The sequence below is a fragment of the Rhinolophus hipposideros genome (genome assembly GCF_964194185.1).
Source record: "Rhinolophus hipposideros genome assembly, chromosome: 9".
Taxonomy (NCBI): Eukaryota; Metazoa; Chordata; class Mammalia; order Chiroptera; family Rhinolophidae; genus Rhinolophus; species Rhinolophus hipposideros.
The window spans coordinates 8,165,212-8,226,159 of NC_138055.1; the positions used below are offsets into that span (position 1 = coordinate 8,165,212).

At 50.3% G+C, this 60,948-nt stretch overlaps 2 protein-coding genes across 4 annotated transcripts; one reads left to right on the plus strand and one right to left on the minus strand.

Annotated features, from left to right (window-relative positions):
• The first annotated feature begins 29,178 nt into the window (after positions 1-29,178).
• Positions 29,179-49,800, plus strand: CBX7 (chromobox 7). Of its 3 annotated transcripts, XR_013993933.1 has the most exons (7): positions 29,183-29,469; positions 31,639-31,682; positions 38,402-38,467; positions 43,104-43,170; positions 46,154-46,226; positions 46,579-47,822; positions 48,901-49,799. XR_013993933.1 is itself a non-coding variant. In XM_081058346.1 (6 exons), exons 1-6 carry the CDS (start codon positions 29,401-29,403, stop codon positions 46,740-46,742), a joined length of 762 nt encoding a protein of 253 aa, XP_080914472.1. In that variant the 5' UTR covers positions 29,179-29,400; the 3' UTR covers positions 46,743-49,800. The 3 variants fall into 3 exon arrangements, 2 of the variants coding, with proteins under 2 accessions (XP_080914472.1, XP_080914473.1); XM_081058346.1 differs by having other exon boundaries at positions 29,179-29,469; positions 45,875-46,226; positions 46,579-49,800; XM_081058347.1 differs by having other exon boundaries at positions 46,579-49,799.
• A 6,053-nt stretch (positions 49,801-55,853) lies between these two features.
• On the minus strand, positions 55,854-60,694 carry LOC308501656 (DNA dC->dU-editing enzyme APOBEC-3H-like). Its single transcript, XM_081058348.1, has 5 exons — positions 60,574-60,694; positions 58,183-58,333; positions 57,172-57,439; positions 56,801-56,916; positions 55,854-56,474 (listed from the first exon to the last, which is right to left on the minus strand). Exons 2-5 carry the CDS (start codon positions 58,327-58,329, stop codon positions 56,361-56,363), a joined length of 645 nt encoding a protein of 214 aa, XP_080914474.1. The 5' UTR covers positions 58,330-58,333; positions 60,574-60,694; the 3' UTR covers positions 55,854-56,360.
• Positions 60,695-60,948: the final 254 nt, after the last annotated feature.

Consider the following 60,948-nt stretch of genomic DNA (forward strand, 5'->3'; position numbering starts at 1 on the left):
CTCATCCACCTTGGAAATTTGCTAGGGCTATATCCAGCCCTCCGGTTTATATTTTCTGGTATCAACATTTCCCCTCTTTTCGACATTTGAAACATTTACCTTCCTTTAGCACCTGGCTCCAGTCCATTCTCTGTTTCCTCAAAGATGATGGCAGTGGTTCTGATGCCCGGGCTCTGTAGCCACAGCAGGACTCTTGGTGGCAGCTCCACCCCTGGAAGCTGGGCATCAGTCACAGTTCCCAAGAGATCCACATACAGTTTTAAGAAATAATACAGAGAGACACATGTACCCTTTACCTGGTTTCCCTAAGGGGAACATCTGGCAAAACTAGAGCACATCCCAAGCAGGATATTACCACAGATTCAGACAAGATACAATGTTGCCATCACAAGGGTCCCTCACATGGCCCTTGTAGAGCCACACCCACTTTCCTCCCACTTCCATTCCCTCCTTAACCCCCGGAGAGCAGTAATCTGTTTTCCATTTCTTCAATTTTGTCATTTCAGGAATGCTACGTAAATGGAATCATACAGCATGTAACTTGTTGGAATTGGCTTTTCTTGCTCAGCATAATTCTCTGGCGAGTCATCCAAGATGTTGTGTATATATCAATAGTTCATTCCTTTTATAACATTAAGTGGTTTTCCATAATATGAATGTTCCACAGTTTCTTTAACCCTTCATTCGTTGAAGGACATCTGGGTTGTATCCAGTTTGGAGCTATTTGTTATAAATAAAGTTGCTATTTATTATAAATAAATTTATATATTATAAATAAAAGCTATTTATTATAAATAAACATCCCTGCACAGGTTTGTGTGTGAACAGAAGTCTTCATGTCTCTGGGATGAATGCCCAGGAGTGCAGTTGCTGGGTTGCATGATAGTTGCACATTTAATTTTTTAAAAAATTGCTAAACTCTTTTCCAGAATTGCTATACCGTTTTACATTCCCACCAGCAATATATAAATGACCCAGTTTCACTGCCTCCCTGCCAACATTTGGTATTGTCACTATTTTGTATTTTAGCCAAGCCGGTAGGTGTGAAATGATATCTCATTGAGATTTAACTTGTATTTCACTAATGGTTAATAATGTTGAACATATTTTCTAGTGCTTATCTGCCATCTGCATATCCTCGTTGGTGAAATGTCTCTTCATGTGTTTGACCCATTTTCTACATGGATATTTTTCTTTCTTTACTATTGAATTTTGAGAGTTCCTTATATGTTCTAGCTACTGATCCTTTGTCAGATAAGTGGTTTGCAAATATTTCCTCCTAGTCTATACTTTGTCATTTTTCCTCTAAACTTTTTCACAAAGGCAAACTTTTAAATTCTAATTGAAGTCCTATTATCAATCTTTTTTCTTACGTGTCATACTTTTAGTGTCAAGTATGAGAACTGTTAGCCGAGCCCTGGATCCCAAAGTTTAACTCCTGTTTTGTTTTGTTTTAAATGAGGATAGTTTTTTTTGTTTTGTTTTGTTTTAATTTTTATTGAGGAATATTGGGCAACAGTGTGTTTCTCCTGGGCCCATCACCTCAAAGTCATTGTCCCTCAATCTAGTGGAGGGCGCAGCTCACTGGCCCATGTGGGAATCGAACCGGCAACCCTATTGTTCAGAGCTCGTGCTCTAGCCTACTGAGCCATCCAGCTGCCCCGTGGTTTTTTGTTGTTGTTGTTTTGTGTGTGTGTGTGTGTGTGTGTGTGTGTATGTGTGTGCATTTCCCTAAAAGTTTTATAGTTTTACATTTTACATTTAAGCCCATGGTCCATTTTGAATTATTTTTTGTATACAGTCAAGATTGTTTTGTTTTTGTTTTTCTTATGGATGTCCAGTTGTTCTAACATCATTTGCTTAAAAGTCTGTCTTCCCTCCATTGAATTACTTTTGCATTCTTGTAAAATATCAATCAGGCATATTTGTGTGGTCAATATTTGGGTTCTCTAATCTGTTCCACTCATCTATGTGTCACTTGCTCTGCCAATGCTACACAGCCTTGATTACTGTAGGTATATAATTCAGTTTCATATGCCTTATATATAAGTTTTATAGTAAATCAAGTAAACTGATTTTTCTCATTTTGTTCTTTTACAAAAATTGTTTCAATTATTCTGGTTCCTTTGCTTTTCTACATGAATTTTAGAATTGTCTTGTCTATATTGGCAAAAAAATCTTATTGGAGTTTTTACAGGAATTTCATTAAATCTTCATGTCGATTTAGGGAGGATTGACATCATTACTATGTGAGTCTTCTACTTCATGAGCATAGTATGTCTCTCTATTTATTTACCTTTTTTGATTTCTTTCATCAGCATTTTGTGGTTTTCAGTATGCAAGTCCTGTATACATGTTTTGTTAGATTTACACTTAAATATTTCTTCTTTTTTTTTCTTAAAGATTTTATTGGGGAGGGGTAACAGGACTTTACTGGGGAACAGTGTGTACTTCCAGGATCTTTTTCCAAGTCAAGTTGTTGTCCCTTCAATCTTAGTTGTGGAGGGCGCAGCTCAGCTCCAGGTCCAGTTGCCTTGCTAGTTGCAGGGGATGCAGCCCACCATCCTTTGCGGGAGTCCAACAGGCAACCTTGGACTGGTGGAGAGGACTTGCTCTGAGCCATCTGGGAGTTTAGTGGCAGCTCAGCTCAAGGTGCCTGTTCAATCTTTAGTTGCAGGGGGTGCTGCCCACCATCTCTTGCGGGACTCGAGGAATCAAACTGGCAACCTTGTGGTTGAGAGGATGTGCTCCAACCAACTGAGCCATTCAGGAGGCAGCTAAGCTTAAGGTGCCGTGTTCAATCTTAGTTGCAGGGGGCGGAGCTCACCATCCCTTGTGGGAGTTGAGGAGTTGTACCGGCAACCTTATGGTTGAGAGCCCACTGGCCCATGTGGGAATCGAACCGGCAGCCTTTGGAGTTAGGAGCACCGAGTTCCAACCGCCTGAGCCACCAGGCTGGCCCAAACATTTCTTCTTTTGAGTGATTGTACATGGTATTTAAAATTTTGATGACTATGCACTCATTGCTAGGATATAGAAATACAGTTGATTTTTGCATATTTATCTTGTATCCTGCCACCTTGCTGAACTCGCTTGTTTGTTCCAGGAGTTTTTGTTTTTGTAGATTCCTTGAGATTTTCTATGTAGACAATCATGTCACTTGTAAATAGGGACAGTTTTATTTTTTCCTATCTGATCTATGTCTTTTATTTCTTTTTTCTTGCTTTATTGCATAGGTTAGAATTGCCAGTACTATGTTGAATAAGAACGTAAGAGTGGATATTCTTGCTTTGTTCCTAACCTTAGGGGAAAAACATTTATTTTTTCATCATTAGGTATAATGTTTGCTGTAGGTTTTTTGTAGATACTCTATCAAGTTAAGGAAGTTCCCCCTTTATTATTTTTTCTGAGAGTTTTTTTATTATGAATGAGTGTTAGATTTTGTCAAATGTTTTTGATATGATCATATATTTCTCCTTTAGTTTGTTAGTTAGTATGGTGGATTACATTGATTGTTTTTCAAATACCGAATCAGTCTTGCATCCCTGGAATAAACCCCAATTGGTTATGGTCTATAATTCTGTTCATATATTGCTGAATTCTATTTGCTGATTTTCTGTCAAGAATATTTGCATGTATGTTCATGAAAAGAATTGGCTTGTAATTTTCTTTTTTGTTCTGTCTTTGTCTCATTTTTGTGTCAGGATAATAAAATGAATTGGTAAGTGTTTCCTCCTCTTTTATTTTCTGGAAGAGATTGTATAGGTTTGGTATGAATTTGTTAAATGTTTCCTCCTAGTTTGGTAGAATTCTCTGGAGAAACCATATGAGTCTGGAGACTTCTTTCAGGGGAGTTTTAAAATTACAAGTTCAATATCTTTGATAGTTACAGGGCCATTCAAATGATCTATATCATATTGAGTGAATTATGGTAGTTTGTGGTTTTCTTGATATTAGTACATTTCATCTAAGTTGTCAAATTTGTGTGGAGTAGATTGTCCTTATTTTCATTTTGATGTCTATAGGGTCTATAATGGTATTCCCTGTTTCATTCTGGTAATTCATTGGTAATTTTCATCTTTCTTTGTGCATCTTTCTTTTCTTTCTTAGAGGATTATCATTTTTATTGATCTTTTCAAAGAAACAGCTTTGTTTCACTGATTTTCTCTATTGTTTTTCTGTTTTCAATAGCATCGATTTCTGCTTTCATCTCTATTATTTCCTTGCTTTGCTTGTTTTGAGTTAATTTTATTCTTCTTTTCCTGGGTTCTTGAGATGGGATACTTTTCCCTCTCTTCTAATGTGTGTGCTATAATTTCCCTCTCAGCACTGCTTTGTCTGTGTCCCACAAATTTTGCTATGTTGTATTTTTATTTTAATTCAGTTCAATATACTTTTGGAATTCCTTTGAGACTTCCTCTTTGATCTGTGAATTGTTTTGAAGTGTTTTGTTTAGTTTCCAAGTGTTTGGAGATTTTCCTGTTACCTTTCTGTTATTGATTCCATTGTGGTCAGGAAACAACTTTGTATAATTTCAATTATTTTACATGTTACTGGGTTTTTTTCTTTTCTTTTTTTTCTGGTCCAGGATATGGTCTTTCTTGGTATATGTTCCAAAGGCACTTGATAAGAATGTGTATTCTGTTGTTGGGTGGAGTGTCCCATAAATGTTGGTCAGCTTCTGTTGTTTGATAGTATTGTTGAGTTCTTCTATATCCTTGCTTATTTTCTGTCTATTTTTTTGTTCTATCACTTATTGAGAGAGGGTGTTCAAGTCTCTAACTATAATTGGGGATTTGTCTATTTCTCCTTTTAGTTCTATAAGTTTTTGCTTCACATATTGTGCAGTCCTGTTGTTTTCTGCATACATGTTTAGAATTGCTATGACTTCTTGGTGGATTGACCTTTTTATCATTATATAATGTTTCTCTTTCCCTCTGTTGATTTTCTCAGCTTTGAAGTCTATCTTCTCAGATAATAATATCATAGCTTTTGATTTCTTTCATGTTAGCAAGATACATCTTGATTCATGTTAGCACGATACATCTTTTTACTCTCAACCTGCCTAGATCATTATATTTGAAGTGATTTCCTTATAGACAGTATAGAGTTGGGTCATGTTTTAAGTTTACTCTGCCAATCCCTGTCTTTAATCTATATATTAACATTATTAACATAACTAATGTAATTATTGATATGTTAGGGCTGAATTCTGTCATTCTATTTTTTTGGTTCTCTGTTCTGTTTTTAGATATTTAGGGTATTATGAGACTGTATCTTATTAAACTTTCTTTAACTGGTTTCCTTTGAAGCTCCTGCAGCCAAGGGATGTAGAGATGCTGCCTCATTATGCCAAATGAGGTTAGAAGTCCAAGTTCTCCACCTGGGTGGTGGGGCTCCTTATTACCGCTGAGGTGGGAGGTAAGTCCCAGCTCCCTACCTGGCCTTCTCTCACACACCCTGGCAGGGAGATTGGAGCACCTTCCTGTCACCTGTTGAGGGTGGAAATCTAGGTTCCGCACTCAGTCTTGCCGGCACAGATGGGGCCACAGATTTTTCTGAGGTGTTGGGCTGCAGTAGAGTAATTATTGTCTAAAATTTTTCCATCTGGCTTGCTGCCCCTTTTCTGGTTCTTTGGCTAGAGAGAGAAGGCTTTTAATGTTCAGGGCCCTTGGCTTATCCAGGTTGCTGGCTTCTTCAGCTCCAAGTCTGGGATGTATGAGGCAAATTAAAAAAAAACAAAAAAAAAAAAACAAAAAAGAAAAAACAGAAAACTCATCACCATGTTGTTCTTTGGATCCTGCAACCTCCCGCTAATCTGCCTCCTCCTGCCCTCCTTTCAGAGTCTCCTTATGCTGTTTTATATTTTATGCCTGTGGTTTTTCACTGTACTTAGTGGGAGGAATAGGAAAAAGAGCACGCCTACTACATCTTCCCAGAAACAGCCAACTTTTCAAATTTAAATTTTATTTTTTACCTCAAGAGGAGACTGTTGAGTTAGTTAAAATCCTTGGTTCTTAGTAACTTTCATTGTCCATGCAAGGCACTCTCTTATTTTATATAATGTATATAAGGGGGTGTGCTTGTAAAAAATATCTCCCCTCCTTCCTGAACCAATGCCTATTCCCCTCCCTCCAGAGGCTCTCCCTCTAAGGTAGTCAATATGTGCCCTTAAATATGATTGATCCTCAACAAATACGTAGCTTTTTTGGGGGGGTATATGTATGCATTTCAAGTTTACCCAAGTGGTATGTCAGACACCCCATATTATTTATTTCCCTTTTTTACTCAAAACTAGGTCTTTCTGGTGTGACTCATGCTGTTCTACAGGTGAACTACTTATAACCAGCACATGATCCACCACCGTTCACTTACCCATTACCCAAGTGGGGGATGCCTGGGTCATCTCCAATTCACAGCTGCTGCCAGGAGCACCTTGGCATGCCTCCTGCAGGCCCCAGTGTAACATGCTCTGAAATTTACATCAAGGAATGGGGTTGCTGGGTCATGGACACGTGCTGTCATCGTTGTTCTAAGTCCTAACATATTGCTTATTGGGAGGGCAGTACCTGATTACGTGCCCGCCAGCAATGTCTGGGAACGTCTAAATTAAGGGAAAATTAAATTAAGATAGCTTTGGGAATTCTTTGGTAAAGCAGGCATTGTTTTGGCATAATGAATAACTGGCCCCTAAATCACATTTGGACTCATAAATAAGTAGCTGGCATAACCCAAGGTTTACCTGGGTTTTTCCTGGTTATCAGGGGAGAGTCCTGCCTGGTCCAGTGGAGGGGACATTCAGAAACAGGGAGAGACTTGAACGCCAGAAATCCCAGAAGTAGAAATAGCTTCTGGGAATTTGTCACGAATGAGAGGCAAAAGGGACAGCCCCTAGTATAGCACCCGGCACACAGTAGGTGCTCAATTAATATTTATCAACTGAACGAATAAATGAAGGCATGATTGGCTTGTGCCTCGGCACACTTGCTGTGGTGGGAGGGTCTGTGCTGCTCGGAACCCCAACGTTTATTTCCTGCATTGGCTCTGCCAGCTGGAGGTGCACACTTGTGAAGGGGTAACCAGTGTCCTTGAGGCCCCAGACCCCTGCCTGTGACCACCCTGCCTGTCTCTTCAGCCTCCTATCATTCACTCGTTCATAAAATACTCCCAGACACCTAAGGGCCAGGCCCTGTCCTAAGGTCCCAGCGAGTATTATTCCCCAGTTGATTATCTAGACTTTCCTTTGGGGGCATTTATTGCAATTTGTCAGTATCTTTTTATTTCGGTGATTATTTAAAACTTTTTTTTATTTTACCTGTTAATTTATGACTATTGTATTCACAAGTGTATGTGTCTGGCACATAACAAGTGCTCAGTAAATACTGTGGAGCGACTGTCAGAGGAATAAAGGCTGAAATGAAGATGCCTATGGCTCCCCAAGGAGGAGCGATCAGCTCTGTCTGGGGTCACGGGGGGTGGGGTGCTTCCTGGTGGTGGTGGTGCCCTCAGAGCAGTGTTTGCCAATTGGATAAGAGTCCCATAGCATGTCTAGGGAACCAAGGATAAGCAGGTGGGAACCACCATGGAGCACTTTGGGCAATGTAGGTTCAGGGTTGTTGTTTTTCCACCTTTTATTGAATATATACTCATATTGTAAGTGTCCAGCTCAATGAATTTTCACAGGTTCCTGTGTAACCAGCCCCCAGATCAAGAGACAGGACATTCCCGGCCAAGAAATCCTACTTGTGCCTCCCCGGGCCTTATTCCTCCTGTTTTCCCAAAGGGACCCACAGTCCTGACTTCTGTGTGGTTGTTATCTGTTGATGGAGCCCACATGAATGGAATCACCCAGTGTACACGCCCCTGTGTCCAGCTCTCAGCACCATGGGATGTACACAGGTGGCTGTGGTATTTGAACCTCACCCATGCTCCTTCCATCGTGCTGTTGACGCACAGTTGAGTTAGTTCTGGATTTGGGCTAAGAATAAAGTTGCAACAGCTGATCTCGCACGTGTCCTTCAGTGGACATATGTGTGTATTTCTGCTGGGCGCATACCCAGGAGTGGAATTGCTGGGTAGGGGTGAGCATCTGTTCAGCTTTAGTGTACAATGCTGAAAGGGTGCCAAGATGTTTGTACCAGGTTACAATACACTTCCGTTAGCAGAAGTTTCTGAGAGTTCCAGTTCCTCCACATCCCCACCAACACTTGGTAGGTTCTGTGATTTTCGTTTTCGCAGTTTGGGTGGCTGTGCAGTAGTATTTCATTGTGGTTTTATTCTGCATTCACCTGGTGACTAATAATGTTTTCATGTATTTACAGGCCATTTGGAGAACCTCTTGTGAAGGGCCTGTTCAGATCACTTGCCCCTTTTCTCCTGGTTGCCTCTCTTTTTCTTATTGATTTGTAAGAATACTTTGTATATTCTGGATACGAGTCATCGTCAGGTATATGTTTTGCAGATATTCACGGAAGGGTTCAAAACCAGGGGCTGAGGATGGGGTTGAACTGTGTTTCTAAAAGCTCCCCCTGGCTGGGGGAGGCAGGGCAGATGAATTGTAAGACCAGGAGGGAGGGTGTCACGATGGAAGTGACCAGGGCAGCCAGCGGCTGTGTGGCTGCACAGCAGGGGCAGGGGTCTAGAGATACATCAGCCGCAGAATTGACAAGCAACATCTGTCATGTCATGTCATGACAAAAACAAGATGTATGTGGTGACGGGGGGGACATGACAAGGCTGCAAGGCTGACTTCCAGATCTCTGTCTGGCCGACGAGCTGACGCTCTCTGCCCGCCTGGTCGCAGGCAGCCAAAAGAGGCTTTGTCCTCCCAGGCCCCACCCGAGCATGCTGGTCGGAGATGCCGTGGGGTCACCACCGGGACACTGGAAAGAGTGCCCAGTAGAATGTGGGTCTCCCCTGGCAACCGGGGGACAAACACACCCCCACAACACACATATGGCCAGGCTGGTCCAAGATGACCCTGCGCCCCAGATCGGTTGGCAGCTGCAGGATCTGGGCCCAGCTGGGATGGACAATGACCCCCTGTCTGCAGGCTCCTTGCCCTGCTGAGCTCAGGCTTCGGGGCTGACAGTCCTAATCTGGCCTCAGGAAAGGGTGGAAACGCCCTAGAGTGTCTGGGCTTCTGCTTAGCAGTAGGGACCATGCTGGCTTTGGACCCGAGTCCCTCCCAGAAAGGGAGGACCTCCACGCCTGGACCCCTGGTTCATTTCTTGACAACTGTGTCACTGCCACTCTGTTTCTCAGTGTTTACTTGGAAGAATCCCTGACCTTCTGCATCTTACAGCATGGGCTCAGCCGATCACAGCACTTCTTCTGTGCTTTGGGAATGAAATGTTACCCTTTCCTTCCACTATATGAGGAACACAGCGTGCACCATGTGCCACTCTGCTAGTTGCTTCACATATGTGATGTCAATCATGCTTCCTAGTGACCTCTAACAGACGTATTCATTTCTTCATTCCGTGAATAAGGACACTGACGGGCTTAAGTTCACACAACCAGGGTGGCAGAGGCAGAATTTGAACTTGGGCCATTGGACGCTGCAGTCCCTTTCCTCTATCTCGCTGGCCTCCCGGATAGTGGGGTTCATGGGGGATTTGAATGCCCTCCCAACCAGTGGCCTCACCATCATGTTACTCTGTGTGGTCATGGCACTGACTCTGGGCTGGGCTACAGGGAGGGGGCGGTTTTGAGAGAGTTCATGTTCATGGCTTTCCCTACCCCACCCTAGTCCCCTTGGTGAGTCTTTTCTCAGGGCCTCAGCCTTCCCATCTACGCAATGGGATAATCCTTAGCCAGCCTTCCTCCCGGGGTTCTTGGGCGAGCAAGGGATGGAAGGACCCAGCTCTGCTGAGCCTCTGAAGAGGCTATTGGCTTTTGTCACATGCTACTTGTGTGGATCCCTCCTGCTGCCTAAGCGGACCCTTTCTGTTCCCTTTTTTGGTGTTAGAGAAGAGTCAGATCACTTCCCCAGGCCAGCCCTCTCCAGCCTGCACTTCTCCCCGATTAATCAGTCTCCAGCTGCTCAAGTGTCCCAGGCAGGCCCTGGGTTCCAGCCAATGGTGGCTGCCCCCATCCCAGGGCTCCAGGCCGGCCAGATGGGCAGCTGGCACTGGCGGCTGGAAATAGCCTTGATGGGAGATTCCCCACTTTCCAGTGTTCAACCACTTCCTCTCTGACAGAGCACGCAGTCTCCAGAAGGTTCTTCTGGGTGGACCTGGGGTCATGCTTTGGGTCCTTGCCTGTTCTTCGCAAGTGTGTCTGATAGCAGTAGATATTGGGGGGCTGCCTCCTTGGCATCCATTCCCTGATGGGAACCCATGCTGCCCCATAGCTGGGTGGGGCAGACACAGCCTCAGCTCCAGGTGGGCCCTGATTGGTTTAAGCCAATTACTAAATCCCACCCCATGGCCACTGTGATTGGTTCAGGGATGAACAGATGACTCAAGACCTCCAGAAGGTGGACTTTCTCTCTCTCCGCTGGATATGAAGAGAAGCAGGTAGACCCAAACCTGACTAGGGGTCATAGTGAGACCCTCAGGGGAAGCAAATAGAGATAAAGGCAGAGAAACCAGGTCCTGTCACCCTTTGTATGGCTGGATCAAGCTTTGCTTGGGACCTCAATTACCCCTGTGCTTTTGAGTTACTACACATCCCATAGATTTCATTTTTTAAAGCCACCATGAGTCGGATTTTCTGCTACTTGGAACCTAAAAATCCTGAACAAGGTCTATAGCATAATGAGGGCCAGGCTTCCAGCTCCTCTTCCTGCATCTCCAGCTCATAAGATGGAGCCCAGGGTCCAGCCCAGCATCTGTCCTACGGAAACATGACCAAAAATGTCCCTGTCCCATCCTTAGTCTCAGAGCCAGAAGGCCACTTAGAGGCTTTCAGTTCAAGGTCCCCATTTTTCAGATGGGAGCATTGAGACTCACCACTCTCCCAGTCCACTGGCTGTGTGCCTAAGGGCTCTGGCTGATGGGAAGGGAGTGAGAATCCAGCCATGCTATGAGTCCCCAGGCCCCAGACCTATGGCCAGGGCTCTGTGGAGACCCTTCTCTTCCTCCCACCCCAGTACATCTGCGGATGGCAGCTGCATTCTGTATTGCTAAACCCAGAATGGGCCCAGCATATGCCTGGAGTGTAAATTGCTCTCATTGGGGTACTCTTACAGGGTCAAGTCCAAATGTGTTGTCTCTCACTGGGCCAAAGAGGTGTCACTTTAAATCCACCACCAAGAATCTCTAGTTGGCCCTTGGTATTGGTCCCAATTAGCTATTTCTGCACCGTAAAGTAAAGACTTAAGGCAACAATAATTTTATTATCTCTCGTGGATTCTGTGAGTCATGGATTTGGGAGGGCTCAGCTGGGTCATTCAGGATCTCACAGAGGGGCAGTCAGATGGTGGCTGGGGTGAAGAATGTGGGTGCGAGCTGGGCATCTCTTCCTCTCCATAGACTCGGAGCCACTCCATATGGTCTCTCTGCCTGGGCTCCTCTGGGCTTTTTCACAGCATGGCGGCTCAGGGCTCCAGCTTGAGTGTTCTACAACACGACAGCTTTTCCCATGTAGCTTCAGAAGCATTGCCGTGTCACTTCCACTGCATTCCATTGGTAATCAGTGAGTCATAAGCCTGCTCAGGTTCACGGGAAGTGGAATCAGACTCCAATTCCTAGTGAGGGAGAGGAAGTTTCTAGAAGAGCTTGTGGGGTGGGAGATGTTGCTACCATCTTGGAAAATGCAATCTGCCAGAGTGCTTTTAGACAATGCTGCTACATTTCTCTGGTCCACTTGCTCCCCCTCCATTTGACAGGGTTCTTTCTACCTTCTCCCTCTGCAAACTTCTAGGGCCTTCTTCCCTTATTTGAGGCCCATGGCCTTACTGCTTTTTCACTGAAATAACGAAAGGAATATGGGAGAACTTCCACATGCTTCCACCATCCACCTCCTGGGCCTTGCACCTTCCCGCCAGTCCTGTGGATGGAGTGTCTGAGTGTCTCCTTAAGGCTGGCCCCTCATGTATGCCCTGGATCCTATCTGTCCCTCCTGTAATACCAAGTTCCCCTGTTAAGGTTCAGTCCCCAGGAGACAATGCTAGTTCTTTTCCCATCTTAAAAACAAAACAAAACCAAAAAACAACCCTGTCTTCATCCTACCAGTCAAGTTCTCTGCTCCCAGGTCAGCCCTAACATTTGCAGGGCCAGGGACAGATGGAGGCCTGCACACTCTAAGTCTAAATATCAAAATGGTATAAACATGTTAACCAACTGTTAAATCAAATATGTTCTCTCTTTCCACTTGAGAAGTAGATCTTCTTAATGACAGGTTTGGAGTCAGAATTCTCCCCCTTCTGAAACATGGTAGCATGGGGAGAGCCAACTTTGGCCTTGGCCCTGGTGCCCAGCCCAGCCCCCTTCTTTCCTCATCCTCTCTGGCTCCACCCACACCTTAGACAGCCTTGGGCACCTTTGTGTGGACACACAGCCCAAGCTCTGTCCACTGTCCCTGAAGAAGACAGCTGCCCTTGGCTACAGCTTGGAAGGGCAGCTGGAGGGGGACCCCGTGAGGCCCTCTGACCTCTTGCCTGGGTTTCAGGGCAACACTGTTGCCCCCCTATACAGCCACACCCCTGGGAAGAGCTGCCTCGATTTGCCCTTTTAACGTTTTCTCCCCTATTCTTCCCGGAGCCCTCTCTCTTCTGTCAGGCTCTCAACCACTGCTCTACAGGAACTGTTGTGTCTCCACTGGCCTCCATGCTGCTGAGAGCTGCGCATCTTGGCTCAGAACCCTGCTCTCCTGGGTCTCCCACCTCCCTGGCTGCTCAAGCTCCTCTGTTGGTCTCTCCTCATCTCCCCGACTTCTAAATGTTGGGGCGACAGGGCTCAATCCTTGGACCTCTTCTTTGTCTACACCCATTTGCAGGGGATCTCATCCCTTCCCATGGCTTAATTGCCACCCACAAGCCAATGATGCCCACATGTGTACCCCCAGCTGGGACATGAACTTCAGACTCCTCGAGGATGTCTCAGACTTATCCCTGGGCATCTCAACCCTCACCTGCCCAACCTCAAGTCTTCTTGCTCCCTCCCCTTTAAACCTGCCCCTCCTGAGCCAGCCCATCCTCCAGAGTGCTGAAGCCAAAACCTTGGAATTGATCTTGATCCTTCTCTTTCCTTCACCCCACCCCCATCTAATCCATTGCAAACACTGTTAGCTCCTCCACTATTAGGTTGGTGCAAAAGTAATTGCAGAAGCAATTATTTTTAACCTTTTAAACCACAATTACTTTTGCACCAACCTAATACTTCTCACCACCTCCACGCTGCCAGCCCAGCCTAGCACCCCCCACCTCTCCTTAGCCCCTCGCTGCCCTACCACCACCACCTCAGGCTGCAGCTTGGGCCACCTTGTTATCGCATAAATCAGACCAGGGACTCCTCTGCTCAAACTCTCCATGGCTCCCACTCTTACTCCAAGTAAAACCCCAGGTCCTCACCACGGCCCACAAGGACCTGCGGGCCCCATGCTATCTTGGCCTCCTTTGTGCTCCCTGGGGCTCTGCATTTTCGGTGCCCCTTGTTTGAAGCCCCCCTCCCCCAGAACCCACACCTGACTTCCTTTAGTCTCTGATCAAATGCCACTCTGGATGAGTCCTTCCCTGACCACCTCACATAAAATGATCCTGTGCCTCCCCACAGCCTCCCCCACCCGCACCCCTGTCTTTCCTCATAGCACTTCTCATATCTGGCATCAGATGCATTTTGCTCATTAATTGTTCTATTGCCTCTTTTCCTCTATCTGAATGGAAGCCGCACTACAGGATCCTCAGACAGTGCATGGCACATAGTAGGTACTCAAGAAATATTTCTTGAATGAACGAATGAGTTGCTAATATATCCTTGCATTCTTTCCCCATGAATGCCTGCTTAGCTTTGGAGTCTCTTTCAAGCCAGCACCGCGAACTTCTAGTGAGTTGCAGCCTGTTTGTTTCCCCTGCTCTATACTTATAATCCATGCTCCAGAAAAAAAGCACGTTCTCCAACCACTCACCATGTTTCCCTCCTTTACCACATCTCTCCCTGAAGCCCTCTTATGAGCAGTCACCTCCGCCCTGAAGCCCTCCTGATTCACCCATTTTTCTCTTTCTCTGGTGCCCTCTCCAGGGGGACCATATCCCACCTGTGTCTGCATTATCTGTGACTGGTGACTGTCCTACCCTTTTGATGCTTGGTGTATTCACCAGGCAGGGCTGAGTCTTGGTTGTTCTGTAATCCCACACTCAGCAGAGCCCCAGCACACAGAGACGCTCACTCAGTGTTTGCTAATTTGAGTTGAACATTTGGCTTACTTTCATGTTTAATGTTTTCCGTTAGGCTTCAGTTTCTTTTATTTTAAATCATGTTTATTTGTTTTCTATTTCATCTTTAATGTGTTTTTTTAAATTACCTTTATTCTCTTCCTCTGATTATGAAACTAACATGTGTTCATTGGAGAAAATATACGAGAGTATAAAGGAAAGACGAGATTACTCATAATTCAGCAATCCAGAGATAGTCATTATTAACATTTGATATATTCACTCCAACGTTTTCTTCTGGGGGCACACTTTTTTCTTTTACTAAATCTTATATTGTGACCATTTCTAATGTCTGTTCTTCAGAGATATAATATTTCATGGCTCCATAATATTCCACTGTATCAGTTAATTGTAATTTATTTAATTAAGCATTCCACACATAATGATCATGACACAGCTACTGCCCCACCCAATGCTACACACACACAAACCCCTCACCCGTCCCCCCCACACACACCCTCAAACACAATGGCACACACTCCCGTGGCTCCCAATGTACACACTGAGGTGACTTCCAGTGAAGGGTGAACAGTACTGATCACGGGGACCCAGTAGGGTGGGGTCCCAGCCTCTTCCTCTTACTGTTCCTCAGACAGAGATGTCGGGACAGACACACATAGTGCAGGCAGACAGGGAGAGAAGGAAGGAGGTCGGGGCGGGACCAGGGGAAAGTGGAAGCAATGGCTTTGGGGTGTTCAGGCTTTCAGGGGGATCAGGTGACGGGAAAAGTGGGGTTGTTGGGAGAAGGGTCCTGGCTGCACTTCAACCAGCAGGCCCCAGACAAGGGCAGGTGACAAAACTGGGCTTCCTCTGCTTAATACTCTCAAGGTTATGCAGAGGGAGGTGGATGGTCACAGAACCAAAAACTTGAACCTCAGAATCCCGGGACTACAGAGCGTCTGAGTGGGGAGGGACCGTCTCGTCCAATCCTCTGACAGTGATCAATGCAGACGCTGAGGTCCAGTGGTTGGGGCTTCTCGGGGCTCCTGACTTGAGAAAAGAACATTTGTGCCTCCCTGTGAGGCCTGGCCCAGGTTCCCTTGGTCTCTGTCCTCAGAGCCAGAGTGAACTGTAATGGGGCACTGAGGCCAGACTGCTCTGAAGGGTCTCAAGGACTGGGCAGAAGGGATTGGGGTGGTCCTTGAGCTTCAGGAGAAGAGAGCAGAGAGGGAGTCCAGAGACTGGCACCCCGACTTGACCCCAATTGTGTCCACCAGGGTGCAGCCCCTGCCCCACCGGGCCCTGAGTGACACGTCCAGGCTCCCTGTCTGTAGAGTGCAACCGGGAGAGGTGGAGGTGCCAGAGTCTGGGATCACCTGCTTGCAGGCTCTGTCTCCTGTGGAAAGGAGGTCTCTGAGGCAGAACCCTGGGGAGCTGCCCTGTCCCTGCTCCTTTCCAGAGCACTCTGGCTGGGTCTGAAACCAGAGGCTGCTTGCAGAAGAAAAACATGGAAAAGAATGAATTCAGCTCTGGCTGGCTTTGGGGAGGAGCAGCAAATGCGTGAGGTCCAGAGTCAGCTTGACCTAACTAACTGTGGGATCTTGGACAAGTCATTTCCCTTCCAGGACACCCCCCACACACACACCCAGGTAGCAGGCTCTGGAGCCTGACCACCGTGGGAATGTGCTGTTTCCAGTTCTTTCTGAGTATCAGCCTTTAGGGCTTTGCTGCAGATGGAGCTGGCTATCGATAAATAAACAGGGGGGACCACTGAATGCACTAGGCCAGGCTCAGTGCAGAGCAGGGCTGGGTTTCTGCCCTTGGTCAGCAAAAGAGGCTCTGCAAAGAGGCAATCACCTGATAGTGACACCACCATGTAGCAGTGGTGAGCAGGGAGACAGACCTCCCATTTTCCAGTTTGAGAAACTGAGTCCCAGAGAAGAAAAACAACTGTCCCTGGCACTAGAGACTAGAATCCAGGAGCCCTCTGCCTCTCCCCTACGCACGCACCCACCTTGCCCCCTGGCCATTCTCCAGAGCTTCCCTGGGGGTGGGAGGCAGGCTGGGGATCCTCACAGGTCGAACTGAAAGCAGAAACCCCTCTCCTATTGACTGACTGCCCCCAGGACCCCCAAATCTCTCCTTCCAGTGTTGGGGTTTGTCTGATTCTGTGATCACCTGGGGTGAGGGAGACTGGTGCGAGAGGGGTCCTGTGTCACCCCAAATCCAAGGGGCACCCCAAGTGGGGTGCTGCTCTGCCATGCCGGGACAGCATGGCACTGGGCCAGTGCCCCAGGCCGGGAGCGACATTAAGAGGCAGCTGGCTGGGGCTGCCGCCAAGAATGCCAAGAATGCAGAGCGGCTGTGTCCTTCCCGCTCCTCTTCCTCCCCCCACTCGGAGAACAGGATATTCCCTGTCCAGGGAAGCCCAAGTCCCACCCCCTTATGGGAAAACCATGGGACTTGTGGTGGGCACTGCTCCTGCCCTGGGAGGAGGGGCACTTATTACAGGGGAGCCTGGGGGGCTGGCACTGTGGGGGACACAGCAGGTCTGTGTGGGTTCAGCATGTGTTGAAGACCTACTATGTGCTAAGCGCTTCATGTGTATTCACTCACTCTCACCACGGCCCTGGGAGATTATTTCTCAGATCAGAAAATCGAGGCTCAGAAAGGCCAAGGAATTTGTCTAAGGGTACCAGATGGCAAGTGGCAAGGCCAGACTCATCCAGGCCAGTCTGACTCTGTCGCCCAGGCTCTTAGTCACTAGGCCTGGTGGCCTCAACAACATTGTGGCTGCTGGAGGCCGTCCCCTGGTGCCCCTATTACCCCCGCAGAGGATGGGGGTTGCTGCAGAGAGGCAGCCACTTCCTGTTGGCAGCTGGTCTGTCTGGCATTTGGCAAAGGGTCAGTGTGGGAGGTTTGTCTTTGAGATACAGGGCTGGAAGCTCAGCTCTCGGCCCTCTCCCTGGCTGTCCTTGCAGGGTCTCCTCCCAGGGAATCCCAGAGTTTGACCAGAACGTAGGCCATTGGTTCCAGGACGGGCTCCTCCAAGGCACTCTGTGATGGGCAGGGGAAGCTATCCCTTAGGGGGTGGTGAAAAGGGCTGTGGTAGATGGTGAGGATCTGGGAAGGCTGAAGGGAGAGGCAGGGGCAGGGGGAGAGCAAGAGCTGCACCCAGACTCCAGCCCTGTGAGTCTAGAGGGGCCCCCCTCCCAGGCTGTGTACCCATCTCTTCCTTGCTTCTGAGGCCAGCTTGCTCCTGCCTGGTCCAGGGGCAGCCCACCCACCCCTGACTGAACCAGACCCTGTTGGTGGGTAAGTGACCATGGGTTGTGCTGCCCAGACCCAGGCCACCCCCAAGAGATTGGAGATCACAGGGCCATCTATACGGGGACTAACCCATTAGAAATGGGGGCAACCGAGGCTCAGGGGGGCCAGGTGACCTGCTCATCGTTATGGAGCTGTGATTTGAATCTTGGTCTTATCCCTGGCACCCACCAGCCCTCAGGGGGTCTGGGCTCAGCCGCTGGCCCCCCGCCTTCCCCTGGCCTTCCCGCCTGGTCCCCTAGCCCCTAAGGTCTGTCTGGTTCTGTTCCAGAATGCTGTGCTGCATTGGCTCCTGCTCCCCTGGGGGGCCGGGGTCAGGTAAACAGGATCCCAGCCGTACTCCCTGACCTTGTTTACCTCGCGAAAGAATGTGAGGGCATTCTTCCCCTTCCCAGCCTGTGAGTCACCCCTCAGCAATGCGCCAGGCTCCCGCCACTGCCTGCCCGGTCCCCATTCAAGCCCCTCTGGACCCAGGCCCCTTGCCTCCTCACCCGGTGATGTCAACCATGTCACCCCCTCCCCACCCCCATGGAGCCCACCGGTCCTTGAGTCGCCATGACGACAGCTCACAACAGGAAGCCAGGCCCCGTGAAGGCCTGTGCTGGGGCAGAAACACAGGAAGCAGTGCTGAGCACTGTGCAGCATTGTCAGCCCCGTAAAAAACAAAACAGGACAAAAAGATTTAATGAGAACAATTAGCCCAAAGAAAAAGGAAAAAAAAAAAAAGGCCAAAAAAACAAACAAAGCCAAACAGCCTGAAGGCAGGAGGCTGGCTGAGTTCCAAGGACCCTGTGTTTCCCCTCCCAACACAATGTCAGTTAAATAATACTTCCTTCTCAGAAGAAGGCTCCTGGGGGAAAAGAGGGGTCCTTCCCGGTGGCATCTCTGCTGAGCTCCCCAAATTCTGAGGCCCCTAAGGCTAGCCTGGCTCCCCTTGGCTGACACCCACCCGCTCTATAGGCCTGACCCAGGTCGTTCCTTGACCTCCACCGGAGGCTTCGGGGGACCAGCTGAGCTAATCTCTCCCCGCCCCCCCCCACAGCACCGGCAGTTCCTGCAGGAGGCAGCAGCTAGCTCAGTGGAAGAAAGAGCACCGGGTAGGGCACTGAGATGGAAACTCAGCTCCTGGCCCCACTGCGGCCAGACTACAGGATCCTGTGCAGTGACAACCTTTCCTGAGCCTCAGTTTCCTCACTAGTTTCCCATCATCACCATTGTCAGCACCATCGTCTCCACCTCACTGAGGTGTTGTGCAGCTTCAATGAGTTGACGCATGAATTGGCATCAACTGACCTAGAGAAAGAATGAATGAACCGGGCAGACGTTCCATGGAGGCAACGGGCAGCTCAGCACGAGCTCACTCAGAGATGGACAAGACGCCCTGTGAGGGACGGAGCTCCCCATCAGTACAGGAGGGGGCATAGAGGCTGGGAACACTTGGTGGGCTTTTGTCAAGGGGCCTGAGTCCTGGGGGAGGGGCCTGAGTCCTGGGGGAGGGGACTGAGTCCTGGGGAGGGGCTGTGGAGGATCCTTGCTCCCACCAGCTGAGGGCTCTGGCCCAGTGACTCTGGATAGAACAATCTAGTCTGGTATCTGGCAGGTGCCTGTGCCTGCGGAGGGGAGCCTGTAGCTTGAGACAGCAGGTGGAGACAGTGGGACCCTGGGCTCTCTCGCCATTACCTGGACAGGACCAAGATCTCTGAAAACAGGCTCTGGGACAGAGGAGGCCACCATTCAAGTCCCTCAGAATGTGCTGAAGACGAATAACCCTGGCGGGACAGTGGCAGAGCACAGGCCATCCGCTGCTGCGTGCGCTGACCCACACCTGCTGTTGGCCAGCAGTCCCTGTCAATGGCTAGTGAGAGAACAAGGCAGTGCAGGGCTGAGGCTGAGGCGTGGGGGACAGGATGCTTAGCAGACTGGGCTGATGAAGTTCAGAGCTGGCCCCAGGCAGTCAGGGAGGCCATGGAGGAAGAGGACCAGAAAAAGCTGAGTTTGGCAGTGACGAAGGGGTCACTGTTCTGCCCAGGGGCACAACATGTGCAAAAAGGTGTGCTGGTGAGAAAAACATCTTCTGGGCATGGGAACTGGATTCATATGACTGAAGTGAAATTTGGAGTCGCAACATAAGGGGAGACTTGATGGGAAAGAGATAAGAACCAGATCACAGAGGGCCCTGAGTGCCACACCCAGGAGTCAGAGCCTGATACTCCAGGTGCAAGGGGCCACTGGTGGCTTCTGAGCAGAGCAGGGATAGGTGCAATTGGATAATTGAGGGAGATATCTCTGGATACCAGGAAAGAACATAGGGCCAGGAGCTGCTGCTTGTTTTCTTTTGAATTTAATAATAATGACACCTAATAGGCGCTCAGTCAATATTTATTAACTGAATGAATAATAATCACCTTATACTGAGGTATTTATTTTGCATACATTGTCTTATTAATTCTCACCTCAACCCTACGAAGTAGGCGTCATTCTTTCCAGTTTTTACAAATGAGAAAATGGAGGCTCAGAGAGGTTGAGGGAGTTGCCCCATGCTGCACAGCATGTTAACAGTGGAGCCGGATTCCAGCCCAGCTGACTCCACCTGCCATCTCAGGCATGCCACACCCAGTGTTTAACCCTGTGCCAGCTCCACGCCAGGCCTTGGGGACAGACAGATAATCAAGCCCCAGCTATGCCTCTGAAGAGCCCGAGTTAGTGGCCTCGGTTTTCCCAGCCGTCGACTGAGGGGTGGTGGAAGAAGCCCCAGCCCCCTCCGAGCTCTGCCACCACAAGCTTTAGTGAGGAGCTGAAGCAGTGGGGAGCCATGGAGCAGAGGGAGGCACACCAAGCCCAGCTGGGGGACAGGAAGGCTGAGACGAGGGAAGGAAGGAGGGGGCGTCTGAGAAGAGATGGGATAACTGTGGGGGGGTCCTGCAGGAAAAGCTGCAGGGACCAGGGCTTGGCGAGGGGGAGGAGAAGCAGATGTGAGGGGCAGGAGCAGGTGCAGCCAGGGCGGAGAGGAAGTTAGTCTGAGTTCCAGCCCCTGGCCCTGCTCAGCGGGAAGCCAGGCCCCAAACACAGTGGATGGAGTTCAGGGCTGCAGCTGAGGGCCTCAGGTGGGACCCAGAAAGGACATGCCTGCCCACACGCGTCCTCCTGCCTCCTTATCCGGTGCCCCTCATGCACCTGCCCTGGGCATGGGAAAGGCCAATGTACTCTTCCAATTCCGGGTGGAAATCCTCATGGGGGCTGTTGAAATGGGCTGCAGGAAAGAGACACCGTCCCGTGGGTGGTTTGTCTGCAGCAGGTGAGGGAGAGGGTGCTGGACCGTACAGGGAGGGGCCATAGGAGCCTGACGGGAGCAGGGTGTGTCTCCTAGGACAGCAAGGGACAAAGGGTCTTCACAAATGGCTGAGGAAGGGGTACTGGCCTTGGAGCCCCCAGGCCAGAGTTGTTGTTTTGGTTCCGCTCCACACGGGGTTGGGGTCTCTGTTGAGTTAGTCCCCTCTCCGGGTCTCAGTTTCCTCATCTGACTGTAGGGAAAAGCAGCAGGCTGGCCTAGAGCTTCAGAGTGTGGCTCGACAACTGGACCTCTGAACGCAGTTGTGTCTCCGCAGCCACACCAGACAGACCTGAAGGTGAAGCGTTTTAATAACACACATTGCAATAGGGTCTGCGGTGTGGAAATGTTGTGGCTCCATCTCTCGATAGCTGTGTGACTTGGGCAAAGCGCTCAATGTCTCTGTGCCTGTTTCCCCACCTGCAAGAAGGGGATTGTAACAGCACCCACTTCCTGGAGGACCCAGAGAGTTAGTGCTGGGCAGGTTGTGAGTGCCCAGAGAGCCATTCTAAGATGCTTTCTCACTGGGGATCCCCAGGACAGCCCCACTTCCAGACCCTGTGCCCGCCCTGGCCCTCAGGACAGAGATGGGAACAGGCAGAGGAGGAGGGAGGGAAAGGGGGAAACTCCTGACCCTGACCACTGGCGTCGTTGTAGGGCTGGGCCATTGGGTTTGCTGTGTCAGTCTCTCTCCCTGGATTGGGAGGGGGCTTGGCGCACAGCAGGAGCACCCCAGGAGGCAGATGGTCCTGGGGGAGAGTGCACAGCCTGCGTTTCTCAGCATGTCACTTAACCCTTCAGGTTTCAGCATGCTCCTCTGTAGAACGACAGCTGGAAGCATGAGGACCGGGGAACATCACACAAGGGGAGGGCGGGCACATCTGCACCCATGAGATGTTCCTGGCGCCTTTCCTTCCAGAACCATCAACTCCTCCCCCTTCCACCAGCCGCCCCCTTTCTATTGTTTCTCCCTCAGCAGTTCAGACACATCCTCAGGTGTCTGCTCTAAAATGAGCAAACCCCTCCCCCGTGATCCCCTGCTCCCGCTTGTCCTTCTCCCCTTTCTCTTTTGTCCACAGTGCCTTTCTCCCTTCGTTCCAAGGCCACTGCAGTCACTCCTTAGCTGTCACATTTCTCATCCGCCTTCAGCACCTTCCACGACTCCTTCCCGCTTGGCTCCAAGATGCCCTCTCTGTTGGTCTCCTCCAACCCTCTAGCGGCCCCTCCTCCGTCTGGTTGGCTTCTCCTGCCAGCCCGGACCCTCTGACCTTGCTTCTGGGGCCCCTGCCTCCACCCTCTTCTCTCCTCCTAGTCCCAGCAGTACAGCCACGATTAATCCCTCCCAGCAGGATCTTGGTGGGCCAGGACCCAACCCCTCGCTGTGTAAACTTTAGCTAGATACTTAACCTCTGTGTGCCTCAGTTCCCTCATCTGTAAAATGGGGTTAATAGTGGTTCCTACATCCAGGGCAGTGGAGGGATTAACCAAGTAACACTTGTAAAGCACTCAGAATATGCCTCCACGCCGCAAGACGGAGTACCCAAGTCACACAGCCAATAAGCAGTAGAGTGGGGACTTGAACCCAGGTCTTCTGGACCCAAGTCCCATTCTTTTGTATTTTGCTTGTGACACACCTGTCACCCAAGGCGCTCCTACCTAGGGGATTTTACAGTGTAAAGCAGGCATCCTATTTCCTGTGGTGGAATCTCAGGCACAGAAAATCAGATGGAGCAAGACCCCCTGAGAACCTGAGATGACATCAAGGGCTATCCTCCAGGGACCCTGTTGTGTTGCTGCTGTGGGACCTGCAGGAAGCTCTGGCCTCCTTAGTGCTCCGTCGCCTGAGAGAAGTTGGAGACAGCGCACAGGGCACCCAGACACCTGGGAGTCTGGCGCCACCTGGTGGTCAGAGCCAGTCCCACTGTCCCTCAGGGCTCCCAGTGGGAACCTCCGCCCCCAGCACCCTGTAGCCAGCACTCGGACAATGTTATGCAACCCTTTAACAGCCCTCCCACCTCCTTCTGTGTGACCCCCACCTTCTGCCCTCTTCCCCTGTGTCTTGCTAAAAGCCAACGTCTCACTGAGCATTCATTTATTCACTCAACAAACACTATACCCCTCTTGTGAGCCTGGCCCTAGGCAAAGCCCCAGGATGGTGAGCCGAATCAGACAAGGTCCCTGTCCTGGAGGAGCTCCCAGTCTAATGGAGAGACACACACAAACCCACAGCAGGATCAGGGCTGTGACTGAGGGAAGCCCAGGGGTTAAGTGGGGGAGCAAGTAGAAGGGTAGACCAGGAGGTTTCATGGGGGCAGAGATGTTTGAGAAGCCCTTAGTAATCAGAGGCAGGGGTGGGGAGGAACGCCATGAGGGGAAGAGCATAGGCAGAGTATGGAGCCCTTGAGCTGAGCCATTGAAGGGTAGTCTGGTGTGTGATTTTTCCACCACCACCAAGCAAAAGTCACCTCATTAACACAAACTCGGATGTGGTTAAAAGGGGGTTATTATGAACATCAAGATACCTTTATCATTCTTATCACTTGGGACATTCTAAGGATTTTAGGAGCTCTGTGCCACAAATGGGGAAGAAGACCAAACATATGTGTGTGTGTTTATAATCACAATATCACAAAGGTTAGTAGGGAGTGCCACTGTCCTGGCTGCTAGTGCTGGATGGAGGGGGTGGCGGGGACTAAAGTGAGAAGTACTGGTGGCTTGATCTGGGACAGGGGTTGTGGTGTGGTGGTTGTGGAGAAGGGGATGGGATTGAGAGATGTGTGGGAGGTGAGCCAGAAGGAGGGTCTGGGACACTGTGCATGGCCTGGGGATATGCATTTTATATTTAAAAATCAAACTTTCGGGGCGACCGTTGGCTCAATTGGTTAGAGTGCAATACTCATAACACCCAGGTCACTGGTTCGAGTCCCACATGGACCAGTGAGCTGCACCCTCCACAACGAGATTGAAAACAATGACTTGGAGCTGATGGGTCCTGGAAAAACACACATATTGTTCCCCAATATTCCCCAATAAAAAATATCTTTAAAAAATCAAACTTTAAAGGAATATATTTAACTTCATTATTAATTTTTAAAATCACATGTTAATTCACCATGTTAATTAACTAAACAAGAAAAACCATATGATCATCCCAACAGATATAGAAAAAGCATTTAACAAAATTCAACACTCTGTTATAATAAAAAATCTCAGCGAACTAGGAATAGAAGGAAACTTTCTCAAGCTAATAAAGGGTGTCTACAAAAAAATCTATAGTTGAGATCATAAATACTGGTAAAAATCTGAATGCTTGCTCCCGAAGATGAGGAAAAAGCAAAGACGTCCACTCTCCATACTTCCCGTCCTCATTGTACTGGAGGTCTTAGCCAATGCAATAAGGCACTCCCTTTCCTGGCCCCCGCTAACACACACTGTCCTCTAAAGTGGTCAAGAAATGAACCTTTCGTGTATTTATCTAACTGTTGAGACTGTGTGTGTACGCATGCGCACGTGTTTGATCTACTGCCAATCTTGCTGAAGTACATTTTCAAATAACTTCCTAACAAAGGTGTTTAGGAGGTAAATTTCCAGAGCTCTCGTATGGTCTGAGAAATGTCTTTATTTAGCTCTCAGATTTGAGTTTGGCTAGTGAGGCTAATTGCTAATCGCCTAGCTGCTATGAAAGAAATATGGGTGTGATGTCTGGAGCTGCAGCTCCGTCATATGACTGACCGTGTGGCAACAATATAGGGTAAAGGCCTGTGAGATCACAGAGATGCTAGACCCGATGTCTCTGATCTCCTGAACAAGCCAGCAGTGCTTCCTACAGATGTCTTGTTAGATGAGAAAAGTAGCCTCCTATTTGTTTAAGGCAGTAAGTTGTATTTCTGTTACATACCGGTAGAACATTTCTAACTGGCTCATCATTTGATGAGCTTCCCAGTTTGATATCTGTGTCTCTGTTCGGCTCTGGGAAATGACTTTCTACCATTTCTTCCCCTTTGCTCTCCCACCTTCGCTTTCTGAAACTCCTAATAGCAGGTGTTGAACCTGGATCGATCTTTTATAGCTCGTCTTTGCTTTCATAGTCTCTATCTTTATGTTCTATGTTCTAGGATCTACTGACTCTTCTATTAATTTTTAAAATGTCAGCAATTTTTTTAAAGATAATTTTTTTTAACTTTTATTTATCTTAAGTGTATTTTTTCCAGGACCCATCAGTTCCAAGCCAAGTAGTTGTTTCAATTTATAGTTGTGGAGGGCACAGCTCACAGTGGCCCATGTGGGGATGGAACCAGCAAACTTGTTGTTAAGAGCACCGTGCTCTAACCAGCTGAGCTAACTGGCCACCCCTCAGCAACATTTTTAATATTCAAGAGTTCTTATTTTCTGATGGCTCCTTTCTCAAAGCATCCTGTTCTTGTTTTGTGCATGTGGTGTCTCCTAAAATATCTCTGAGGTGCTTTCATCCCAAAGTTATCTTTTATATTCTGAATTGTTTTTCATTTCTTTTGAGTCAGTTTTTTTCCATCGCTCTTAGTATTTCTCTTTCAGCTGCAGTTCTCCCTCAACTATCTGGTACTTTTAGGATAAAGACAAAAAATCCTTAACATAGCCTAAAATGCTCTGTGTAGTTTGGCATCTAACTTTTCAGAAACATTTCTTTTAAAGTTACTTTAATTTTGGATTGTAACACATAATACATCCATAAGAGTGTATAAAACATACAAACATTCAAAGAATAATAAAAAAGAGAATGCCCACATAAACAACTTCCAAATTAAAAAAGGGCACACCACCAGGACTGTTTGTTCCTCTGAATTCATACTCATCTCTCTCCCCAGGAGGAAATCACCATTCTGATTTCTCAATAATAATTTCCTTGTTTCCTCATTAGTATTACTACCTATGCATGCATCCCTATACAAACTTTTTGCTTAGCAGGTGGGGGGTAAAGTTGTATCTTATTGTGGGTTTATATTTTCATTACTCATGAGGTTGAGCAACTTTTTATTTTGTTGATCACTAGTGGTTCCTCTTTATGAAGTGCTTTTTTCCGTCTTTGCCACCCTTCACTCCTGTATTTTTGTTCCAGTTGGTCTGTCCTCTATACTGATTCCAGGAATTCTTTACATATTCTCCTTTTTCAATTTCTGAGTGTTTAAAATATTTTATCTTTTCACTCTCGCTATAGTTTTTTGATAAAGCAAATGACCAGGAATGGTTCTCATTCCAGTTTCCTCTTGAGTCAGTTTTGGTAAGTTATATTTTTCTAGGAATTTGCCTATTTCATTTAAAAAGTTTAAGCTATTTTAATAGTTATTCATAATATCTTGTATTTTCTTTTTCTCAATGTCTGCAGACTCTCTAACTTTTCATTTCTTGACATTGGTTGTGACTTCTTTTTTCTTGATCAATTTCATCAGAGGGTTGTCAATACTATTAGTATTTTCATAGAAATAAGTTTTGTTTTTGTTGATCCTATTCCATTACTTCCTTCGTTTACCTTTATTCTGGCTTCCTTTTGTTTCGTTTGTGTTTTTTTCTAGTTTCTTGAGATGGGTGCTTACTTATTACTTTCAGCCTTTTTCTTTCCTAATATAAGTATTACAAGCCGTAAACCTCCCTCTAAGTTGTGCTTTACTTGTATCCCACAATTTTTAATATGTAACATTTGCAGTCTCATTCAGTTAAAAATATTTTATAATTTCATGATGATTTCTTTTTTGATCCATCAGTATTTAGAAATGTACTTCTTCATTTCCAAACATATGGGGCTTTTGAAATGATCTTTTTGTTATTGATCTCTGGTTAATTTGTATTGTGATAATATACTGGATCTGATTTCAGGCTTGAAATTTTTTGAGATTTATTCTTTTTATAAATATTCTATGTATCTGGAAAAGGACAGTATTCTGCAGTTGAAGACTTGGTTTCCTATAAAAGTCCACTAGCCAAGTTTCTGAACCATATCCTTATTGAATATATGTCTGCTTGTTCTACCAATTACAGAGGGATGTGTTTTAAAATCTCCCACTATAATTGTGGATTTGTTTGTTTTTCTGTGTAGTTCTCTTTTTCCTGTTTCTTATATTTTAAGACTATGCATTTATATGCAAATTTGAAATAGTTTTATCTTTCTGGTGAATTGGACCATTTTCATTACAAAATGATATTCTTTATCTTTAGTGATTTTTTCTATTAAAATAAACATCAAAATATTAAACTAAATTTCAATTGACACACAGTCTTCTTTGGTTAACCTTTGCATGCTGTATTTTCCCCTATGCATTTACTTTCACTGTTTCAGTATCCTTCTGTTTTGGAAGTGTCTCTTCTGGATGTCTTTTGTAAATTGCATGCAGTTGGAATTTATCCAGTATGAGAATCTTTGTATTTTAACTACAACATTTAGTCCAGTTGCGTTTATTGAATTATAGTGCACTTGAATTTATATCTGTCAGCTGTTTGTCCCACCTGTCTTGTATTTATTTTTTCTGTCCATTCTTGCTTACTTTAGGATTGACTGGGTTGATTTTTCTCATTCTATTTTTGCCCTCTAATAATTGGGACAAACATTATACACTGCATTTCCATTCTTTGAATGTTTATCTTGTTAATAGCAGTTGTATTCTCAACTCATCAGAGTTTATTTGGTATCTATCTTCCCGGTCCACCTGAAGAACATAAGGCTCTTTGAGCACTTTAACTCCACTCACCTAAGTTATATGCTATTGTTGCTGTGTATTTTAGCTCTATTTTTATCCAGAAGACGTGGTTATTGTTTTGTATTATCAATGTTCTTCATTGTTCTTTATTCCCCATTGCATCAGACCTCTGTCTGTGATGTCTTCCTCCTGCCTGAAGTAGCTCCGTTGGAATTTCCTTTAGGGAGGGTCTGCTAGTGACAAAGTCTGTTTCTTCATTTGTAAATGTTGTTACTTCACTTCGTTCTGGCAAGATATTTTCAGTAGGTACAGTTTTTGACAGAAAATTTCCCTGGGTATATAATTCTAAGAAGATGATTCTCTTCTCTCAGAACATTGGATGTATCATTCCTCTGCTTTCTGGCTTCCGTGGCTCCTGATAAAAAGTCAAGTATAAATTTGTCACTTCTTTTTTTTCTGTGTGCCAGACAGAAGCGTTTGGACTTTATTCTGAGAATAGGGAGGGAGTTAGGAAAAGTTTTTAAGCATTAGGGTGACCCGGTCAGATGTGCACTCTGGCAACGTGTGGATACTGGTCGGAGGGACCGGCAACTCAGTGAGACCTTCGCTGCAGTCCAGAGGAAGGACAACGGGTGTGGGGGGGAGGAGGTCAGTGTCAAGACCTGGGAGCATTCGTGGCAGGTGGGAGTCAGAGGGGCACGGACGACCCCGGGTTCCTGGAGCGGAGGAATGGCAGTACCGAGCGGAACTAGAAGGGTGGTCGGGGGTGGGTAGTTACAACGAGTTCACTCGGGGCCTCAATATCCATTCATTCCACAGATAGTTGAACATCTACTTTGTGCTAAGCGCCCAGCGCGGTGCGTGTATATTGAGACTCGGGGTAGCTTGGCAGCAAAATCCGCTCCCGGGGGCACCTTTTTGTCCGCCGAGGCCACACCGGCTGCGTATTACTGCTTGACGGGGACCCTCGAGGCAGCGACCCAGGTGTCTCTGCCTTGCAGCCTGCGGACCGACGGACCGACGGGTGGAACGACGGACGTGGAGGCGCCTGGTCAGCACTGGCCACACGGCGCCGCTCCGGAGCCCAGATCTAGAGAGACCGCGCTGCGGTGACGCCGCGACAGGTGGGGAAACCTTGGCGGTACCCGTCCTGCAGCTCCGGGGTTCGCACCGCGGCCCCGCCTGCTCGTTTGTGGGAGGTGGGGCAGATGGCCTCCCCGCTCTGCCGGTTTCCTCATCTGCCCAACCCGGGCCAGGCCGTTTCCGGCCCATCAGAGTCAACGGGAGGATTTTAAAAACGCGTCTGGGTGGTAGGATTTCGTCCCGGAGCCGAACGGCGCCCGCGCCAAATAAGTTCCGCCGGCCCGCGGCTGGCGTGCGGCGCGCGGCCCCTGGCTGCGGAGCGGGGCGGCACGGGGCCCCGACGGGGCGGGGCTCCAGCGAGGGCGGGGCCGGCGAGAGGCAGGCTAGGCGGCAGGGGCGGGGCCTGCCGGGCGCGAGCCGGGCCCCCGCCCCGCCCACTCCCCGCGCCCTCGCTCGCTCGCTCGCGCGGAGGAAAACGTTGCGCAGGTTCAAAAATGGAACGTCGGCGGCGTGAGGGAGCACGGGGGGGTGTGCGCGCGTGCGCGTGCGCGTGCGCGCCCGGGCGAGGGTGACGGGGACCCCGCCGGCCCTAGCATCGCGCGCCGCAGCCGCGGCCCCGCAGCTCCGCCCCCGGCTTGGCCCGGCCCGGCCCCGGGCCCGCTGACCCGCCGCCCCGCATGGAGCTGTCAGCCATCGGCGAGCAGGTGTTCGCCGTGGAGAGCATCCGGAAGAAGCGCGTGCGGAAGGTGAGGCTGCCGGGGGGCGGCTCCCAAGACCCCTCTGGGGTCTCCTCCGGTTCCCAACACCGTCCCCTCCACGCTGGGGACGCAGGGGGAAGTGGGGCAGGGGGCCCAGGCAGCCCCGCGCTGTTGGGCTCGTCCCCCCAGCCCGTGCCTCAGTTTCCCCCGCCACCGTGTAGGTTGAGGAGAATAAAAGTTGTCGCCCCGGGATGCTGGAGGCAGCCAAGTGCGCCGGAGCTGGAGCTTAGGATCAGTCTGTAGGGATCCTCAACGCCGTCCTTCCTCACCCTCCCCTAACCCTAAATATGGGGAGACTGAGGCCCACGTTGAGGAAACGGTTTCCCTAGTGTGTTAACGTCGAAACTGGGTCTCGAACTCAGGACTCGACTCTCGGTACCAAGACCTTTGAAGTTGGAGGCGGAGCTTTGGAGCAGCTTCCTGCCTCAGAGGTCCAAGTGCCGGACTTCGGCCCTTTCCGATGCTTCCCACACCCCACCTCCATCTTTCTCCCCCTCTGCCAGCGCACACCCCTCCGCTTTCCCGACCCCGGCTCGGCCCCGCCCCGCTGGCCCCGCGACGCCGCCTCCAGCGCCCCCGCCCCCCCGAGGCTCCTCCCCCTCGCGTCCCCTCGCGGCGCTCACGCTGCAGTTGCAGGAGGGCTCTCTGGGCTCGCGCCCCTGCGCCTCCGGGCTGCACCTGGGCGCTCCGCAGCCCTGGGCGTGTGCAGGCACAGTGGGCTCGCCCCAGCCGGAGGCCGGGGAGGGAAGGCCTCGGGGAAGTTCCCCTCCCGGCAGTAACCACCGTCCCCTGCACATCTGCTCCCTGAAGCCCCTCGGGAGGCCCCAGCCAGCTTAGAGGTCAGTGCTTCTCATTTGGCAGAGGCAGAAACTGACGCCCAGGTCGGGGAAGTGCCCTGGTCAAGGTCAACGACAAGTTAGACATGGAAGTAGCGCAGGGGCTCACGTCGGCTAATTGCCAGCTCATCTCCTTTGGAGAGAAAACATTCAGTTCTGGCACCTTCGTCCACGGGTCCAGGTCGAGATGGGCCGTGAGCTTCTTTTCTCCTGCAACGCAGTGGGTTTGAACTCTGTCTTCCTGCTGGGGCTGCCCCTCCTTCTTCTCCCACCCTCCAGAGTTTTAGTTTATCCCACAGAGCCCGGCGCTTTCCGGGTGGTGTAACCCAAGCAGGTTCAGTGATTATCCCTCTTGTACGCGGGGCCTGAGGGTAGTGCCGGAGACGGAGGGGCATCATTCCTTCGGCCATTCATTCAGCATGAATTTAGTGGGGTTGTGTCGTGTGCCGGGCACCGTTCTGAGCGCCCGGGAGGGATATTCCCCTTCCCCGGAGGAGCTGGCATGCTGGCAGAGGAGACACGTAATGAATGGGGACATAAACACAGATGCCTCCCAGTGGGGCTGTGTGCTGTGCAGAAAACACTGTGAGGTGGGCGGGGGGCATTAGAAACGCTGGCCAGAGGTGACGTATCCTGATCTCAAAGTTCCAGTGTGGAGCGGTTTCACCCACTGGATGGGGCTGGACTAGAAACTTTCAAAGGCTCCTGTGAGCTGTGAGGAAGGGAGGAGCCTGGCTCTATTTTCTAACGAGTGGAGGGCTGACCATCATCTCTGAAGGTGGCAGCTGTCAGCCTTCTTGGGGGTCCTACCAGCATCTTTTGGGTTGAGCGTACCAAGATCATTGGCCTGTCACCTCTGGGCCAGAGGCAGCCTCTCCCAGGGAGCGGGCTGGTGGCACTAGAGCCCTAGGGGACACTCACGCGAGGAATCTTCTACGATTTGGAGAGTCTTCTGACCTAAACAGGAAGGAGAGTTATGGTCTTAGCACTGGGCCTCTGGACACTGGGCCTTTGGTGACGCATGCCCCCATGGGGTCTCAGTTTCCCCATGTGTGACGTGAGCTGAACTTCTGTCACAGGAGTCCCGGAGGTGTTTGGGGCCATATACACTCCGGTGCTCCAGTAGGCAGGGTGGTCTGGGTGGTCATGCAGCAACCACAGTTTGGGGGACATCTCTGGGTTGGTGTAGATCTGGTGGGGACATTCCCTGGTCTGTGTGTATGTGTTGGGGGACATCTACCTGCAGAGAGGATTGGTCCTTCCTGTCCTGCGAGCGGTCGTCTCACTGTGTATATCACTGTCTGCTTCTCTTTCTTCCCAGGGTAAAGTCGAATATCTGGTGAAGTGGAAAGGATGGCCCCCAAAGTAAGGTCCTTTGTGTGTGTGTCTGCCTGCCTGTACATCCTTCCATCCACCTTTTGCCCTCTCTCCTGCCTAGCTTTTTAGCTCTGGCCGCTTTAGTAATTGGCTGGCAGGCCTTTCTTAAACCATCTTCTCTGGCTCAGTTGCCCCTCTGCCAGCTGAGGGCTTGGAGCACATGATGGTCAGTGTGGGCCCCAGCTTTCCTTCTCACCTGCTCCCCTCCAGGTTGAGCTCCATCTTCTCCCCTCAGCCTCCCCTCCCCTCCCCTCCTTCTGGCTTTTCCTGGTACCCGGGAGGTGAAGGCCCAGCCTCTTGGCTTCAGAGATGGCTGTTGGCCAGGGGTGGGAGGTGGGGGAAACGGGACAGGACGGGAGGGTGTCCCAAGCCACAGCAAGTACTGTGCTGGGGAGGGGTTTGTGGTGCTGGGTGAGACAAGTGTAGCCAGTGGGGCATGAGTCCTCAGTGCCATAGAACTAGGGACAGAGCCTGAACCCACCTAGTCTTTGGGTAGCACTCTCCAGTCTGCAGAGCAGGGTCCCATACAGCCTTGTGAGGCAGGCAGGGTGGTGGTCTCTAAAGATGAGAAAACGGCTCAGAGAAGCTATGCAGCTTGCCGAGGTCACACAGCAAATGGAAGCAGAGTTGAACTAAGCATCCCTATTTTCAGGTATCTCACCTGTACCTCCTTCCTCAGAGTTGGAGGGTGGGAGCTGAGTCTAGGACCTCTCACAATCGGCTCCACCTCTCCTGTGGACGCCCAATCAGGAACCTTCATACCAACCAATCACCTGCCGGCAGGTCGTGGGGCCTGCCCATTGGTTTGTGAGCGCCCCACCTCCCTGCCCTGCCTCCTAGAGATTGACTCCTGGAATCCCCCTTTGCTCGGAGCCTCTGTGTCTGTGCCAGGGGCTTTCCGCTGGCTTCCTGGTGGTGGGGGGCTGACCTGGTATTGGATTCTGGGAGCATCTTAGGAGCATGGTGGGGAGAGATGGCAGAGGCGAAGATGGCCTATGCTGCCTTGTCTTCCCTCTATGTAAAATGGGTTCAATAGTCCAGACCCTGCTCTCCCCTCATGTGCTCCTTCACCTTGTAGGGGTGAAAGGTTTGGGCACATGTTCAGAGTGACCTGCAGGCATCCTGATGATTGGGGTTGGTGACTGGCCAGCCAGAGAATGCATTTATCCATTCCTCCCGCACCTGCTGCTCCTTCCCAAACACCTGGGGACTGAAGGAGGGTCCCTTCCTCCACTGGGCAGATGAGAGGACTTCTGGCCCGGGTGAAGGGGCAGTAAGAGTGTGGGAGAGCAAGAAAAGGAAGACGCCCAGGGCAGGCAGCAGGCGCACTGTCTCCCGGGGCACTCGCTCCCCCTTAGCTTCTACATCAGAACGCATTGTGTTGGAGTGTGGTCCCTCCTTGAGGGCCTACAAGGCTCTGTTGGCAATTTTTCCTCCTCTGTAGACTCCATCTTTTGAAAGATTTTCATCTCTAAACAGAGGTACTTATCAATTAAAAGTTCCTTCTCCACTTTTATTAATCCCAAATGAATAGGTCTGCCCATCATAGCTTCCATCAGCAGGGAGGGACCTAGCACTCCAGGCGTAGCCCCTGTATGTTTCTGCTGGCCTGAGCCCTGGGGCTCACTTGTTTCTTAACATGCTGAGACCGCCAGATGGGCCGTAATAACTACCTTTTATGACTCCTCTCCCCTACCCAAGAGGGCCTGGGAACCTTGTTTGGCCAGATGACTGGGGGCACCTCTGGCTCCCCCACTCTTTGTTCCTTGGGTTCCTGGCCTGGCTCACAGCTGGACAGCTGTGAGTCCTTAGGCAGGTCCCCAAGATGCTGGGACCTCTGCTTCCTAATTTCCAAACAGGAATAATAAAGCTCCATCACAACGTCGTCGTGAAGATTAGATGATGGCTAGAAAGTACCTGGTGCATTCTCAGCTGACCAAGTACTTAGTAAATGTTTGCTATTAATAGAGTTACACATCTCCGCTTCTAGGTCCCCCCCACCCCCCCAGCCAGGAAAGGGACCTGGGGGAGTCCATTCCTAACAGGAGCTCAAAGTGACCTAGAAATCATTTAGATCAGTCCTCAGATGAGGAAACTGAGGCCCAGAGAGGAGCGGTCATTACAAGAGTATAACTGCCAACCTCGTGCAGTGTGGTCCCCACTTCATGCCATCCACTGTGTCATTCCTCTTCATTTGGGAAAAAACGGAGCTTCAGTTAAAGGAAGAGGCAGGAGATCCAGGACTCCTTTGTAACCCACTTGGTCTTCAATCTCCCCCCCTCAGGGGGCTTGACTTGGGACAGAGGCTGAGAAAGAGGGTGGGGAGTTGGACAGGCCTGTTCCCTGCAGGCCTGGGAGCCTTGGCTAGGGCTGAGCCCACCTCAGTGGGGAAGGGAGTCAGGTTCTCCTGCTTCCCAGCCCCCTCCTGGCCCTTGCCCAGGGAGGCTTCTACTAACAAAAACCATGATTAACAGAAACACTCGTTCTGTGCCAGGCTCCTGTTAAGCTTTTATATGTTTGCCTATTTACCTCCAAGTAGCAGACAAATGACTGCCCTTCCTCCCCAGCAGGTGGGGCAGAGGAGCTATCTTGCTTGTCCTGGAAGGTACAGCAAATGGCACAGGGAGGGGGAGGGGGCATGAGACAGAGGATGTTTAATCATCAGCTACAGGTGCTCTCAGCCCGGCAGAGACCTCAGACACCCCACTGTCATCTCCACCTGCCCAGGACTGCTGTTCCCCCTTTGGGACCACGTTCCTCTGTCCATTCCCACTTGCGAATGCTACCGCATCTTCTGGGGAGGACCACCTCCATGGAGCTTTAGTAATGATATTGTCAGTAGCACAGCAATAACCAGGTTGCCAATCAGTAAGCCCCTTGTAAGCCCCCATGGTCAGGGATTGGCCCGTTTAATTGACTCGTGGCAAGCTATTTTACAGATGGGGAGACAGAAGCGCTCAGAGAGGAGTCCTTGCCCAGGGTCATATAGCTGGGAGGATGTGAGCCGCGGGCGTCTGACCCCAGCACTTGGAGGTGTAGCCCTTTGACACACCGCCAGCTCTGGCAAGGGTGACTGAGCATCTCGCGTGTTGGCCTGATGGCCGGTTCAGTAGGAAGTGCTCAGGCTGTGGAGCCAGACCAGGTTGCCTTTGAACCCTGCTGTATATGTTTATCCACTGTGTGACCCAGGGCAAAGCCCCCAGCCTCTCTGCACCTCCACCTGCCCACCTGTAAACTGAGGCCCTAGCCTCACGCGGCCCTGCCAAGGCCTGCCTGTGACAAGGAGAGGTTCATAGCAGTACCGGGCAGAGGAGGCACTTCCTTCTCTTTCTCCTCTAAGACTAGGTTTGGGGAGCAGCAGCAGAGTCCAGGATTGGAGCCCTGTCAGGTTTTTGCACTGTCTAGACTTTGGAAATTCATTTAACGCTTATTTGCTTTTACCATGTGCCACAATAGACTAAGTGCTTCACATGGCTTAACACATCTAATCGGAACATCAACCCTAAAACACGGACTATTACAGCCCCACTTCACAGATGGGTAAACGGAGGCCACCCTGCAGGCTTGCCCCGAGCCCACTGCCCAGTTCTTATTTTGGACGCGTTTAAATCAGAATGGGGGGCTGGGGCGGGCCCCGCATGACTGAAGCCTGCGCAGACCTAGCTCAGGCAGCGGCGGGGCGCCTGTTTACCCGTCCCGGGGGCGGGGCTGTCGGTCACGTGGCCGTGTTTACCTCAGTCGGCGCGCGTCGTCCCCGCCCCCGCCCCCCATTGGTTGGCCTGCTAATCCGTGTGCGCGCCCGCCTTGCGTGCGCGTGCGTGCGCTGCGCCCGGGCAAGCGGTGGAGGGGCGGGGCGAGCGGGCCGGGCGGAGGGGGCTCTCGGCTCCCACCGAGCGCTCCGTAGCCGCCAGCCGCGCCTGTTCCTTGTGCGCTCCCCACCTCGCCCCCTGATTGCGCCCAGGCTGTGGACCCTGCTGCCTGCGCGCTTCTGTCTTTGTGTCCGGCTGTTCCCGAAGCGGGTTTGCCATCCCTGTAGCATCCCTGATGCCCACTGCGGAGGGGCGCTGCTGGCCTCCATTTTAGGGGCACCCAGGGTGTTAGACAAGTGGTGCAGTCCACCTCCCCTTGACCTCCCCTAGGACGGAGCAGGGCCAGGCCTCCAGCTGCCAAGTCTGACTGTGCTGTTACCTCATCCCCCGATGGACGCCCCAGGCCTGTAACAGTCCCCTCGGAGCCTGCCGCCGCTTTCTGTGCACCCACTGTGTGCCAGGCTGCTGATCAGACACTGAGGACTAGTCAGGCAGGCAGCGCCCCTCTCCTGAGACGTCCCAGTCTGTGGGGAGCCAGATGCGGTGACGTGAGGGACCGGCAGGAGAGAGTGGCCGAGATTCAACTAAGTTCCAACCACAGACTGGCCACTCGCTGGCTCAGTGGCCTTGACGAGATGCTTACCCTCTGAGCCTCAGTGTCTTTATCTGTAAAATGGGGCCACCTACCTCATAAAGGTGTTGGGAGGAAAGGATGGGTCCTTAGTCTGCTCTCCCTCCTTGCTGTTAACTGTGGTGGTGCTGGTGACGCTAAGATAAGGGAGCTGGGGTGCAGAGAAGTGTAGGGACTTGCCAGGAACCACACAGCAGCTACAGCAACAAAAAATGGGCAGGACGGTGGGGAAGTGGGTAGGGCAGAGCAAGGTGGAGACATTTTAACAGCTAGAGAAAGAGGGAGGGTGAGGCAGCAGAAGGAAGAACACAAAATTCCCCTGTCCTTGTATAGTTTCCTCCAGTAGAGGAAACTCAAGGTTCGTTTTGGGGGAGGAGGGTTTGGAGTCTCTGCCAGCCTCTGGTTGCTCATAGTTGGGGCTTTACCCAGACTATAAAAAAACAAACAAACCCAGTTTCACTTTCACCTTTGCTTCAGAGTGAGTGAAACTCTGCAGTGGCTTCTAGAGCTATTCCCAGAGCACCCGGGGGTCCTGCCTGGGCTAGGCGTTGTGGAGAGGGGTTACCATCTGCCCCCCAGGATACCAGCTGGACTCATCAGTAATTGTGGCAGGTGCCAAGTGCAACAGGAAGGTCATAGAGGGGAGAGTTCATCCTGCTGGGAGTGGGACAGCTGGGAGAGGGCGTCAGGGAAAGCTACAGGGACCTGGCTCTTCAAGGATGAGTAGGAGCTCGCTGGAGGGAGGAAAGCACAGCATGTGCACAGGAACAGGGGTGTGACTGTGCCTGCTCAGGCGGGCATGTGGCATTTGGGGAGGGGCCATAAGGTCCTAAGGGCATGCACCTTCATTGCTGAGTTTACAGAGCCCAACACGTCACCTTCACGGAGTAGACGTGCTGCAGTGTCACTGGCGGAAGGAAGAGAGGATGGTCCAGGGGCAGCTCGTTGTTCAGTCTAGACTGGGCCACTGTTAGTTAGGTTTCACAGTCCCGAGACAGTTTGAGATGAAGGTTTTAGCTCAGCTGGCTTGGAGGCCATGGGGGTTGGGGCTCTGCCTAAACTTTCTGCCTCCTGACATCTCCCTACTCGCTGCTCCCCTCCCTTCTTATCCATCAGAGCTGGGTGCAGCCTTGGCCAGAATCATAGTCCGTTGCTTTGGTTTTGTTTGTGCATATACATGTGCACGTGCAGGCGTAATTGTGTGTTCGTATGTAATTTTATATTTGTATGCATGCGCATATATACACACACGTATTTGTTTTAAATTTTGTAATTTGTATTCACTAGCGTGTTTCTGGTGAGTGATACTGGTTTTCCTACTTGTGGGACAGTCGTACACAGTCTGCTTTTAAAATTCAATTATATGAACTAAAAAGTGAGCTGCTTTAAAGGCAAATAGTAAGTGAATGACAGGGCAGGTAGAACCAGGATGGCCGAGCTCTGGAAGTGCTAAGCTGTCTCAGCCCAGGTCTGTCCTCTAGAGGGTGCTCTGTGGTCCGGCAGTGGCAGAAGATCCCCTGGGGAAATGCCAAGGGGACACTGTGCCATTCTGTCACTGGACACTTACTAAATCCTGCTGTGTGCCCAGCCCTGATGCAAGGGCACTTCCAACCTGGCCATGATGGCACAGATGTGCACCAGGGAGGGAGGGAGCACCTCAGCCCGAGCAGTGAAGGCTGTGCTGGGGCTGGGCTTTGAGGAGGGGAGGGACGGAGCAGCACTCTGCACAGAGCACTTCCTGTGTGCCATGCACTGCTCTAAACACTTGGACACATGCATGCATTAAATCAGCACAAGAGTCTTTTACCCAAGGGGAAATCGAGGCACAGAGACACTAAGTAAACTGTTCAGAGTCCTCCAGCTGGCAAGGGCAGAGTTGGGATTTGAACCCAGGCAATAGGGCTCAGAGCCCCTGCCCGTTGCCACACACTCTTGCCTCTTCGAGGAAGGGATTCGGGGACTTAGAGGCCCTGCCCTCTTCCAGGCACCCCATGCTCCTGAGGTGAACGTGGGGTCTCATTGGGAGATGGACACATTTATAGGGTGGTGTGATCAGTGCTTAGAATGAGGGGTGTTCTGGTGTCGGAGCCCCCCAGGAGGCTCCTAGCCTAGTCTGGGTGGTCAGGAACAGCTCCTTGGACTTGGTGACAGTTTCCTGTACCAGGAAGGGGTGAGAGGCTGCAGACAATGGGCCCTGGTGGGGCAGCTGTGGCTGCTGTGAATGCTGTGGGGAGCAGGGCAGCTCTGACCTCGAGTTTCTCTCCCAGGTACAGCACGTGGGAGCCAGAAGAGCACATCCTGGACCCCCGCCTGGTCATGGCCTATGAAGAGAAGTAAGGGGCTCAGCCTGCCACGGGGCTGGGTGACAGGCAGGCTCAGAGGTTTCCCAGGGAGCCTGCTGCTGGCTTGGCTCTGAACGCGGAGCATGGGCGGTCGGGGTCTAGTCTGCAGCTGGGGGAAGGTGGTGGGCACCAGGTCCAGGGCAGCCAAGGCCCCTGGTCCCTTTCCTGTTGCTGAATGATGTGGGCTACTTCCTTCCCCTCCCCAGGCCTCGTGCTCTCTGCTATAAAGTGGGCCACCCCAATAACTCCCGCCGCAACTTCCCCGTAAAGTAGGGTTCCAGTTGCGGTGAAGAATGTAAAAATGCATCCTAGCGATGCGCTGTGTGTGATGGGCAGCAGTATTAATAATGTCCAGGCATGCCCTTGGGGGCAGATCAGCGACGTGCTCCCTGGAGATTCCCTCAGCAGGAGAAGGTGAGTCTGACGCTGCTCAGGAAAGGCCCGGGAGGGGCTGTGGCTTTGGAGCCAGGTTGGCTGAGTTCTGGTCCACTCGCCTGGCCTGCTCCTAGCCGAGTGGCTGGGCACGCCGCCTGGGCCTCAGTCTCCCACATCCACATTTGCCCTTGCTCGGCTGCGATTCACAGATTGGCTAGTCATTGGTTGCTTGTCCAGTGGCCATGAGGGCACTCAGCAGGGAGCCTTTGACATGTCTTTTCTCCTGGTGTGGGGCCCTTTGAGCAGATTCACTTCTGCCTGTGAGCTCAGCATTGCTGACCTCCTGCCAGCAGGCTGCCCACGTCCTGTAGCAATTCCCCAACCACCGACCTCTAGAGTGCGGACCATTTCCTAAAATCGTTTGCCTTGGCTGCTGCCTGCAATGTCCTGCGACAGGGTGGAGGGTCTCATCTGACAGATGGGGAGCCGAGGGGCTTGCCTCACAGCTGGGAAGTCGCCCAACCAGGACTCAGTGTGGGGCTCCTGACTCTGCATCAGTGCCCTTCCTCTGCCACTCCCGCCCTTCTCACCACTTCTCCCTAGGAGGTCTCCTGCTGCAGATGCAAAGACCAGTTCCCACTGTTCCTTCCTTTAAAAGTGAGGGTGTCCTTGCCCCACAGCTTCTTTCTGGTTCCCTAGTGCTTGGTGGTGTCTTGACTAAAAGGGTTGTGACCCTGGAAGAATCCTGCAGAATGTCCTGGAATGTGGTAAGGAGAGCATTGGGCAGGCGTCAAAGGCCTGGACTAGAATCCTAATCCGGCTCTGCCACTCAGCAGCTGTGAGGTGTCAGGCATGGCCTTTCCCTGTCTGGGCCTTAGCTTCCCCATCTGGGAAATGGGGATAACATGCTGGCCTATTGGGGCTTATATGGGGAGCAAAGGTATTTGAAAGCACTTTGTAAACCTGTGAATGTGGGCACACACATGTGAGTATCTTCTGATGGTAATTAGGGGTCAGCTAGTCATTCTTTGATTTGTTCAGCGAGTCTTGATTGAGGTCCTGATATCTGCCAAACACTGTTCTAGGTGCTGGAGACACAGCAGGAACAAAACCAACCAACGTCCCTACACTCTTGTGGCTCCACTCCCAGGGCAGAGCAACGCTATAGAAAGCACACTAGCAAACGCATATCAGCTGTGCTCACTGCTCAGACAGGGTAGGGGACAGGGAGAGGGATGGGTGGGAGTGCTGCTGACCTGGGTGGTAGGTGGTGGTGTTCGACCAAAGGCCTAAATGAAGTGAGGAAATGAGCCAAGTGGGTATTTGAGAAGATCCGGGAAAAGCACAGTGAGTGCAAAGGCCCTGGGGTGAGGACCTGTTTGCGGAGCAGCATGGAGGCAAGTGTGGCTGGGTGTGGCTCTGAGTGTGGTGTGAGCTGGGAAGCTGTGGGAGATGGAGGGGTGGGGACAGCCAGGGGAGGGAGGGGCAGCAGAAGGAAGGAATGGGGGTGGCGCAGCTCAGGGAGGGCTGAGTATGTCCTGGTAGAGGATTGGGGTGATATTTTGAATAAGTCAGAGAAGTCAGTCGTTACGGAACAAATTAGGAGCTCAGAGGCTTGTACAGACCGACAGCTTGACTTCTGGCTGACTCCTCTCAGGCTTGGTGCAAAGGGAGAGATGTCCATTAACACCTGCTTTGCAGGGTTTTAAAGAGACTGGGGAGGGGGCTGGCAAGGAGGCCCTCCTGGGGAGTCCCTGCACACCAGGAGGGGCTGAGAGGGCTCCGGGGCTTGCTGGGGCCACGACCCTGTGGCAGCCTCTGCCCCACAGCCCTGGACAGAAATGGTCAGCGGGTGCAGGCCTGACAGAAACCAGGCCCTGGGTTGGTAAGGACCGCCTGGAGTGGATGCCCCCGCCTCCCTCTCCCGACCGGCCCCTCCCGGTTTACAGGCAGCAAGCGGGGCGCGGGGCTGCAGATTAGAAGCCCAGATCACGAGGCCTGGGCTCCAGGCCGGTCTTGCTGACCCTCACTGGAACCCTAGGCCCAACCCTCCCAAGGTTGGAACCCGGAACTCAGCATTTTCACCAGTGGCGGAAGGTGTCACACTTGGGCATTGTGTGAGTTACCTCACTTCTCTGTGCCTCAGTTTCCACACTATAAAATGAGGATAGTAATAGTGCCTCCCTCGTAGGGTGGTTTGAGGGTAAAGGCTGTAGAGCAGCACTTTGTACCGTGTCCAGTGTATGATGATGATGATAAATGACTTACATAAATATAACAAAAACATTATCATTATTATTATTTTCCCCCAAGGCCCTTACCTTCCGCCCTCTGTTTCCTCCCCCTCTTCTGCTCTTTCCTTTTTCTTTCCTCTTTCTTCTTCCTTTTTATTACTTTAAGCCTTTCTATCCTCCATTTTCGTACATACCAGGGAGCCCTCTTGCTCCTCTCGAGAGCCTTGGTGACCAGCTCCAGAAAAGGACACTGAGGCCGGGAGAGAGGTAGTGACCTGCCTGTGTCTTCCATGGGCCTGGAACGGGGTATCCTGGCACCCAGCAGTGGGTGCTGAGAGAAGATTCTCAGCCTTGAGGGCTTGGGGGGTCTGTCCCTTTGAGCCTCCAGGGGCGGTATCAGAGTACCCTGATGCTTCTTTCAAATGCTGGTTCTGGGGTCCCACAGTAGGTCTGCTGAAGCCAACCCGATAAGGAGAGAGGGCCCTTCACCAGGTGCATTGCCCCCAGATGTCCCTTCCTTTGTCCCTCCTACCCCCTTCTCATCACGTCTCCCCCAGGAGGTCTCCAGTGGCCCTGGAGATTGAGGGTGGGCAGCTGCTGCCTATAGGAAGAACAGCGCAAGCAGCTTCGCGGGGTTTGTGGGTTTAGCTGAGCTCAGATTTGGAGACTGGCCTAAGGTCACACAACCAGTAAGGGGGAAGGAAACAAAAAAACTTCCATGGCTGACGGACTTGGAAAGCAGGGGTGTGTGGGGCCGTACTGCTAGCCAGAAAAGGACCAGGTCCTGGGGCGTGAGGTCTAAAGCACCGCAGCAGGGCTGCAGGTTGGAGTGGACGGCGTGTTTTATACATGACGTTTCGGGGAAGAAAGACGTAAGTTTTGAAAGATTTTACACAGGCTACAGATAAGGGAGGGTGGGAAAAGGTGAAGCAGGGGCACTGCAGAGCGTGTAAGGAAGAAATACACGTATTTGCTGCTTTTGAGTGGTTACAGGCTAGAGTCCTGAAAGTTCATGCGTGTGCGGGACGCGGTGGTGCCTGGTGGCCGTGTCACAGGCGCCTGGAGGTTGATTTAAGGCTCCACCGCATTGGGAATGTGAGCTGGCCCCCAGCTAGTAACAGGCTGACTGCAGTGTCTCTTTCTCCCACTCTCTGGCCCGCTGCAATTTCATTTAGAACATCTCAGAAGTTTTCTCTTGTTAGGGCGAAATCCTGCCCCCATATTCCTGCTGCCGTCCCCGTGGCCTCCGCAGTGAGGCCACAGAAAGCGTGAGCGGAATGAAGTGAAGTGGGCAGGACAAAATGACTGAACTGTCCCACCCCTTCAGGCACAGTTGTTGGCATCTCTGTCGTGATTTCTGGTGTGTGTTGCGTGGGGCTTTGTTTGCGTCCCCAGGTTGTGCCTGTGTGTGTGTGCATTTGGGATGTGGAGAAGCCCCCGAGCAGAGAGCCTGGTATCTCCTAGGGACCCGATACGGGCTAGTTTTTCTCCTGTTCCCTGACGGGACAGGATAGACAAGGGGGAGCCTGTTCTCTCCGCCATCACATAGTGGGGGGAAGAACCATTCCCATTCTCATCAGTTGCTGTGGGACATTCAAGGCAAACTTGATGGACAAGTTTCTGTACAAGAGTGGAAACTGGAATTACATTGGTTTTTGGTGGGGTTGTTCCCAGTGGTGTGTGGAGCAGAGCTGTGCATGACCCTGGAGCCCAGTAAAGAGCCACATATTTTTGGAGTTGTCACGTGAGTCCCACTTCAGCCATTGGGACCAGTGGCTGTGCCCTTGCCTTGTGCTGGCTGGGAAGACCGAGGCCCTGAGAGTTGAATATGTGACCCAGTTGTTGCGGCCTAAAGAGAGCGACAAGGAGGAGCCCCGACTCCAAAATGGGGGTGGGGTGACCTGTGGAAGGTGCCTTCTCTCCCATAGACAGCAAAGGGCGGGGTGGAGCGGGCGCCTTACTTTCCCTTAAATGTCACCAGTGTTTCCTTTTCTTCTGCCATCTGCTTTGCACCTCAGGGAGGAGAGAGACCGAGCGTCGGGGTATAGGAAGAGAGGCCCGAAACCCAAGCGGCTTCTGCTGCAGGTAACCCGCCAGCGTTGGTGCCCACCCACAGGCCCCTTTGCTCATCCCGTCAGCCGGCCCCATCCATGCAGTGGCACAGCTAGTTGAGCTGAAACACCCCCCCTCCTCAGCCCCACGCGGGGTGCTGTGGGCGGGGTACTTATCGGGTAAGGTCCAATGGAAGGAGTTGGGAAAAGTCGGAATATGGGGCTGGTGCCCCAGGAAGATAGCCTCCGGGGGAGGTGCTGTTTGAGGGAGGGTGGATATATGGTGAATGGGCTCCTAGAACTTTGAAAGCTTAGAATCTTGTAAAGGAGCCTCTTTGATGCTCAAAATCCTCAAAGCACAAAATTGTAATATTTGAGTTCCTTAGAGACAAAAACTTTAGAATTGAGGAAACATGGGAGCCTGAAATTTTAGAATTCAAGGAAAAGAGACCCTTGGAATTCTGGAACCATAGCCTTGGAGTTTCCTAGAATCATGTTATTTTCGGTGAGAAGAAACCTCCAGGGCCTCCTTTTCCAATCCTCTGCCACAGGTGGGGTCTAGACTCTGTCATCTGGTTACCCAGGTCTTGGGGGCACTTTGCTGACCTCACCACTGCTTTGCCCTGAAAAGAGGACGGCATCTGAAGTGATGTAGTCCTGTGATTTGAGGCAATTGTGCTCCATGTTGAGCTTCTCTGAGCCTGAGTTTTCTCATCGGGTAGGATCCCCGCTCTCCTTAACTTAGTGAGGCCCTTCCGGGTGTGGAAGCCCAAGGCAGTCTTCTGGTCCACGTGCAGTGTGTCCAGCCTCCTGTCCACTCTGGCCCGTTGATCCCCGGAGGCTTTGGCCAGAATAGATGGGCCTCTCTTCATGCAGTGGGCATGTCCCACGGGCTTGGTGTGAACTGGGTCCCTGGAAGGAGGGTGGCATCTGGCAGACATCTCCACGCTCAGCTCTGTGCTCAGCGCCCCTCACAAATGAACACACTTCACCTGCACAGTTACACCTCTAGGGAAGGGGTATCATCCTCTACTTCTGTGTAATCAATTTCCCCCTAACTAAGCACCTGAAAGCAATAAACACTTGTGATATCACACAGTCTCGGTGGGTCAGGAATTCCGGAGTGCTTTAACTAGTTCTTGAGTGATTCTAGTTTGGGTACAGCCCCGGTGTCGGCCCGGGATCCGCTCATCTGAAGGCTGGACTGGGGCTGGATGATCTGCTTCCAGAGCGCTGCTCACATGCCGGGCGCGTCAGTGCTGGACGTTGACAGGAAGCATGGTTCCTTACCTCGCGGACCTCTCCAGAGGGCTGCTGAGTGGCCTCACAGGACGCCCACTAGCTTTCTGCAGAGTGGGCAGTCCACGAGAGAGAGCGAGGAGGAAGCACAGTGTCTCTCCTGCCCTAGCCTTGGAAGTCCCACCCCGCAGGGCACGACACGACACTCGGGTGTGAATTCCCAGAGGCGGGTGTTGTTGGGGCGCTCTTGGAGGCTGGCTACCAAAGCGTCTTCATCCTTTCACTGATAAAGAAACAAACTCAGGTAGGCTGCAGTTGACCAGGGTCACACAGCTGGATGAAAATCCAGACCGGCCTCTGGTGCTCCTGGATCCCTGTTAGTAGTGGTGGTGCTGTCATGGCGAGGGCGAGGTGGAGAGGAGACAGATGAGTGCGACTGGAAGAATTATGGGAGAGTTTCCTGGGCTTGTGATGGCCTGTGAGCCAGGCTCAAGGAGTGGGTTTTGATAAAGCTGATTATAGGATAAGCCCTCCCAGCATTGCAGTATGTTCCCAGTCCCTTCCCAGTTCAGCACTCCTTCCATCACCATGACAACCCGCACCCCATACCCAGAGATGGGCATTGACAGGTAGGACTGGGGAACGGAGCCTGCACATGTGATCTTTGCTCCCAACTTGAGACATTTGACCTACAGGTCCTATCTGATGGCCTCCCTTTCTTCCTAGGAGTTCTTGGCCTCTGGTGACAGGCAGCAGTAGAAGGTACTGTCCTTGAGGGAGCCAGGCCCTCCCAACATTTTAGCACCAATGGTCTTTGTTGAATTTGTATAAATTTCCCCCAAAAGTCAAGACAAATCCCCAAATTTCAGAACTCCAGCCCTTGAGTGGCGGGAGAATGTTGACAGGAGTGAGGCAGGGCATCAACAGAGGGCCACAGCTCAGGGCGGAGAGTGCCTTGGACGGGCCCAGGGGCGCCTGCAGGCTGCTGGCAGAGCCCCGCGCCACCCGGTGCTGTGTGTCCCCTTGGTGAACTTGCCCCAAGAACCTTCCCATTCCTCTGCCTCACACCATCTCCCTGGCGAGCTGGCTGTCTCAGCTATGGGGGGGGGGGGGTCCTTCAGTGAGAACGGTTTCTCTGATGAAGAATAAGTCCTTAATGTATCTGCTTCCTAAATGCAGGCCTGTGTTTTGTCAGTCAGTTTTGACTTTGTACCTCCTGTACGTCCTTTGCTGTGTACCAAAGGCACGAAAGGCATATGCCTGCGGCCCCCGTGCTCCAGCCCCTGACAGCCCTGGACAGATGAGGCTGCTGTGGGGCTGAGATGAGGGGCAGAGCTGGGCTGGGGCCGGGGCTGGGCAGGGGGTAGGGTGGTGGCTGGCTCTGGGCCATGAAACATGGATGGGTAAGGGCACTCGGGCGGGAGGAACGGCATGAGCAAAGGCGCGGCAGTGGGGGGGAGAGCAGGGCTGACCCGCCGTGCCCTGGCTTGCCCCTGCAGCGGCTGTACAGCATGGACCTGCGGAGCTCCCACAAGGCCAAGGGCAAGGAGAAGCTCTGCTTCTCTCTGACACGCCCGCTCGGCAGCGGGAGCCCCGAGGGGGTGGTCAAGGCAGGGACGCCCGAGCTGGTGGACAAGGGCCCCTTGGTGCCCACCCTGCCCTTCCCGCTCCGCAAGCCGCGCAAGGCCCACAAGTACCTGCGGCTCTCACGCAAGAAGTTCCCGCCCCGCGGGCCCAACCTGGAGAGTCACAGCCATCGACGGGAGCTCTTCCTGCAGGAGTCACCAGCTCAGGATGTTCTGCAGGCGGCCAGCGAGTGGGAGCCTGCTGAGCAGCCCCCCGAAGAGGAGGGTAAGGTGGCCCAGCCCCCCTGGCCCAGGCCCAGAGACCCTCAAAGCTGGAAAGGTCCCTTGAGTCATCAGGTCCAGCTGGCCCAATGCTCAAAGAGGGCATGGGGTGCCTCTGAGGCCACTCAGCCCAGACACAGCCCGTTCTGTAGTCCTGCTCAGGATGAGCTCTGGTCCAGCCGAGAAAGATAAATGTGGCCACCTCCTGTGTGCCCGGCCCTGAGCTAGGCCCTGACCTGGCTGGACACTCGGAGGAGGACCTGGTGTGAGGGGGGGAGTGGTCTGCATGCTGCCACCTATTCCCACCTGCCCCATCTTGTCAGGCCTGGCCTCATCTATCTGTCTTTCTCCCACAGTTGGAGCAGGTGCAGACCTGGCCGAGGGGCCCCCTCCCTGGACACCTGCGCTCCCCACAAGTGAAGTGACAGTGACCGATATCACCGCCAACTCCATCACCGTCACCTTCCGTGAGGCCCAGGCTGCTGAGGGCTTCTTCCGAGACCGCAGTGGGAAGTTCTGAATCACCATTTTTACTTTTCTTAAACTGTTTTCTTTTGGGCTTGGGGTGGGGACTTCCAGAGGTGGGGAGGGGTTGGGAGCGGGATAATTATTTTATTTAAAAAATATGGAACAGGAATGGGGGGAAGATCCTACCAGTCTCCCACCACCCTGCCCCTTTTTCTGGAGTGATGTTTACAGAGAGGCCTCAGGGTCTGTTTTGGGGCTGGGGGTGGGGAGGCCTGGCGCTGCTCTGTCAGTTGGGGTACCATCTCCAGGTCAGGATGGGGACAGAGCCACTCTCCCCTGGACACCTCCATCACCATTCTTCTCTAGAGACACAGCAGCTGGTCCTAGGAAATACAGGAGGATGGGAAGGCCCAAACCCTCCCCCAGCCTTTCTGGTTGATTTTTCCTTTTTCTTTTTTTGTGGGGAGTGGTCTTTATTTTTAACTTTGCACTCCAGCTTTCGGTGGGCTTGGAGGCTGCCTTTGATCAGGAGTGAGGGTCGGAGAGCAGGGGCAGGAGGAAGTTGGAGATAGGGGTGGTGTGTCCTGTGTGTCAGAAAGCCTTCAGAGCGGTCCCTGCCTTTCCCTGGTTGCGGGGAGGGGAGCGGCTGACAGCAGAGCCCCTTCTGCTGAGAGGTCCACCTCATCCCCCATCACGGGCCTGTGAGAAGCATTCGCGTTCACGCGTAGCCACACAAGTGTGCACATGCACACTGCCCCTCCCGCCCTCGTGAGTGTGTGTTCGTGTCTGCAGACATGTGCAGCGGGCCTTGCAAACCTCCTGTTTAGAGACCTTGATCAGGTGAATGTGGGGTGATTCACAGTACAGAAGAACTTGCCACGGGCACCCCACATGCACCCCATCTTGCACGACCCATGACGTGACAGAATCTAGCCCTACACCAGTTGCTGGAAGCTGTCGGCAGGAGTCTTGCCGTGGGCAAGATGGCCTCCAACGCTCCACGCACACAGATGTGGCTTTGCGGCTTCGCCTGGTCAGCCGCAGGTGTGCAAGCGTCTGTGCAGATGTGCGGGGCTCTGAGGCACTTGGGCCCTGTGCTTCCTCCCTGAGGGGCTCTTGTTCTCTGACTCAGGTGACTTTTCAGCCCTTCCCACTCCCTTCTTTTTCTGCCTTCCCCTCCAACTCAGCCATGTTGGGTATCGGTGTGGGTGGTCAGGGAGGGAGGGGTGTCCCACCTTCTCAGGGCAGTCTTGACTCCTGACACACTTCCTCATGTCCTGTGTCCCCTCCCCACCCACCCTAGACGCTGCAGCTGGGGCTGGCCTTGTTGTCCTGTGGGGGACCTCTGCCATGTCTTCCTGTGGTCAGGCTGCAGTGGATGGGGGGTCAGGCTGTCCATAAGCCCTGCCCCATGCACCCGGCAAAGGGCTGTGTCTGCCAGGAGGAAGGGGCACTCATTTTCTAGTTTGCACAAACTTGCCCTGTGGACTAGTAGCTCCCCCAGCAATGAGGAATGACTCTTCCCCTATCCCAGCTCTGTAAGGGAGAAAAAGCCACATTGTGGGGTGCACCAGGGGAGCACGTATAAAAGGCTGACTCCCTCTACCCTTTGCCATTGCTGCCCACCCTCCCCCAGGGCTGTTCCCCCACTCCCTGTGTCCTGAGGAAGTCAGCAGAATCCCTGCTCAGGCAAGGATAGGCCATTCTTCTCCCAGACCCCTTCTCCCTGAGTTCCCAAACCAAAGACAGCCTGCATCCCCCTTTCTGTTTTGGGTGCCCTGCTGGCAAGATTCCCAAATTCCTGGTCTCTTTCCCCTTCCTCCTTCATCCTTCGCTGTCCAGGGTCAATTCAGTGCTTCCATTGGGGGACGGATGATCCCCTCCTGGGCGACTTCTCTCACCCCTAGCCTGGGGAGTTGAATGGGAGTAGTGGGAGTGGGTCAGGGAAAGGAAGCCCCACCCGCACACCTCTGAGACCCGGGGAGGGGAAGCGCAGCTGGAGTTGGGGACTCTCCCAGGACCCGGCTCCTGGCAGAGGTGAGGGCGCTGGAGGGTGGGTAGGCAGGGGGGCCTCTTTCTAACTGAACGCTGTTGGCTCCTGGCTTTGGGACTTGGCTGGCAGCTTCCAATAGAAGTCAAACTCCCTATCCCCCTGGGGACACAGAAAAAACGCTTCCTGCCTCATGGGCACTTTCATGTGCAATTTGCAGGATTGGGGTTTGGAGGGCTCTTTGGTGGAATGAGGCAGCTGTTTCTCTGTCGGCAGCAACAGAACACTTCTCGTCTGGTCCTCAGCCCTTTGCAGCTCACCAGCCAGGCCTGTGTCTCAGGGAGGGCTGAACCCAGCAGGAGCGGCTCCCTGGGGGAAGGGCTGTGGCTCTTAGGACCCTTCCTGCACTGACCAGGACAGAGACCTCTAGGAGGGGTTCCGTGTGTGGCGTGCAGGCCTCCTCCCAGCCCTGAGTGTCCCCACTGGGCTGCCTGGCCTGAGGGGGCACGGCGAATGCTGACCTCCTACCCCACGCCCCCACCACCCGGAAGGCCAGTACACTCGTGGGTCGGGCCTTAGAAACGTCGGACCACCTGCCTCTCCTCTCCCCAGCCCCCACCTGTTCGAATGTAGACCCCAGTCGGTACTTTTCTTTTGCTGTGGGATCGGACAGAGAATGTTCTCCACCGCTGGCAAGGCCGCTCAGTGCAGCAGCCGAGCCTGCGGGCAGAGCAGGGTCATTGCCCCCTGGGTCCCATTGCCAACTTCCTCCTCCCCTGCCGGAGGAAGGCGCTATGCTTCTGTAAGGTGGTGTAGCTTTCGCTTTATAAGTGGCCAGCCTGGCCTCCAGGTCTCAGCACAAGGACGCTTCCTTTGCACAGAATGAGCGGTGAGCTTTGTTCAGACGAAATGAATGTATTTGGGAGGGGTTGGGCATGAATTGACCCCTGCGCATGCCTTTTCTGAGTGGGGGTGTGCTGGGGAGAGCCAGAGTGGATGCAGAGCTCGGTTTTATTTTTGTACTGATATTGGTAAGAGACTGTATAGCATCTATTTATTTAGATGATTTATCTGGTAAATGAGGCAAAAAAATATTAAAAATACATTAAAGATGATTTTAAAAAAAGCTCTTGGGCATCCCATTCCTCCTTTGGATGGCGTCACGCAGCTCTGCTGAGGAAGGAGTTCCAGGCTGCAGGGTTCAGCCTGGGGTTTGGTTCCAGGTCTGCCGGGTACTGACCATGACCTTGGGCAGGTCATTCAGTTTTTTGTGTCCTCCAGGAGTCGAGTAAGATTAATTCGGTGATGGGTGGGAAATGGTTGAAACCAGAGTGTGGATGGATGCATGGCCACCGTGGGGGTCAGGGCTCAGGGGAGAGGAGGAATGGGGGTGGTGCTTCTGCCCCCTTATAGTTCCTGCACTGTCCGGGCCCTCCGGCTGGCAGCTCCTAGATAAATGCCTTTAGAAAGTGGGGGACTTAGCATGCCTTGTCCTCAGCTGTGAGCCTTGACCCTAATTCTGGGTCCCCAAGAAAAGTCCCATCGGCACCCTGGTACAAATGTCCATCCTGACGCTCGGGCACTGCACCTTCTTGTATGGGTGGGGACAAATACTTAGGCTATGGTTAGCTATTCAAGTCTGCATAGCTAGGATGTAGTGAGCCAGGAATTTGAACCCGTGACTCACTACAGTAGCCCCCTTTGTCCACAGTTTCATTTTCCATGGTTTCAGTTACCCGCAGATGATGACAGTCCAAAAATATTAAATGGAAACTTACAGAAATAAACAATTCATAAGTTTTGTGCGCCTTTCTGAGAAGCGGCGTGGTGAAATCTTGTGCCTTCCCTCCCCAAACTGCCCAGGATGTGAATCATCCCTTTGTCTAATGTCTCCACCCTGTATAAGCGACCCCCCCTCCCGGCCCCACCGGTGGTCACTTAGTAGCTGTCTCCGTTAGTGTCCAGAGGCCACCACGGGGTGTGGCCCCAGCAAGCCCTCAGCAAAGCAGGTGTTAATGAACATCACTCCCTTTTGGCCAAGAATGAGAGAAGGAATAAGCCAGAAGTCCTAATTTGTTCTTAACTATTGACTTCAAAGTATCACCTCAGCCCTCCCTGAGCTGCGCCACCCCCATTCCTTCCTTCTGCTGCCCCTCCCTCCCCTGGCTGTCCCCACCCCTCCATCTCCCACAGCTTCCCAGCTCACACCACACTCAGAGCCACACTCGGCCACACTTGCCTCCATGCTGCTCCGCAAACAGGTCCTTACCCCAGGGCCTTTGCACTCACTGCTTTACCGGGATCTTCTCAAATACCCACTGGGCAGGCTGTGCTTTCTCTGAAGGCTCTAGGGGGAATCTTTTCCTGTGTCTGCTGCAGGTGGGGGCTTTTTCCCTCTGGTGTTGCCCACAGTCCTTGGCTTATAAAACATCTCTCCAACCTCATCTTCACGTGGGCTTCTCCCTGTGAGCCTGCGTCTGTGTGTCTCTTCTTATAAGGACGCCAGACGTATTAGATTACGGGTCCACCCACTTCAGTATAACCTCACCTTAACTAATTACCTCTGCAAGGACCCTATTTCTAAACAAGGCCACATTCTGGAAAGGTTCTGGGAAGGATATGAATTTGGGGTGGGGGGAGATACTATTCCAACCCAGGACATACACATTTCACATTTACTATTAAAAACTTTCTCACCTGTGTGGTAGAGACTGCTAATTGTCCCACTCTATTAATTCTCCTTATTTCAGAATGTATAACCCCTGCTTTTTAGCAAGCTCTATAGCCATCCAAAATAAAGGCTACATTTCCCAGACTCCTTTGCTGCTAGGTGTGGCCAAGTGACTAAGTCCTGGTCAGGGAGGTATGAACATAAGTGCCATATGGCAGCTTCTGGGACTCTCCCTTAGGAGGCAGCCAGCTTGGTCGTCTGCCCCTTCTCCCCTCCCCTCTAGCTGACACAACACAGATGTTATAACATACATTGTGGGCCATGAGGACAAAGGCCTCCCAGGTCCTGAGGACGGCATAGCAGAAAGCAGCAGCCTGGGTCCTAAATGACTGTGGAGTCGTTGTCCTGGCTGTGTAGCTTACACCTGGACTTTCCTGTTTGAGGTAGCTGTCCATCCAGGGCTGCCTACTGCACCGTTCTCAGGGCCGAAGAGGTGAATGGAAGGCGCTGGAGTTCTGAAGTGAGCAGACTGCATGGCCAGCCTCAGAGGTCCTGCTTTTATCTAGTTTTAGCTCCTGGTTTGGGAGCTCACAGTTACTTTCAGGTGATGTTAATTTCAACTGATATAATAGACTGTCGATAGTTTCTTTACTATCTAGGAGGTCTTTGTCCATGGACGGGATTACCCAATAGTATTGGTACTTTTTTTATGAAGGTGATATAACTGAAAATCCATTTTCCTTGAGCATTTAAACATTATTAATTAGATTAATTGCAGTCTCTTAAAACTTAAATGCAATTGCAAATCTAGTATGATTGATTCTTTGGAACCCTCCAGACATCTTAAATAACAGGCCAGACATACACAAATAAAATATTTCAGACTGAGGGAGATGCAGGGTCTGAGTCATCTAATGATTGATTCTTTACTGAGATGCACAAACTAAAAAGACTGAAACTGAAATCTTTCTTCATTAGGCTGTCTGTCTCTTTTTGAATAATAAAAAATATACATTTGTGGCACCAGGGACTGTTCAGTTTGTCTTTGTCACAGAACTCTGAATTTTTGAAATTTGGTATCTTTTTCAGAATGTATTCATTTTCTAAATTCACATAGCAATTTGGAGACCTGTGAGATTTCATAGAAATTTTAGGATTTTTTTTTTCGAAGTTCTGAAAAAAAAAAATGACATTGAGATTTTGATAGGAATTGCATTGAAGGTGAGGGACTTGCGTTGAAGGGTAATATGGACATTTTAACAATGTTAAGTTTCCAATCATGAACATGAGATATCTTTCCGTTTACTGTGTCTTCTCTAATTTCTTTCAGCAATGTTTTGTAGTGATCTTTGTAGAGGTCCTTTGCTTCCTTGGTTAAGTATTTTATTCTTTTTGGTTGTATTGTTAATGGGATTCTTTTCTTAATTTCTTTCTCGGATGGTTCATTGTTAGTGTATAGAAACATAACTGGTTTTTATGTGTTGATTGAATTTAATCTTGTTGCTATTTTAAGAGTAATAATACCTCCTTTTCTATTTTTAGAAGACTGTTGTTAATAAAGAGAAAAAGATTTTAATATTTATTTTGTATTCAACCCTCTTATTTACTCTGAGTCTTTCCTTTTTCTTTTTCTTTTTTTCCCCCCAAATTTGAGTCTCTTGGGTTTGGAAGATATAAAATCATCAACAATAACAGAAGAAAGTTACACTAATGTTTACACTCATTATGGACTTTCTTCATCTTATTACATTCATTACAACTCCAAGACTATGTTGAATAAGTGTTAATGATCACCGTCCCTGCATGTTCCCCATTTAATTGAAATGGTTTTAATATTTTGCCATTTATAATAATATTTGTTGCTATCTTTTTCATAAAAATCTTTTTCTACACTTCAGTACTTTTATTTCTATTTTACTTCGTATTTTAATGATGGCTGACTCTTGTGAGGTTTTGTTCAGCATTTATTGGTATAATCACATGATTTTCTTCTGTAATCAGTTGTGTAATGGATTATGTTGGTCTATTTCCTGATATGTTACTATACTTTCATTTTTGGAATAAACCTTATTTGGTCACAACATAGTATTCTCTTAATACATTGTTGACTTTATTTGTAAATATTTTATTTATAATTTTTGCATCTATATTCATAATTGAGATTGATTTAAGAGACTGCATAGCCTCTTTTTTGGTATTCTCTTCACTATTTTTTGTATTAAGGTTATGTCTTCACAATACGAGTTGGGAGAAATTTTCCATATTTTTTCAATAACTTGTAATCTTTTATTAACACTAAAATGATATCGTCTTTAAAGTTTTGATAGATTTGTGAATACATTAGGTTATAGTGCATTTTTTTTAGTGGTAGATCCTTAATTATCTTTCCAATCTCCACCATGATTATAGCTTTATTCAAGTTTTTTATTTCTTCTTGGGTCAATTTTGTTAATTATATTTTGCTAGGAAATTATTCATTTCCTCAAGGTTTTCAAATTTGTTCCCATAAGTTTGCCTGTAGTAGTCTCTTAGAATTCTTCCAGTCTTTCCTGTATCAGGGTTACATTTCCTTTCTTATACTTTATCTTGTGTATCTTTGCCATCTTTTTTTCTTTTATCAAATTCTTTCTAGATTTATCTACTTGATTGATCTTTTTAAGGATCAGATTTTTTTTATTTATTTGTGCTTTCTACCATTTAAAATTTTCTAATTAATTTCAGCTTTGATCTTTGTTAATTTCCTATTTCTGGTTTCTTTCATTGCTTTATCAGATTTCTAAAAATGAATAGGAAATTGCTCTAGTTATCTTTTTTTGGTAATAAAAACATTTACCTTATTTTTTTCTGAGTATGGCTTTTGCTGTGTCCTCTAGATTTTGAAGTTACATCTGTTAGGGCACATTTGGCTACAAATAACAAAATATCTCATTAATAGTGACTTGAATAATGCTGACAGTTACTATTTTATGTAACAGGAAGATTATAGATGGATATTTGTAGAGTAGATATTGTTTTAGTGTCTTAACAATATCATCAAAGACTCAAGCTTTTTCCTAGCTTTTTGCGTCATCATCATCAACATGTTGACTTTTTGTCCTCATGCTCATCATCTTAAAGTTGCGAGATAACTGTCACAGTTCCAGACATCACATGTTCTGTCCCACTAACCGGCAGGAAAAACAAAGGAGGGATAGTGTAATTAAACCTTACTTGCCTGAAATATCTTTAAAAAAAAAAAAGAAAGAAAGAAAGCTCTCAGACAGACATTTTCTTATGCTTGATTGGTCATAACGGGGTCCCATGGCCACTCCTAGCTTCAAGAGAGGCTAATAAAGTATCTGGCAAAGGGGGGATAGGATTACACCAACAGACTTGGGCCAATCATGAGTTATCCCCTGGGCTGTAAAATTGCCACTGCAACCAAACTCAGAGTTTCTAATCATGTTCCCTTTATTTGGCTGCTACGTTGTTTGGTACATACAAGTTTATGATTGTTATATTTTAATCTTTAATTGTCCCTTTATGTCATTATAGTTAAGTCCCTCTTTCATTCGCTTCATGCCTGAAACTCCATCTTTTGTAATTTTGCCATTCTTGCTTTCTTTTTAAATTTTCATTTGTCTGGTATCTCTTTGTTAATCCCTTTTATTTTCAATCTCTATTTTTAAGAGTGTTTCTTGTAAGAAGTTATGGAATAATTTATTCTGTTCACATTTAGTGGGATATACTTGATTTTACTCTTTTCATCTTATGCTGTGTCCGTGATTTATTGTAACTAGTTTCTTAACCCCCTCTCCTTTTCTCCATTCTGGTGGGGTTGTTGACAGTGGTGGCAGCCAAGGCTGGTGTTCTGGACCAACATCCAGTTTCCAGATGTGGCTGGTGTGGGCGGAGCATACTGCACCATCCTTGCTCTCACTAGACCAGCTTTGCAGCAGTCTAGGCGTTTCTTCCTGGCTCTGATGCCTCCAAATCTCATCCTCCATCTTTCCTAGAGATTCACTGAGCCACTCACATCTTTTTAATCAATCTTTTTTGTGTGTGTTTTAACTAGCCAGAGTTGGTGCTTGCTTCTTCAACTAAGAACAGTGAACACACAGTTCCAAGTGTTGTTTTTCCCCCAATAATTTCTATGGGACACCTACACTCAATAGAGTTTTAGCTTATTTATTAGACCCATATTAGATACTCAGAAGGAACAGAGAATACTTGGACCACCAAAATGATCCAACTATTCTAGACTACCCAGGGAATTCTCAAATTTTTTTCTTGGTGCTGTAGAATAAAAGCACTTTATACTTATTTTTTTTTTACATTATAAAAGGCCCTTCCTTTTATTTTAGATACAAGAGAATTGAAGCACTTTTTAGATTTAAGTGAGTCTGTAACAAATGCAGAGATAAAACTTTGATTCAGCTAATTGTAGTACTCACATGCAAAATTACTGTTTACAGCAAAACTCTGTATAAAACAAATAACCTTGGACACTACCCACAATAATTAATCATTGAGGGGTCTTTATTATAATAAATCAAGGAGAAAAATAAACTATTTCAGGCTGTAAATCAACTGGCTTTCTAATAATTCATTTATGGTCTGTATCACTATGAATGTCACTTTACACAAACAGATTCCACCAATTGATTTATCAAATCACTATTTACTTGTTCGCAGTGGTTGATTGTAAGAGCCTTCATGAGAGGGACCTTGTTCATTGTTCTGCAGACAGGTAATGCACTTTATACTTATTTTTATGAGGGAAAGACCTGATTCTCCCCTGAGAAAATAACCCACCTTTTACAAACTTAAAAATCATCTTTATTTTTTCAACTATAAAAATACATGCTTACTTGTAATAGAAAATGAAACAGAAGAAAAAAGGATGAAAGAAAGGTCTCTTGGCCTTGGCTAAGGGTCAGGTGTGCCTGTGGAGCTCACTACTTGCCCCCAAGAGTCAGCAGTTTATGAATCATGGAGATGCTTCAGGAACAGTCATCTTGAGTTACTTCTTAGTAATGAGGGTGATGGGCATCCAAGTTCAAATTTCTGACAGCACCCACTAAATTATTCAGATCTCCAATCTCTTCTGAGCTCTGTTCTGAGAACAGATCTATTGTGTTGATCTGTTGAGAGAGAAATTAGGAAGCATCGAATTGGCTGAAAGCTGTGCAGGGAGGAAAGAGAGGGGACACTGAAAATGCTGGGACAAGAAATGAACCAGGTCAAGTGAGGCCTTTAGAGAAATAGAAAGCAGACAAGAGTCTAAGGAAAGGGAGAGAAGGCAGGAACTGAGAGCCCTAGTGAGAGAGGGGAGTGAAACGGCGTTGTGGGAAAAAAGAAAAGAGTGAAGGCAGAGGGAGAGAGGACAGGGAACATGTGACATGGGGAAGCTGATAAAGCTGGGAAGGTGGTGTGGAGGCCAAGGGCCTGCAGTGGGACAGCTCCTCACCTTCAGAATCTTCTGGAGCCTTCGTTTTACTTTGTCACTATATTGCTTCAGATTCTCCCAGGGCTCGAAAGGCCTTTCCTGGTTGTCCACAAAGTTTTTCCAGCAGTCAGTAAACTCTGAGATGAAAGGAGAGTCCCAGTCAAGGCAGGGGGCAGAGGAGAAGCATGTCTCACCTGCAGGGTCAGGGTCTCCTCCTTCCTTTCCCCTCCCTTCTCTTTCTCTCCCTGGGAATGTCCTTTATGGGTGTTATCCCACCTTGGCCCTCAGCTGGGCCACCATCCTTCCTGTCCAGGCACCATCCCTCCCCCAGGGCCTTTTCCCTCTCGGAACTGCAAACCCTCCCATCAGCTGACAGCTGTGTCTCTTTCTACCTGGTTCTGTCATGGCCAACACTGGGATGTTGGATTTCCAAAGATGTCGCAGCCCACGCTGATTTACCCAGAGCCAGTGGACGTACAGGCGGGAGCTGAAGACCTGTAGGCTCAGGTGAGGGTGGTCATCCATGAAAGCCACCAGTTTCTCAGCACAGTGGGCACAGGGGCTCCATGTGACATAGCAGATGATTTTGTACCTCTGGCTTTGGTCCAGATCCAGTGAGCAGATCTTGTCAATAAAGCAAATTTCTGCATGGCTCTTTTTCTGGTGAGGATCCCAGACAGAGACAAGGAAGGGTTGGTTAAAAGGCAGAGTCCAGAGGTTCATGACCTCTGCCCTGTACATTTTTGAATATGTAAACTTGCCTAAGACAGGAAAGAATCTCCTTCCTTCTTTCTTTCCTTCCTTCCTTCCTTCCTTCCTTCCTTCCTTCCTTCCTTCCTTCCTTCCTTCCTTCCTTCCTTCCTTCCTTCCTTATTCTTTCATTAACTCACTCATCCATTAATTCGATTTCCAAAGCACCCACAGCTTGATGCAAGTCGGAGCAGGATCTCAGTGACTAGAGTAGGTGACGGCTTGGCAAGCAGACACCCCACAGAACGGTCCTGAAGGTCCTGAGGAGCTGGTTTGACACTTGCCCAGGAGGTAGTCTGGGGATCCCAAGGAGCAGGCCAGAGCAGAAGGGAGGAGGGATGGCCAGTTTGGGAAGCAGGTGGAAAAGCAGGGATGTGGTGGAGATCTTGTCGGTAAAGTGCTCAGTCCTCGGAAGAGCCCTTGGCTTTCCCAAAGCTGAGATCCGGAGGACCAGTAAACGTTAACTTCTCAAAGAGGGGCAGGAAGAGCGTTCTGCTGGAGGGAAGAGCTTCTGCTGAGGCCCAGGATGGGAAGGAGGTGGAGCGTTCCAGGGAAGCTGGGCTAACTCAGACCCAGCTAAGTCTCAGTGTTTTCCCTGCACACCGGATGCGGTTAGCCCCTGCTGCCCTGCGCCCAGGGAGCCCGCCTGGCACCTTGTTCTTAAAGTAGCCTTGGTCAAGTGTCTCATCGAGCAGCTTCAGCTTATAGCACAAGTAGGTCTTCCTCCGTCCCTTGGGCTCTCTGACCCGTGGCTGGTTGCCAAACTGGTAGTAGAATATTTCCTCTGGCAGCAGACTCATGTTTCTGTGCAACAGGAAGGAGAAAACTGATGCAGAGAGCGTCTTGTGGTATCACCCCAGGCTCTGTCACCTTGGGTTCACTTGGGACCTAGGGGTGGTAAGGGAGGTAAGGAGAGTCTCCTCTTTCTTTGAGGACGGAGAAGGAAGAGGAGAGATCTCCCACCTGGCCCGCTGCCTCTCACCTCTAGATTGGCCGAGGGCCCCTCCCCTTTTGGAAACCATTGCAGGCAGGACAACTGGCCTGAGTGGGGTCTATGCCCTGGAAACTGGTCACCGTATGTCCTTCCTGGGCTCATACACCTTTGTCCTGAGCGCCAGACTCCTCAGTTCGGGTCCCACAGGCACCTCAACCCCAACATGTCCAACTCCAGAACCTTGTCTTTGGGGAGTGAGGGATGGAAGCTGGTGCTTCCTCTAACTGTGCCCTTTGCTTAGGCGTGGGTATCACGATTTAGTCTGTACAAAGAGCAGAGGCAGGTGAACAGGAAAAACTGTTTTCACCAAGGGAGTGTTGTGACAGATTTTTGGCTGAAGGACTCACATAGCTTTTTCTCCCCCAGTTGTGATTGTACTCTACAGAGTAGTCCGTTTTGTGTCTTGCTGGTTTTCATTGAGAATTACACTGTGAAGGGACCTGGCCCACGCGGGCATGCAGAACCACCGGGTCCTTTTTGAGAACTCTGTGGACTCTGCCCAGATGGACGAGGGGCACAGAACTTGGAGCCCTCCTGCCACAGCCCAGAGGCGCGCTTGACGCTGGCTCTGGTCGGACCCCACTGCACGTGGACATTCATGACCAGGTGGACGCCAAACAGTGTGACCAAGCTTGGGAGGCTTGATGGAACCCCAGCTTGCTGTCCTTCGGGACACTCCACCCAAGGTTGATGTAACCTGGCTGATCATCGAGTCAAGCCCTGGTGACCACAGAGCTCAGAAACATGCATCTGGCCACAGGCATCATGCCAAGGGTGCCCTTCCTTGGGGCACACAGCACAGGGGGCTACTGAGCTGCATATCCTATTTCCGCAAAGTCAAAAATGCCTTCCCCCTATTTCCAGCCAACTCCCTGAAACACCCCTAACTCCACCCATGAAAAACCATTTCTGACATCGGTTATGCTAATTCAGAAAGCCACTAATTTCATAAACTGAAACCCACCTCTGACGTCCCCGTGCTAATTAGTGAATCTTCAGATGGAACTGGATGACAATTGCTGAAAAGACCATTTGTGACTGGGGCCTTTGATGACAGACCAGGGACCCAGGCAGAAGTTCTACTCCCAATTAGGGCCACTGGCTGCCCTCAGGGTGAGGATTAGAAGAAAGACACCCATTCATAGTACACTTAGGAGAAAATCTTCCTGATTTTAATACTGAAGTTCCCCAGTTCTGGGAAAATTCCCCAGTGCCGGCAAACCCACACTGTCAAGGCTAAAGTATTTCAAATTTTAGACAAGTGCACTATCTTAATAGCACAAATGTTGACCCTAGGCTTGAATAGCTAAAATTGTAGGCATGATAGGAACAACTTGGAAGGAGTACTTAAGGAACATTTTAATTTTTCACACTTGGTAGTGTCTTTAAGAGAAACAATTTATCTTCTTGTCTTGAAGAGGAGTTTTCCTTCCCCGTGGCAGAAATTAGAACATTCCTTGCAAAACCGTGCGAGTTTTTAAAATAAAACTTACCAATATGCTTTGATAGCTGCCTCCAACTATTATCTCAATTGTCCTTGCCCCTAAAGTGGACTGGTGAGCTTGAACAAAGGGCTTTAAGAAGACCCGGTGGCATGCCTATGAGATATAACCTTTGGCATAGAGAGACAGCTGCTGGAGCCAGTGGTGGGGGGTCTACAGAGGCAGGACTGGGGCCGGAGGCAGGCGTAGAGATGGCACCAGAGAGGGAGACAACCCAGGCCTGGAAGAGGGGAGGAGGCAGCAGCAGAGAGGAGAGGAGGCAGTGGCAACTGGTCCTGGTAGCACAGCCCGTCTCCTTGGCAGGCTTGCCCCAGCCTGCCCTGGTCCCTGGGCTCTTAGGCTCCACTTCCCCAGTACAAAGCTGCCTGGCACGAGGCTGCTGTTGGCCTTGGGAAAGCCCCTGATCTGTCCTCCTCCGGCTGTCTGAATGGTGGACCCCCTAACCCTCCCCCAGCTGCTGTGATAACCCAGGGTGGGAGGTCCTAGGGAGATTTTGCTACTCTGGGCTCTGACCCAACTTCTTTTCTCCTCCTGTGCCTTTGACTTACCTGATCCCAGGTATCTCCCTACAGTCTACTCAGCAGGATTCTCCCAGCCCTGCCCTTTGTCATGGGCATTTTGGCTCCATTTCTCTTCACAGGGGCCCTGCTTTGGAAAGTCCCCTGTCTAAGCACCTCCCAGCCCTCTCAGCGGAGGCCCCATCTACTTCCTGCTTTGGCAGCAGAGATGGGAGGGCCCCGTGAGTGCCTGCTCAGGCTCACACCCACCTTCTCTTTCTTCCCTGGGGCCCTCCCTCTGGACCTCTGGTGGAGACAGACCCCTCTGTGCAGCGGGACCCACTGTGATTGCAAAGGGAAAGTGAAAGTCGTGAGGGCAGAGAGAGGAGGATGGGACAGGCCCTGCTGAAGAGAGCAGGACAGAGG

Bases quoted from the DNA above. Each gene is read 5' to 3' on its own strand.
- CBX7 (XM_081058346.1), top strand. From the start codon at position 29,401: ATGGAGCTGTCAGCCATCGGCGAGCAGGTGTTCGCCGTGGAGAGCATC. The intron at 38,468-43,103 runs GTAAGGGGCTCA...TTTGCACCTCAG, and splicing joins GTCATGGCCTATGAAGAGAA to GGAGGAGAGAGACCGAGCGT. The intron at 46,227-46,578 runs GTAAGGTGGCCC...TTTCTCCCACAG, and splicing joins GCAGCCCCCCGAAGAGGAGG to TTGGAGCAGGTGCAGACCTG.
- LOC308501656 (XM_081058348.1), bottom strand. From the start codon at position 58,329: ATGAGTCTGCTGCCAGAGGAAATATTCTACTACCAGTTTGGCAACCAG. The intron at 57,440-58,182 runs GTGCCAGGCGGG...GATCCTCACCAG, and splicing joins AAGGCTACTTTAAGAACAAG to AAAAAGAGCCATGCAGAAAT. The intron at 56,917-57,171 runs GTAGAAAGAGAC...CTTTCATCTCAG, and splicing joins GTTGGCCATGACAGAACCAG to AGTTTACTGACTGCTGGAAA.